The 72089-nt window shown below is 38.3% G+C and overlaps 1 non-coding gene across 1 annotated transcript; it reads right to left on the minus strand.

The window, feature by feature from the left end:
* Positions 1–29078: 29078 nt before the first annotated feature.
* On the minus strand, positions 29079–29160 carry TRNAS-AGA (transfer RNA serine (anticodon AGA)). Its single transcript has one exon. It is a non-coding gene; the product is annotated as a tRNA-Ser (tRNA).
* Positions 29161–72089: the final 42929 nt, after the last annotated feature.

Here is a 72089-nt window from a genome sequence, read left to right on the forward strand (position 1 = left end):
GCTGGTCTTCTTCAACCGGAACCTCACCTGGGACGTCCTCCAAAGAAAGGGTTGGTCTGGACCGAGCAGATGCGTTATGTGTGGGCATGCATCTGAATCAAATACCCACATTTTTTTCCAGTGCCCTGTATCTGCTCTCATCTGGCACGATCTATCTACAGCTCACGGGTTTCCTCCACAGGTTTTCCTTTCTGTTCAAGAGGCTTTTCGGTGGTGGGGTGCTCAGCGTCCTCTTTGGCGATCTTTATTTATTTCCACATGTTGGTGCCTCTGGAAATGGCGAAACGCCTGTATTTTTCAGGACTCCAAGGTCCCTATAAGCTCCACTATGATGCATATCTCTGCTATGCTCGAATCTGCCTGTCAATGATGGCTCTTATCCCTCTTTTTGCTTCTTTGACAGATGAAAAAATCTCCATTTTTCAACCCTGCTTTCCATATCAGCTCTTTTTAATTAAAGTCTGACCGTGCTGGGGAGATGGCCGCTCTGATCGGCGTAGCTAGGATGATATGCATCCGACAGGTTTGTGAAAATGACTCGTGGAGAATGGGCGATGCCGGCGAGGATATTTTGGTTGGTCGAATCAACTTGAAAGGAGGAATCGATCAGCGTTTTGGAACTGCTGTTTGTATATTTCTCCAATCACAGTACTACCCTGTTTCTGGTATGCTTTTATTAGTTCTTCACATCTTATCTTGGAACGCTTAGCCTCCTCACAACAGAGAACAATTTTTCTTGGAAGCATAGCCTCCTCATATCAGAGATGTCTTTTGCTCTTTTGACGACATGCTGAAGGTTTTTTTAGGTCTTTGATTCGATCTTTGGTCGGTTTTTTCCTGTATAAAGCTTGGATAGGCACTGCTTATTGTTTCTGGCAGCTGCTATACATTTGGTCCTTTTGTAATGCCTATTATATCTGCTCAATATAATACCATGCTGATTTTTTCGTCTGAAAAAAATATATATAGAAAGAGAGGAATAATTTATCCTACGCGATAATTTATAGTGGTGGAATTTAAATCCAACTTCTAAGCGGGGGTCAAAAAGATATAAAGGCCAGCTGAGGGCCCACCAGCACGTACAGTAAGCCAAATGTTTACCTGGCCAACTTCACGATTCCCATGAAAAGTGAGGGAGCGGGGGTCAAAAGGCTATAAAGGCCAGCTGAGGGCCCGCCAGCACGTAAAGTAAGCCGGATGTTTACCTGGCCAAATCAACCATCCATGCCATTGTCTAAATGTTGTATTGTTGAGTTGTTCGTCTACGTGGACTCGCGCAATCTCCAACATCGATTTATAAATACCAGAACCTCGCACATTGACAAACAGGACAATGACAGTTCCCGCTGTCCAAAGGCCAAGCAACATCTTCAAAACCACCATTTCTTCAGTGCATTTCACAAAACGTACGGAAAACCGCTGCTGTTTTGGAATCGAATTCTCCGTGCTTGAGGCTGAGGGAGGACGGTTTATACGTCCAATCAGTAACTGTATCTCGCTTTAACAGATTTAATTGTGGCCGAGCTGCAAAGAACATAATAGTGCAAAGTAATTGCGAAGATTCTTGACAGTCAGGGCCATCATATCAGATTTTATGTGAGAAAATCGCATTGGAGATCTCTGCAAAACGCGCTGGAGTCGATTGAAAGAAGGAAAGGCAATAGAGCTGCATATTCAGATAGCTAAGACGGTCCAGAGTATTGGATCACGACATAATCCTCGGCGCAAATAGTTTGGATTCACTAAATGCTTCATCCCACTCAGCGTGATATGCTCCGTATTGGAATCGACGTCAACGACGGAGACAGGTGACGGCGCCAAGTTCTTTTAAAATGACGCTTGGCACATGCGATACGTTGTAGATAAACAAAACGTGACACATACATATAAGCGAATATGCTACTCTCCCCTTAAAGGCAGCGTAACTGTACATTTTGCTACTCTCCCCTTAAAGGCAGCGTAACTGTACATTTTGCCTTTTTCCGGACATCTTTGCTCGTCAATTTTGTGGGAAATTGGTTGAAAATTTCCTGGAATCCTGAATGATTAAGTTTCAGCAATGTGATTCACATGGATTGAATGTTTCAATGTAATCCACAGTAATTGAATGTCGTAGGTTTTTAACCAAAAATTTATTTTAAACCATTAAATTGTACAATTTAACGAAAAATTGTATCAGCCATAATCACAAAAACTTTTAATCCATTAAATTTTACAATTTAACCAAAAATTGTATCAGCTATAATGACAAAAACTTTTAATGGTTAGATTATTGACGTGTTCAGCCTAATTAAAAGGAAAATATTATTATAAAAATCAAAGATGTAGACTAGAAAATATTATTATAAAAATCTAAGATATAGACTAGATAATGAAAAGGTGCACTGTTGAAATACTCCAGTAAGAGTTGAAGATTCAAAACCAATCTAACTATATTAAAGATTGACATTGCTCAAATCAAATGCAATTTCCAAGTAATTTTAACAACTCAAAAACTCTGAATCACCCCTTCTTAATCACACGACAAATCCACACATCATGGGTCACAGGACAAATCCACACATCATGGACATAGTCCAGAAAAACAAAACATAAAGGGTAAATATTTGATAATTCAAATTAACATAACTGTCACAAATGTGACAATGCCATAATAAACATACATCTATGTTACCCCGAGAGAACTGTAGTGTTGTTCTTGTAAACTTAATCTGAATAGATTGTAACCTTGGTTTCCTGGATAATAATAATACCAATCTCTTGCCCATGGATTTGTAAACTTGGGTTTTTTTGGACAATAATAATACCACTATCTTGAGTTTTACCGCTCCGTTGTTATCTTTTTCATTATTTTAATTTGGGCTAAGCATCCGAGCGCAGATGAAGGAAGACGTCAGAGGCTGTAAGCCAATCAAAGGTCGAGCCAGCAGTCACGGAACTGTCCTTGAAGATCCCAGAAGGATTCCAAGCCGCCTTTCTTTCTCCGTAGCAATGGGTTTGTCTGTTTTTGTGAAGGCCTCGGGCAACGTAGCACTGTTCGCATGGTTTGCCCTATCGGCGCGTAGATGGAGGACTACGCCCATTTTTAATGGAGCCTGTGGCCAACGGAAGATTGCCCAATCTTGTGGTGGACGCGGAAGTTGTTCACACAAACCCTAGCCGTCGAGCAGAAGTCCGTGCCCAGAGCTAACCCTAGGCATCTTCTTCTTTGTTGGTGGGCTCGAAGCTTTCACAGGAAACTCTTTTCCTGAACTATAAGTCCACCACACTCTTACCTTCATCTAAGCGATTCAGGGTGAGAGTCTTAGCTAAAGGTTCTATGGATTTTCTTCCGTCCACTCTATCTGTCTTGGTTCAGAGCCAAGTGAGAGCGAGATGCCGATGTTCATTGGATAGGTAAGGTCAACCTTCTAATGAACACCTGTAACTAGGAAAGGATGGCACATTGTTTTTGCAGCGACTTTCGAATCTAAGAGAGGGATCAAATATTGGCAATTGCAGGCAGGAGGCAGGAAAAGCCCATCGCAGTGTTATGCTCACCTCCGGTGAAACACTGATATGCTGAGTTAGAGAAAACAATTCAAAGGCATCAGCCCCACTAGATGTATTTGTCTGACTTACACAACCAGACATGTAGATTGGTAAAAAGAGATAAATACTTCCATGAGTGCAAGAATATGAGAATTACCCTTCCAGTTAACTCTATCAGACAGCTTCTTAAAGGATGGCAACCCACATCTAGGCATTGTAGCTAATGTATTGCCCCTATACAACCTCACAGTTCAAGTGAATGGCAACTGAATACCCCTCCCACTGAAAAAGAACAAAGAACAGAAGAAACAATAAAGAAAAAAAAAAACAGAAAAGAAAAACCCACGCATGAAAATCTAAATATAAAAATAACCACAAACAAAATTTTTATCCAAAACTACTCTTCTTCAAAATATATCGCATATCCAAGCATTACATTGCTTTATTCCAACCCTACTAATTCTTAAATAGCTATGGTATATCTGGGCATTACATAGTTTTATTCCAAACCTATTCTTTAATAATAGAAAAACCTGTGCCATATGCTAGCTTGTGCAATGGAATTCCTACGCATCATCACTTAACTCAGATATTCGTGATTCTCTCGCCAATCAACCACGATGGACGCTGTCAACAATTCACCGACCAGTCTCGAACTCGGGGGTGTAGAATTTCAACACGTTCTCGACGACCTTATGCAAGAGTTCCCTGTATGTTCATATTCAGAGCGTAAGATAACTATTGAGAATCCTACACACTACAAGCTATAACGGATTCACACAGATTAGGATACTCACTCATTCGATGCCTCCCGCTCCAAGCCGCTTATAATTGCAACATGAGGCAGAGCGTCTCTCCAACTCTGAATTCTTTTCTTGTCGTATTTCAGTGTCTGTTCGTGTGCGCCAAGGGGCTTTATTGTATGCTCCACTTTTATCTTCGCCCGTGCACACGAGCTCAGGTTTTAAATCGTAAAATACAGGAATGATGATAGCCCCCGACTTTACCATAAGGACGAGTTCATCGAGACAAAAAGCCGATTCTGCATAATTTGGAGAGAGGAAGACTACCTGAACCGAGGCGACACCAATAGCGGCTTCTATTTGATCCCAAATGTTGCATCCAACCCGCATTTCACGCTGGTCAAGAAAGACTCGCAACCCCCGGGACTGAAGACTATGGTAGAGAGGGAGGGCCAAAGTGTGTTTAAGGTCTGGGACTCTGTAATTTATGAACACGTCATAATGGGGATAAGAAGTGGACGCAGAGCAGCCTGCCGAGGACGCAGAAGGACGACGGATAGTCGTATCCTTTGCCAGCAGAATCTTGATGAAGGGACGGATTTTAAGAAATGCTGTTAATAATAAGATGATGCAGATGCAGGAAGACATATCGATGTAAGAAAAAATATGATGAAGCGCGGTTGTGAATTGTAACATTGCGATCTCCATGAATGGATGCATCGACAGCAATAATAACAATATCAAAATGATGAGCAGGCGGGCAAACAGATCCATGGAAGGTCCTTTGAAGCCCTGCGTAAACTGTAAGCAAGCGAGCGTGTGCCTTCAAATAAAAATGCTATTGTTTTGATGTCCAGCCCTCACACTCAACCGAGGCAACTCCTATTTCTTATCAACCGTTGCTGACGACCGCCTGTCGGTCGGTACAAGTCACTTTGAAGAAGTCATGGCCCTATGTTCTATCATATGTTATTCAGGTCTAAAATTTAGATTGCACTGCCAAAAGTCACTTTCAAGGAGTCCTGGTTGTATCTTCTGTCTCCAGTTAAAAACTTTAGACTGATGGTAACAAGTGGCAAAGTATGTGATGGTTGTGCATTCAGTTGTGTTGTTATATAGAAATTTAGATATTCGTGTCTACTAAAATTCAGACTGTATGGCAAAAGTCACTTTCAATAAGTCATGGTTGCATCGTTCTGTCTTCTGTTATTCAGGTCTATGATATCTAGACCGATGGTAACATGCCGCACAGTGCGTGATGGTTGTGTATTCTATTGTTCAGGTCCACAAAAATTTAGATTGATAGCGTGTGGCCAGTCACTTTCATGAATAATCAGCATTCAAGACAGGGAATTTAAGTTAGTAAGATGTCACTTTTAAAAAGGGTATATTGTAATTGATTGTATGTCTGATTGGTTGGACTTTCAGTAGTTAATTATAACATGCGGCAAAGTCACTTTTAAAGAATAATACACTAGGTAAATAGACTAGTTAATGCCATACCATCTCTTAATACAAGGACCATCTCTTCGTAGACTAGTTAATGCCATGCCATATTTCGGTCTTCCAGGATGATGCTTAATTTAGATCTTAGATCATAGTGGCCTACTGTGGAGATGTTTACTCAAACGATGACAATTCTCCCCCTTATTGATGGTTCCACAATGCAGAAAATGGATTGAATAAGAGTCAATTTTCCACTTCTAGTCCACTCCACAACACCAACCTTTATCCCTTCAGGGAAACTGCATGTAATGCCTTTTAAATAAGGAAAATGTGGTCCATAACGCACCTGACTGTATGGATCAAGTCTGTAGACTAAACAAGTCTGTAGGGTAAACAATGAATCAACGTGCAAATCACTAACATTGAATATATGGATCAAGTCTGTAGACTAAATAAGTCTGTAGGGTAAACAATGAATCAACGTGCAAATCACTAACATTGAATATGAAAGAAAAATAGTCCATTTATAGTAGGTTCTCACCAAACCACTTAGACCTATTGTTCCTCAAGATGGCCTGTTGGAATTTGGTCTATAACTCTGTTATAAATGGTGGCTCACTAGGAATATCTGAATACTGCATTATCCTCTCCACTGATATATTGCATGCCATGGAAACACTTCAGCACTTGGTCAAATTACATCTTCTGGCAAGCGAACGATGCATCAAAGAGATTTCAAACACAAGATTTGATTGAAAATCCAGCCAAATGCCAAGCCAGTGATTGGCCCCAACATTGTTGAAGACTAAGTCTAGTGTGTGTGTATACCAGTCAACTCAAGATTTCTCTCCAAAATCGAGACTCCCGGTCAAAACTTCTAATGGTGGCTGTTCCAGAGATCAAGTCCACAAAATGTTGTACAATTGGAGCCTTACAAACTCCAGCCAAACGAGACAGTTCCCTAGCTGTCACTATATAATATTGCTGCATTAATGAAAGGCCATACGAGTTACAGGAATTATATTATTCATAACCGTTAAATCCTGAGACCAAGCCAAAAGATCTATGCCAAAAAAAAAAGCAGCCATGATAGAATCCCCATGCAACTCTGACTATCCATTTTACAACATCCCCTTCATACAGATTATGGTCTCTGTGTGCACTAAAACTTGAGATAGAGGTTAAATTCTCGTCTCCTCTTTATGTTCCTCTTGAGAAAATTAAAATTTGAAATATTTGTAATCATAATTATTGAGATACAGACCCCAGAAGAATACCTGATACCATAAACACAATGAAAATTTGCCAAACAACTTGAGACATGACAACAATGATCCAAAGTGTTGTATAAATGCAAAATCCAAAGCTCATAGTTGCGAAGAAATCGATGTCCCCTGCACTCTGATCGGTTGATGGCAATGCCTGCCAAGCAACAGAGGGTGTATTATGGGCTTGCCAGAATCAGATGATTTCCATCAATCTCTCTTAAAAGGAAAAGGTTTTGGTCTGTTAGAACAATAAGCATCAACTGACCTGATACAACATATGCCCAGTTCGAGTTGCATCAAAGGACACTGGTGTAGCAAATATATACCTGTGCAAATTGCTGAAAAACTGATTGGCAGTTTAAATCCTGCCAGTGAAAGAAGCATAGATCTCAGATGAAGGCATAGTGAGCTGCTTAATGTCAAAGTGACATGAACCAAAATGATAAAGAGTGTTTCTAACAGGTGACCTTTTTCTTTTGCAGTTGTCCATGCCATCCAGTAATTACCACCCATTTGAAGTAGCTAAAGTACTATTAAGGTTGCTGTTATCGTAGGTAGAGTGCCATTGTATGCAGCAGTGATTTAAGACTAGTATACCGACATGCTTACCCTGCATCTCTCTTTCTTCTTGTACAAGCTGTGAATTCTGATTCTCCTTATCCAGTCCTGCTTTGTGTATTTCTGGTTCGAGCTCTTCCCATACCTCTATTGAGTTTTGAACATCACATTGCTTCTGTATCTTTTTGGACTAAACAATCTTTCACTCTAGCTGTATTTCCATGACATGAGCTTTCAACAGATACCTCTGATGAATACATATCATATTTCTTCTCCATATCAGCAATTGCTTTCACATCTTTTTGATGTGCACCAACCAATTCCAAGTGATCTTTTCTGATTTCAAGATTTCATTGTATTTTCCAACCTAGTTAATCTCACTTTCGGGTGAGTGCATGGCGCTGGGTTACACTTTTTGGCAAGAGAGAGTGTGTTTTGGGAGAAAACAACTCAATAAAGCCATTTGAAGCACTCGATCGAGCAATAGACTCAATCGTGTTGAATTTCCACGATCTTGAGTCAAGGATAGAATCTTAGAATCTCTGATGCTACCAAACCAAGAATCTCAACAAAGTTACTTTGCACAGTGGAACAATATTAAGCAGTAAATCACACATGCACAAGTATAGACAACTTTTTACAAATTTCAACCCAACTTTGTTATTTTAATCAACATATAACACAACTGTCTAGGACTACCATACAAGGGATAATGGCCCTCAATTATCCACAAGCACAAGAATACAAGATACACTGACAATAACATTGCAGTCTTTATGTCATATCTCGTCCTGTCGGTCATTTGCTCTGGTTTTGCTCTCTAGTGCCCCTTAATCCATCAAGAGATAACACATAGTGTCTCCAGGATGGCTACAACTTATCACTACTACAAGTTGCTTCTGCTTCAATGGACACAGGTTGATCCAATCTACTCTTCTAGGCTAGTCGACACCCGAACTCCAATATGCCAATCCAGCAATTCACTAGTCCATCAATGTACTGCACATTAGGCTCATGAACTTCACCCAACCTTCAGTTATCACACCTCCTTTAGGACAGCTTGTCAAGGGCTACTTTGGGTCGTCAACACGATGCCCTCCACCAATCCAATGGCACCCAATCCTTCCACTGTAAGATCTGCTCTTAGTTGAGGTTTCCAACCACCCAAGTCAACCTCAACACATGGCTCCCACAAGCTCATAAAACTTATCCAAACTGGTCAATTCTTGACCCAACACAACGCTGAAACATAACTCTGGTCTGGTGCTATATTGTTGTCATCTCTGTGATCTTGTTAGGGTTTTCTATAACTCCACATCTACACCTCTCGTCCACCTCACAATGCCTTTTCTAATTGCGGTCTTCCCTTGGAAGGATCCTCTACTCCTTTGTTGTTGTTCTGGCCACAAACTAGCCTCCAAATAGCCTTGCGTACACCTGTCCTAAGATGATAAGGCCTGCGACCTCCCAACAACAGACTTCTAAGGGCTACGATGCCTCTCCCAAGGTCTATCCACCCACAAACACACTCAAAACAGACCCAAAACTCGATTCCTCTTCCTCGGCCCTCTTGCACAACAAATTTTGTCACCAACGGTCTTGAAAGATGCCCTAACAGGCCCACTTCTCCTTCGCTGATCTCCCTTCTTTGCTTGCGGCCAAACATAGTTATTCTTCTTTTCAACAAGTTTTGTTAATGCTTTGTGTTGCACCTTGGATGTGTAAAATAAATCACATTCACCTTCTATTTATACACCTTACAAGGGCTCAATGAATTCATGAAGAGACATGACTTTTAGCTAATTTCACTTCAAGCCTACATGACTTGAACACCCAAAACTTCATAACTCATCTTCTACAACTCGGATTTTGACAGGTCTTGTTGCGTTGGATTCTCCTCGCCATCCTCCATCATCTCCATCAATCACATGTAGAAAATGCTCCATGGTTTTGGCCCAAACATCGATGGGTGCAGAACCCCAACCTTGGGTTCCAAGCCCACAAATGACTTTTGTGGCGCTTCACCCTCCAAACCCCAAACCCTAGGGCTTGGAGTTCCTCCCAAGCTACTAAAAAATCAACACACCCTCTTAGCAAGGGAGGTACTTCCAAGACTAGGAAGTAACTCATCATCATCACTACTCACAACACTCGCCCAACTCCTGGTGCTCACCACTGCAACAATTCTTGTGGTATGAACTACACCTCTCTCGGAAGTGTCGTTGTCACTGGAAGCATCTTGCTTCTTCTTCTCTTGGAATGTCTTCCACTCTCTCCATGATTCCTTCTTGGCAGTTGTAGGAGCACCCTTGCTCCCCCACTGACCACACGCTCTTCTTGGGCTACAAAATATCCCTTTGAATTTGCAAGCCCCTGCTAGAACTCGACTCCCTCTTAGCCTCTGGAATCTAGACCTTCTTCTCTGGAACCTGCACTTGGTCCTCCTGCTTCTTCTTCCCATGATCCATAGGCTTGCCTCCCAGCCTGTATAAACCATGCTCTCTAACTCCAAGTACAATACCTGCGAAGCTAGAACCTCTGGGCTTGAGTCTTGCCTTCCCATACTGGAACAAGACTTCAAACCCCTTCTTCTCGATCATCAAGATAGATATCACGCTATATCTGAGTCTTGGTACAAACAATACATCCAAGGCCCACATCACCTATTCTGTCTCCATCCTCAATGGCATAACTCCCAATCCTCAGATCTCCTTCTAACTCTTGTTGCCCAATACCATGTGAAAATTCAAGTCCCATTCAGCTAGAGTCTCAAAAACCTCTTATGACCCTGTCATATGTTTCAATGCACCACTGTCCACGTACCATCCATCCTCATCGATAGTACCCTGCGAGAAATGAGAGATCATGTCAAAGTCCTCCTTCAATCTTTTGATGAGAGCATCTATCTCAACAGAAGTGGCAACACCGACAACCTGCTTCCCTTTCTTCTTCTCGTCATCTCCCTTCTTCTTCATCGGACATCTCGACGAAAAATGACCCATCTCGCCATAGTTGAAACACTTGAATTTACTCAAGTCCTTCTTCTGCTTACCCTTCATTCATGCTACAAGTACCACATCATCATTGAAAGTCTTCTTCTTTGGATGAAGATCCTCGTCTTGCAATTCTTCCTGAATGAAGTTGTCCCACAACCTATTGTAGTCTGGCAACGATCCCCTTAATGAAGGGCTTCCATTCCTCAATGAACCCTTTCAAAGTAATCTTTACCATATCAGAATCTGAAATAGTCACACTGACGGCAACAAGCTCATACTTGACCTGAGACAATCCCATCAGATACAAATTCACTCCTTCACCCTATATCATCTTGGTGGACTTCAACTTATCCTCCAATACCAGTACCCAGTTCTCATTCTTATTCTAGAACAAATTCTGAAGAGCCATCCACATCTCATGGGCAGTGTTCTTCCCAAACAAATGAGGTATTAGAGGATCCTTCACACCATCAAGGATGACCAATCTCGCCCTCGTATCCAAATCCTCATACACTTCCAACTCCTTTGGGTCAATGAGCGTCTTGATGGCTTTATCGGTGAACTCCCGGATCCTGTTGACCTGCAAGACCATCTTGAATCTTTCCTTCCATAAACTATATTTAGACAAGCCCTCCAACCTGTCCTCATACTGAAGACCAGCCCACAACTTTGACATTGTAGTGAGCCCTTCACCTACAATGTGACCAAATCCCTCTTAAGTTGTACTTCGTTATGCACACTCTGATTCACTATCTTCCAAGTAGCTCAAACACGCTCTGATACCATGTTGAATTTCCATGATCTTGGGTCTAGGATAGAATCTTAGAATCTCTGATGCTACCAAACCAATAATCTCAACAAAGCTACTTTGCAAAGCAGAACAATATAAAGTAGTAAATCACACATGCACAAGTATAGACAACTTTTTACAAATTTCAACCCAACTTTGTTATATTAATCAACATATAATACAATTGTCTAGGGCTACCATACAAGGGATAATGGCCCTCAATTATCCACAAGCACAAGAATACAAGATATAGTGACAATATCGCTGCAGTCTCTATGTCGTATCTTGTCTTGTCAGTCCTTCGCTTCCATTTTTCTCTCTAGTGCCCCTTAGTCCATCAAGAGACAACACATAATGTCTCCAGGAGGGCTACAACTTATCATTGCTGCAAGTCGCTTCTACTTCAATGAACACAGGATGATCCAATCTACTCTTCTAGGTTGGCCAACACCTGAGCTCCAATCTGCCAATCTAGCAATCCACCACTCCATCAAAGTACTACACATTAGGCTCATCAACTTCACCCAGCCTTCAGCGATCACACCTCCTTTAGGACATCTTGTCAAGGGCTACATTGGGTCGCCAACACATTGCCCTCCACCAGTCCAATGGCACCCAATCCTTCCACTGTAAGATATGTTCCTAGTTGAGGTTTCTAACCACCCAAGTCAACCTCAACACTTGGCTCCCACAAGCTGCTCATAAAACTTATCCAAACTGGTCAATTCTTGACCCAACACAAGGCTAAAACATACCTCTGGTCTGGTGCTATACTGTTGTCATCTTTGTGATCTGGTTAGGGCTGGTTGTAGATCCACATTAGCCCCTCTCTTCCACCTCACAGTGCCTTTTCCAGCTGTTGTCTTCCCATGGAAGGCTCCTCTACTCCTTTGTTATTGTTTTGGGCACAAACTAGCCTCCAAACAGCCTTGTGTATCCTTGTCCTAGGATGATAAGGCCTGCGACCTCCCCACAACAGACTTCTAAGGGCTACGGTTGCCTCTCCCAAGGTCTGTCCACCCATAAACACCCTCAAAATAGACCCAGAACTCAACTCCTCTTCCTCGGCCCTCTTGCACAACAAATTCAGTCACCAACAGTCTTGAAAGATGCCCTAACAGGCCCTCTTCTCCTTCATTGATCTCCCTTCTTTGCCTGCGGCCAAACAAAGTTATTCTTCTCTTCAATGAGTTCCTTTAATGCTTTGTGTTGCACCTTGGATGTGTAAAATGAATCACATTCACCTTCTATTTATACACCTTAGAAGGGCTCAACGAATTCATGAAGAGACATGACTTTTGGCTAATTTCACTTCAAGCCTACATGACTTGAACACCCAAAAATTCATTGTCAACTTCAAAAATTCATAACTAATCTTCTACAACTTGGATTTCAACGATTCTTGTTGCGTTGGATTCTCCTCGCCATCCTCCATCATCTCCATCCATCACATGTAGAAAATGCTCCATGGTTTTAGCCCAAACATCGATGGGGGCAAAACCCCAACCTTGGGTTCCAAGCCCACAAATGACTTTTGTGGTGCTTCACCTTCCAAACCCCTAACCCTAGGGCTTGGAGTACCTCCCAAGCTATTCAAAAATCAACAGATCGAGCCATGTTTTTGAAATTTCCCACCAAAACAACCTAGGTATGGAATTAATAAAAGTGGCTCGATCGAGCCTTAAAGCTAGATTGAACCTTAAAGCTAAGATCAAGTTATAAGCTAGATCGAGCTTTAAAGCTAGACCGAGCCTTTATTTAACCACGTTAAGGGCTTGATCGAGGGTTTATGAAACTCTCGATCGAGCTATTTGAATTTGAAATTTAAACACTCTATCGAGTGCTTTAAGCGCTTGATCGAGCATCTGAAGTCCTAAAATCCATAATTTCAGCACCCTTTCTGCAACACCATTTTGTACCCTAGCAGACTTAGGGAAAAATTTGTCCTTAGGTGGTTGAGTTGATCATGTTGGATTCATGAAGGAATCCTCTATCCAATGGCATATGAGTTTGACATTTTCGAATTCATATGATATTTTTCATCTAATTTCTTTTAGACATAATGCTTGAAATTACAGTTTTAAAGAGGTTGAATAAAAAAATCAATATCATAAAATATACACAACGAAAAAATTTCAAAAAATACCATTATCTTCATTTACGAGTCCTCTTCAAAAGGTTACTCTTGGTTTTTCAATTTATTTAAATAGTTGAAAAAAACCTTACGTGAACACATCTCTGCAAAATGAAATTGAATTTATATATATATATATATATATATATATATATATATATATATATATATATATATATATTATGGTTATTTTTATTAATTAACTAATTTATTTTATTATTTTATTTATTTATTTTAGTACCTTTTATAACCAGCTTCTTTAATTTACATACATTAATATTTATTTATTTATGTATTTTTATTTTTATTACCTCGTTCCAATTATTTTTATTTTTTAAGTTACCTCATTCCTATATTTTTATTAATTCTAACTAACTTTTATTAACAACCTATTATTATAATCTTTATAATTATTATTTATTAAATTAATTAATTAATTAATTTTTTAACTAACCATTAACACCAATTAGATTTATTTTATTTATTAAAAATGAATAATAATAATAATAATCATAAATAATAATAATAATAATAATAATATTAATAATTTGACCCTGGTCCCAAAGTCAAAACTAGCCGTTGGTCGAATTAGCTGTTGGAGACTCTGCTCAGACTATTTAACATGCTAAGCTGGATCTATTTCTTCAACTTGTCCTGACGATGAACCACGCTTGTTGGTTCGAAACACATCGACAAATGATATTCTATGTGATTTACGCTGAAGAATCTCTCATAAATTGATATGGATCACAAAAGCCTCAATTCAACAGATGAAGGTTCGTTTTATTATGCAGCAAATATGGAGAAATACAACTGCTGGCCTTTTTGGCTGAGCTCCAACAATTTTCTCAACTGGAAAATACTAGGAGAATCCTTCTCCCTCTCAGCAAATCAATCTGTCCTCTCCTTGGCCACTCACACTCTCCTTGGCACTCACACCATTGGGCAGAATTGCGCACTGTAGCCTCTAGGACTTTCACATTGCGCGAAAAACTTCTCCTGCCAAGTCGTCCTGTCTATCTCTACTTTCAGAAACAATTCCTAGGCCTCCCGGGACTTGATCTGGGCACTAGCTACATAATTGATCCCTCTCTCGGCAACGCGCAGTAGCAAAATGGGAAACTCGCACTCTAGAATTCGACCTCCCTGCTAGATAATTCGGCCTTCCTTCCCTGACGTTGGAAACTAGAAAACCACTTGAGAATTTCTCTAGAAATTCTCCTTGCTGCAACCCCCACTACTCACCTTGCTTGGCTCGAATTCTCCCCTCGCTGAATACTGTGCACTAGGTAATTCACATTGTCTTGCTCCCTTTCTCTCACAACTGTGTCTATCTCCATCCCATAAACTTCCTCTTGTAATCTCTCCTTGGAGCATCACTGGCAAAGATCTAATCATAATTGATGGCTCAGATCATCTTAGATTTCATCAAGTCACTTTCCAGAAGTATATAGAGAAAAAATCAATTTCCTCAATTAATACCCATTAATTAAGCAATTTTCCTAAGTTAAACTTGGCAACTTTTTAATTATTGATCAATTAATTTAATTGATAGGTTTCCAGGGGTTTTCTCTTGAAACTTTTTATGGGTTTTGGAGATCTCGTGTTCCTTAGCCTCTCTAACACCTTAGAGACTAGAACACCAGTCCGATGCTATCATAAATCTATAAACTAATGTGGACTGCATTCCTCCTACAGGGAAAGGTCAAGTTTAGTTTATGGCTGGGCTTTCACATATACTCTCTGCTAGAATGCATGACTTAAAACCACACATAGTACATAATGAATGTTTCATATGTTCTATACATATACAATACTATATGTATATTGCATAACATAAACCACATACATGATATTATGAACCTATACACCATGCTATACAAACATCATATTGCAATAACCATGCTTTCTAGGCACCAAACTGGAGTTTATTCTTCTAATTGTTAGTAGTTTATTTGTTTATGGAAAATAATGAATAAACCACTGATGCATTCTTCACAAATAAAATACATTGCGGAAGTAAAATAAGGAACTGAGAAATAGATGCACACACATAAAAATTTGACATTGGTATTTTGGAATAAAAGTCTCCAGAAAAACTGCGAAGGGAAAACCAGTGCAGCAGATGAAGGTTTGTTTTATTATGTAGCAAATATGGAGAATTACAACTACTAGCCTTTCTGGCTCAGCTCCAACAATTTTCTCAACTAGCAAATACTAGGAGAATCCTTCTCCCTCTCAGCAAATCAATCTGGCCTCTCCTTGGCCACTCACACTCTCCTTGGCACTTGCACCACTGGGCAGAATTGCGCACTGTAGCCTCTAGGACTTTCGCACTACACGAAAAATTTCTCCTGCCAAGTCGTCCTGCCTATCTCGACCTTCAGAAACAGTTCCTAGGCCTCTCAGGACTTGATCTGGGCACTAGCTACTGAAATGATCCCTCTCCCGGCAACTCGCAGTAGCAAAATGGGAAACTCGTGTTGTAGCATTCGACCTCCCTACTAGATAATTCGGCCTTCCTTCCTTGACGTTGGAAACTAGAAAACCACTTGAGAATTTCTCTAGAAATTCTCCCTGCTACTCACCTTGTTTGGCTCGAATGCTTCCCTCGCTGAATACTGTGCAATGGGTAATTCACATTGCCTTGCTCACTTGCTCTCACAACTGTGTCTATCTCCATCCCATCAACTTGCTCTTGTAATCTCTCCTTGGAGCATCACCGGCCAACATCTAATCATAATTGATGGCTCAGTTCACCTTAGACTTCATCAAGTCATTTTCCAGAAGTATATAGAGCAAAAATCAATTTCTTCAATTAATACCCATTAATTAATCAATTTTCGTAAGTTAGACTTAGCAACTTTTTAATTATTGATCAATGAATTTAATTGATAGGTTTCCAAGTGTTTTCTCTTGAAACTTTTTTTGGGTTTTGGAGATCTTGTGTTCGTTAGCCTCTCTAACAGCTTAGAGACTAGAACACCAGTCCGATGCTACCATAAATCCATAAAATAATGTGGATTGCATTCCTCCTACAGGGAAAGGTCAAGTTTAGTTTGTGGTTGGGCTTTCACATATACTTTATGCTAGAATGCATGACTTAAAACCACACATAGTACATAATGAATGTTTCATATGTTCTATACATATACAATACTATATGTATATTGCATAACATAAACCACATACAATATATTATGAACCTATACACCATGCTATACAAACATCATATTATAATAACCATGCTTTGTAGGCACCAAACTGGAGTTTATTCTTCTAATTGCTAGTAGTTTATTTTTTATGGCAAATAATGAATAAATCACTGATGCATTCTTCACAAATGAAATACACTACGGAAGTAAAATAAGGAATTGAGCAATAGATGCACACACTTAAAAATTTGGCACTGATATTTTGGAATAAAAGTCCCCAGAAAAACTGCGAAGGGAAAACCGGTGCAGCATATGAAAGTTTGTTTTATTATGCAACAAATATGGAGAATTACAACTGCTGGCCTTTCTGGCTCAGCTCCATCAATTTTCTCAACTGGAAAATACTAGGAGAATCCTTCTCCCTCTCAACAAATCAATTTGGCCTCTCCTTGGCCACTCACACTCTCCTTGGCACTCGCACCACTGGGCAGAATTGGGCACTGTAGCCTCTAGGACTTTCACACTGCGCGAAAAACTTCTCCTGCCAAGTCGTCCTACCTATCTATACCTTTAGAAACAATTCCTAGGTCTCCCGGGACTTGATCTGGGCACTAGCTACAGAATTGATCCCTCTCCCGGCAACTCGCAGTAGCAAAATGGGAAACTCGCACTCTAGAATTCGACCTCCCTGCTAGATAATTTGGCCTTCCTTCCCTGACGTTGGAAACTAGAAAATCACTTGAGAATTTGTCTACAAATTCTCCCTGCTGCAACCCCGCTACTCACTTTGCTTGGCTCTAATTCTCCCCTCGCTGAATACTGCACACTAGGTAATTCACATTGCCTTGCTCCCTTTCTCTCACAACTGTGTCTATCTCCATCCCATCAACTTGCTCTTGTAATCTCTCCTTGGAGCATCATTGGCAAAGATCTAATCATAATTGATGGCTCAGACCATCTTAGATTTCATCAAGTCACTTTCCAGAAGTATATAGAGAAAAAATCAATTTCCTCAATTAATACCCATTAATTAATCAATTTTCCTAAGTTAGTCTTAGCAACTTTTTAATTATTGATCAATTAATTTAATTGATAGGTTTCTAGATGTTTTCTCTTGAAACTTTTTCTGGGTTTTGGAGATCTCGTGTTCCTTAGCCTCTCTAACACCTTAGAGACTATAACATCAGTCCGATGCTACCATAAATCTATAAACTAATGTGGACTGCATTCCTCCTACAGGGAAAGGTCAAGTTTAGTTTATGGCTGGGCTTTCACATATACTCTATGCTAGAATGCATGACTTAAAACCACACATAGTACATAATGAATGTTTCATATGTACTATACATATACAATACTATATGTATATTGCATAACATAAACCACATACAGGATATTATGAACCTATACACCATGCTATACAAACATCATATTACAATAACCATGCTTTGTAGGCACCAAACTGGGGTTTATTCTTCTAATTGTTAGTAGCTTATTTGTTTATGGCAAATAATGAATAAACCACTGATGCATTCTTCACAAATAAAATACATTACAAAAGTAAAATAAGGAGCTGAGAAATAGATGCACACACATAAAAGTTTGACACTGGTATTTTGGAATAAAAGTCCCCAGAAAAACTGTGAAGGGAAAACTGGTGCAACAGATGAAGGTTTGTTTTATTATGCAGCAAATATGGAGAATTACAACTGCTAGCCTTTCTGGCTCAGCTCCAACAATTTTCTCATCTGGAAAATACTAGGAGAATCCTTCTCCCTCTCAGCAAATCAATCTAGCCTCTCCTTGGCCACTCACACTCTCCTTGGCACTTGCACCACTGGGCAGAATTGGGCACTGTAGCCTCTAAGACTTTCACACTGCATGAAAAACTTCTCCTGCCAAGTCGTCCTGCCTATCTCTACCTTCAAAAAAAGTTCCTAGGCCTCTCGGGACTTGATCTGGGCTCTAGCTACTGAAATGATACCTCTCCCGGCAACTTGCAGTAGAAAAATGGGAAACTCGTGTTGTAGCATTCGACTTCCCTGCTAGATAATTCAGCCTTCCTTCCCTGATGTTGGAAACTAGAAAACCGCTTGAGAATTTCTCTAGAAATTCTCCCTGCTACAACCCCTTGCTCCCTTGCTCTCACAACTGTGTCTATCTCCATCCCATCAACGTGCTCTTGTAATCTCTCCTTGGAGCATCATCGGCCAACATCTAATCATAATTGATGGCTCAGATCATCTTAGACTTCATCAAGTCACTTTCCAGAAGTATATAGAGCAAAAATCAATTTCCTCAATTAATACCCATTAATTAATAAATTTTCCTAAGTTAGACTTAGTGACTTTTTAATTATTGATCAATTAATTTAATTGATAGGCTTCCAAGTGTTTTCTCTTGAAACTTTTTTTGGGTTTTGGAGATCTCATGCTCGTTAGCCTCTTTAACAGCTTAGAGACTAGAACACCAGTCCGATGCTACCATAAATCCATAAACTAATGTGGATTGCATTCCTCCTACAGGGAAAGGTCAAGTTTAGTTTGTGGTTGGGCTTTCACATATACTCTATGCTAGAATGGAGGACTTAAAACCACACATAGTACATAATGAATGTTTCATATGTTCTATACATATACAATACTATATGTATATTGCATAACATAAACCACATACAAGATATTATGAACCTATACACCATGCTATACAAACATCATATTATAATAACCATGCTTTGTAGGCACCAAACTGGAGTTTATTCTTCTAATTGTTAGTAGTTTATTTTTTATGGCAAATAATAAATAAATCACTGATGCATTCTTCACAAATGAAATACACTGCGGAAGTAAAATAAGAAATTGAGAAATAGATGCACACACATAAAAATTTGACACTGATATTTTAGAATAAAAGTCCCCAGAAAAACTGCGAAGGGAAAACCGGTGCAACAGATGAAAGTTTGTTTTATTATGTGGCAAATATGGAGAATTACAATTGCTGGCCTTTCTGGCTCAGCTCCAACAATTTTCTCAACTGGAAAATACTAGGAGAATCCTTCTCCCTCTCAACAAATCAATCTGGCCTCTCCTTGGCCACTCACACTCTCCTTGGCACTCGCACCACTGAGCAGAATTGCGCACTGTAGCCTCTAGGAATTTCACATTGCACAAAAAACTTCTCCTGCCAAGTCGTCGTACCTATCCCTACCTTCAAAAACAATTCCTAGGCCTCCTGGGACTTGATCTAGGCACTAGCTACCGAATTGATCCCTCTCCCGACAACTCGCAGTAGAAAAATGGGAAACTCGCACTGTAGAATTCGACCTCCCTGCTAGATAATTTGACCTTCCTTCCCTGATGTTGGAAACTAGAAAACCACTTGAGAATTTCTCTAGAAATTCTCCCTGTTGCAACCCCCGTTACTCAACTTGCTTGGCTCGAATTCTTCCCTCGCTGAATACTGCGCACTGGGTAATTCACATTTCCTTGCTCCCTTTCTCTCACAATTGTGTCTATCTCCATCCCATCAACTTGCTCTTGTAATCTCTCCTCGGAGCATCACCGGACAAGATCTAATCATAATTGATGGCTTAGATCATCTTTGACTTCATCAAGTCACTTTCTGGAAGTATATAGAGCAAAAATCAATTTCCTCAATTAATACCCATTAATTAATCAATTTTCCTAAGTTAGACTTAGGAACTTTTTAATTATTGATCAATTAATTTAATTGATAGGTTTCCAAGTGTTTTCTCTTGAAACTTTTCCTGGGTTTTGGAGATCTCGTGTTCCTTAGCCTCTCTAACACCTTAGAGACTAGAACACTAGTCCGATGCTACCATAAATCCATAAACTAATGTGCACTACATTTCTCCTATAGGGAAAGGTCAAGTTTAGTTTATGGCTGGGATTTCACATATACTCTATTCTAGAATGCATGACTTAAAACCACACATAGTACATAAGGAATGTTTCATATGTTCTATACATATACAATATTATATGTATATTGCATAACATAAACCACATATAGGATATTATGAACCTATACACCATGCTATACAAACATCATATTATAATAACCATGCTTTGTAGCCATGCATAACCGGGCATAATACCTCATATGCACATAAAATTTCAGCATCCCCAATTTATTTATGCATGGTCATTCATGACATACAAAACATGAGAAACTCATTACCCATATTGATTCAGTATGATTAGATTTAGCAAGGACTTACTTTACACATGATTTTCTTTCTTTAAATGCACTTGGGCGATTGAGCTTGGGACAAATATTCACCTCCCAACTGTAGACTTGCTACAACCTAGCTTCTCGTGCAGCTGTCACCCCTGAGCTTGATTCCAAGGCTCGAGAAGATTGTTCAAGAACCAAGTTTCCAGATATACCAAGGATTCTAGAGGTGTAACCTACCTCCACCCTTCAAGAAGAGAATACTTGAACACAGGCTAGTCCAGGGCTCCAGGGATATGCAACCCCCACCCACCAGCCACTAAGGGAATCCAAAGATATAAAAACCACCCTTAATCAACACTAGGGACTGGAAAGGTGTTTCCTCCACCCTGAAGTTGTTGCCATAGTAGCTCCACCGAGTGAAGGAATTCTAGAGTCTACTGCAAATTTGATATACTAGCAAAAAAGGCTATTCTAGGGCTCTAGAAGTATGCAACCTCCACCCACCAGCCTATTGAGGACTCCAAAAGTAAGAACTTCCACCCTCAATTAAGGCTAGTCCATGGATCTAGAGATATTCAACCTGCACCCACCAGCCTATGGTGGACTCTAGAAGTAAGAACTTCTACCCTCAATTAAGGCTAGTCTAGGGCTCTAAAGATATGTAATTTCCACCCACCAACCTATGGGGGACTCTAGAAGTAAGAACTTCCACCCTCAATTAATACCAAGGGCTCCATAGGTTTAACCTCCACCCCAATTTGTTGTCACAGTGGCCCTACTTAAAAGAAAGGTCTAGAGCCTACTGCAAAATTGTATAGACCAGCAATGGAAGCTAGTACAATTTCTCTTATACTAGAACTAAACAACTTACCAAAAAAGAGAAATGGTTGACCTTGATGACCTTATATCTCCAGTTAAACCTTTACCAGCAATCACGAAACTAAATACTAATATCCTGAACCAACGATTGATTTTCCACCAACCTGACAAGTGTCCTTGAGGAAAACATTCACCTCTGCATTGGTATTCAATTTCTTGAATTAGTATGTACTCTAGGGAGTTTCCTATAGTTGTATAATTTTGTGTTTCCCTTCAGTCTTGCACGATTTCCTCTACAACAATCTTCCTTGGAAGCTATGTATGTGTGCCCCGCCTCCTCAAATGTGCAGGGTATGTAGTCAAGTTCAAAGGTACTTTCCCACATACTCCACCTCCCACAAATTTTGCATCTCTATCTCCCCGTCTATAACACACTTTTCCTCCTACACTTTAAACACCTTCCACACTTCCCTGTTTAATCCACACTCCCTCTACTTTGTTCCTTCTCTTTGTCTGTATATCCTTTCTAGCTCGATTTTCCCCTCATTTCTCTTGTTTGAAACCTGCTTGCGGGTAGTTAGTGCCCAGTCTGGCCCAGACCCTCTGAACCAATCTAAAGTGTTGATTTGGGGTAGCATCGGATGTTCTCTAAGACTCAAATTTTGCAGGGAAGCTTGGGCACACATATTCCAAAGAACCCAGAAAGAGTTTTGGGAAATTCCACCCAGAAGTGATTTTATTAAAATAATTAATATTTTTAATGGGGTTCCTAAGTCTAAACTTACAAAAATTAAATATTAATGGGTATTAATCTAATCAAGGGTGAAACTTCTAGAAAAAGACACGGATCGAGCCAAAACAATCTAAGCCTTTGATTATGATTTAATCTAGGCCGTTGGTTTTCCAACAGGAAGATATAAGAAGGGGTTTGAGGGTCATTTGGAAGACATGTGAGAGATCATGGAAATCAATTTTTCTGAAGTGAGAAGTTCTCAAGAAGAAAATTGATTGAGGATATTTCTTGCAGCAGAGGGGCAGTGAGAATCTGGAAGAAGGAATTTCCAGAGAGTACGAGGCAGAGGGACAACAGAAAGATGTCCAGAGGAAGGCTGATGCTGGCCCACACAGTGTTGACGCAAAGGCAGCACAGTCCTTGAGGGGAAGTCAAGTTTCCTGTTAAGGGAAGTCGAGTTTCAGTTGTCGGGAGCCAGGGTGTGAGTTTGGAAGGCAGAAGTTCGATTTTCTTAGCCAGCAGAGGATCCATAAGAGGGGCATCGTAATACCCAGGAGGGGTGATGTAGAAACCGTCAGGAGTAACACTGTTTTGTGCAGGGGCCATGCAGAGGGTGACACAGAGCCTTCAATTCAGCCGGATCAATCACTGATTCTCCAGTGACAGGGTGAGATCATTTCACCAGTCTTTTGTTCAGTATTCTCTCTGTATTAGATTGCTATTTGAGCATCCTAGAATTGTACTTAGATTTTCTCTTGCATAATTATAAAACCCTCAGAGCTACTGCACCGGTTTTCCCGCATTGGGTTTTTGCGGGAACATTTGTCCAAAAATAACGGTGTCCTATGTGTTTGTATTTCCTTGCTCAGTGTCTATGTTTCAGAATCATATTTAATTTGGTGTAAGCTGCTTCAATAATTTACTTCAATGTTTCAAGAAGAAATCTAAAATAAGCGTGTAATGTAATTTACAATATAGGAGAAGTAGATTCAACTCGTTGCAGTAGGATTCGATAGATTGTTAGATCTAGGAATTTTCACATGGTATCAGAGTTGTTTATGTGAAACAAGGAAGAGAAGATCTAGCACTGAAGAAAGGGCCAACTTGTTGTAGCAAGTAGCAGTTCGAATCCCCTGAGGGATTGCGCAGTTCTAGCCAAGAGGGTTGTATTTTTGGGTATCTATATCTGAGTGAGCCGATAGAGAGGTAAGACTATCAGATCGAGAATTTTCCGAGGCAGAGGGAGCTACGCAGAGCCACGCATAGTTAGAGGGACACACTTTTCTGCAAGCTTACTGCTGGGCAGAAAAGCTGTCGGGAGAAGGAAGCAAATCACATGTTGAGGGAATACTTCCTCAGTGATTTCTTGTCGAGAAAATCAATTTTTTCTCATTTGTTGAGCAGTAGAGGAGCAACAGCTTACCAGCTCCGTCAGGGAGTGCATAAGCCAGCCTAGGAGCTATGCAGTAGGGAGAAAGAGGGAGTTGTTTGACATTTTTTGGAGGATATGGCAACTAGTGGCTTGCGGGATTAGTACAGGTTGGATGGGGCTTCCAACTACGTCATCTGGAAGGCTAGAATGTCTTTCCTTCTAGATGAGCATGCCCTCAAGATATATGTTGATAGTGTGGTAAAAAAGTACAGAGCTGAGATGGCGAAGGCGAAGAGGATGATCCTCGATGGAGTCAAGGATCACGTGATGTGCTACGTTGCTAGCAAAGGGACTGCTAAGGAGATGTGGGATGCCTTGGCCACATTGTATTAGGGATCTTTCGAGCAGTGGAAGATGCACTTAGAAGAGAAGTTGAGGTTTGTGCAGATGCAGAAGGGAGAACGTGTGGATCCATTCCTCACGAAATTGAAGGAGACCCGTGATGAGTTGTCGGTTGTGGGGTACACACCTCAGGATTCAGAGTTAGTGAGACTAGCTCTAAATTCCATCTTGGATGAATGGCAAGTCTTTGTCTAGAGTATCCTGGGAAGAGCAACATTGCCAAATTGGGACGAGATGTGGGCAACTCTAAAACAAGAAGAGTTGAGGAGAGACCTGCTCAAGGTCAAACTTGACGGAATGAGTAGCAGGAGTGGGTCAAAGCTCAAAGTAGAAGAGGAGGATAACGCAGCCATTGGATCGAAGGGACAACAGGGGCAACAAAGACGAAATAAGGACGTCTCCAAGGTGAAATGTTTCAGATGTGGCGAGATGGGCCACTATGCATCCCATTGTCCTTTGAAGAAAAAGGACAAGGATGAGAAGCACGATCCTAAGGTTGCATCCGCAAAGATTGAATAGGAGGAGGAGTTCGCCATGACAACCAAGATACCTCCAAGAGGGAGGTGGGCTGATATAGAATTGTAGTTCGATAGAGCTACAGATGGGAAGGATCCTTGAGGAGCCCACCTCTTGGATCATCGCCTTGCTATGGGAGCCCATGATTAGTAGTAGCGGGACGGAGGAGTTTTCAGTTGGTGCCACAGAGTGTTGATTCGACAGATGCAGTAGTTAGTAGCGCCAGAACGTAAGCAACGCAAAGTAGAGAGGTATAAGTGCGTGGAGGCACAGTGTAGAGCTTCAAGAGCGCAGTGGATTCAAAGGACAACATAAGACTAGCAACAGTTAGCATTTCAGCACCAAGGTGTATCCACTAGATACGTGTCTAGTTTTGGGTGTTTTTTAGTTGCTTCTCTCAGCAACTGAGTTGCAGTACGGATGCAGTGTTAGCAGTGGCAGTGCTAGCAGCATAGCAGATGCAACATTTGAGAGTGAGTTGTAGTACAAATGTAGCATTGGCAGTGGTAGTGTCAAAGGTATCAGTGCAGTAGTTGTGGACAACATGTCAGACATCGACAACGCAAAGGACGATGCTTCAAAGTCAGAGTAGTATGCAATAGCTGTGTATTGCTAGAGCACATTCCTCACTAAGAGGGAGTGTTGATTTGGGGCAGCATCGAATGTGCTCTAAGCCTCAAATTTTGTAGGGAGGCTTGGGCACATGCATTCCAAAGAACTCAGAAAGAGTTTTGGGAAATTCCACCCAGAAGTGATTTTATTAAAATAATTAATATTTTTAATGGGGTTTCTAAATCTAAACTTTGAAAAATTAAAATATTAATGGGTATTAATCTAATCATGGGTGAAACTTCTAGAAAAAGACGCGGATCAAGCCAAAATGATTTGAGCCTCTGATTATGATTTAATCTAGGTTGTTGGTTGTCCAACAAGAAGATATAAGAAGGGGCTTGAGAGTCATTTGGAAGACACACAGAGAGATCAAGGAAATCGATTTTTTTGAAGTGAGAAGTTCTCAGGAATAAAATCGATTAAGGAGATTTCTTGCAGTAGAGGGGTAGTGAGAATCCAGAAAAAGGAAATTTTAGAGAGTACGAGGTAGAGGGAGAAAAGAAAGACATCCAGAGGAAGGCTAATGCTGGCCCACGCAGTGCTGACGCAGAGGTAGTGCAGTCCTTGAGGGGAAGTCGAGTTTCAGTTGTCGAGAGCCGCGAGGTGTGAGTCCGAAAGGCAGAAGTTCGATTTTCTTAGCCAGTAGAGGATCCAAAAGAGAGGCAGCGTAATACCCAAGAGGGGTGACGAAGAAACTGTCGGGAGTGACACAGTTCTGCGCAAAGGCCACACAAAGGGTGACACAGAGCCTCCATTTCAGTCGGATCAGTCACTAATTCTCCAGTGATAGGGCGAGATCATTTCACCAGTCTTTTGTTCAATATTCTCTTTGTATCGGATTGCTAGTTGAGCATCCTAGAATTGTACTCAGATTTTCTCTCGCATAATAATAAAACCCTCAGCGCTGTTGCACCAGTTTTCTAGCATTGGGTTTTTCCAGGGACATTGGTCCAAAAATAACATGGACCTATGTGTTTGTATTTCCTTGCTCAGTTTCTATGTTTCAGAATCATATTTAATTTGGTGTAGGCTGCCTCAATAATTTACTTCAATGTTTCAAGAAGAAATCTGAAATAAGCTTGTAATGTAATTTACAATCTAGGAGAAGTAGATTCAGCTGGTTACAATAGGATTCCAGAGATTGTTAGATCTAGGAAATTTCACAAAGTGTCGCACTTGTCCTCTGTTTCCATATTTTTTGTGGTGATTGACCTTGTCATCACTAATTGGTTTTTATGTCTGCTAGCCCAATCTTGCAGGTCAATCAACCTCATGCCATTTGGCCTTTTTCCCTTTCCTACCATCTGTCAGCGTCCAAGGCTTCTAAAACTGACTATACAGAAAAATATTCTTAGCCCTAGAATCAATTGTCCCTTTGCCCTACCCATGTGCATATTTTCATATAGATATATATATATATATATATATATTTTACAACATTTACACCAGGTCTACCACACTGTGCATATATAATTACATAGTTGCAACATGACCAAGAAAGTATATCTATTACTTTCAACTTGTTTATGATATTTACAAAATTGCAAAAGAACCAGGAAAAGTATTTGCAGTACTCATACAAATGCAAAATGACTCAAGTCATATTTACAACATTTACACCAGCACAAAATGACTAGAATAATATTTACAATAACTACACAAGAGCAAAATGACTAGGGTCATCACATAAGAACACTCATTTATGATGCTTTTGAACTTGATAAGGCTTTTTAAGTTGGGACTCATTTCAAAGGATCGATTTCTTTGCCTAAGAAATTTGAAATTTGTTAATTGGATTTCTACATGAATCTTTCAAACATTGACAATTTGGGGTTACCTAGCCATCGTTAGATTTTTGACCATATTTATTCTTTGGATCTTTCAGCCTCTACATGCCTCATTGTGAGGCCTCATTGCTCATTCAATGGTTGATGATGGTTGCTTATATTGAGAACCCTTGTTCTAGTTCATCACTAACACCTATTTTTCTAAAGAATTTATGTGGTGGTTTTCATGTTTAACATTTTCATGCCTCTGCAACTGAACCTCCTTGGCTTCACAATTCAACCAGGTTCATTGAGTTTACTCAGTTCTCCTCTTCAAAGTTTTGCTCGTACTTCCTTAATGGAGGTTTCAACGTCCATAGGTATCTTGCTCTTTCCATTCAAAACATCCTTTTGAGACTTCAATTTTAGCTCCAATGTCTTTTTCAACACTAGCTTTTTTCTCTCTTTTGCAAAAGGGTTTTATCTACGAGTTTGTATCCTTTTCTTCACTTATGAGAGTTTGTACATAGATACCTTAATAGACCTAGTTGCCAAGACCCATTTTTCACAGTTTAGCTTAAGGTGGAATGTTAGTGTTTGGTTATTGTCCCATTTTCCAATACAATCAATTATTGTTAATTGTAAATTTATATTGGTATCTCTAACTACACAAATAATTATCTTTTGCTACCACCGGGCATCTTCCATTACTATATATATTGGGAATCCTCTTGAACATAATATAATAGATGTAGAATTCTTTTTTTTTCTATTTTTGTTTTGGTCTACTGAGCTTAGGCTTGTTTACAATCTAGGTGGTTAGACCTAGATTTCTAAAACTACTCCAAGTTAGTATAGATCCATCTTAACCATCATCTATCAAGTGTGAAGAGGGACTAGATCTCTTGTGGTGTAAACAATTTTTCAAGTTTCGCACTCTAAAAGAAGTATGCACCTCAGATATTTTGATTCCTCTAGACACTTGCCAGGTTCGTGATTAAGATAGATTTATGCTAGTAAATAATGAGAAAAAAAATCAAGATTTTTAAAATAATAGCAAATTTTCATAACTACATAGTTAAACATAGTCATTGAACAATTCCTAAAATGTTATGGACTAGAAAAATCTATGATCTTTGTAACCCGAGGAAAAATTAAAATGCGAAAACCCCTCCTAACCTTTTAATTAATCAAAATACATATTAAGTAATTCCTTTATTTATTTAAGTAATTTCTCAGCAAGTTTGGAAATCCAATAACAGAGAAAATAGGCACGTCAGTGCCAGGATTCGAACCTGCAAGAGAACATACTCTCTGCATCTCTCAGTGGAAATTAATCAAAAAGTATATTAATTCAATTCCTATATTTAGGAATGAATAAAAATTAGTAAAGTAATTTCTTCAGCAAGTTTAAAAATCCAATAACAGAGAAAATACGCACGTCAGTGGCAGGATTCGAACCTGCAAGAGAACATACTCTCTGCATGTCTCAGCGGAAATTAATCAAAAAACATAGTAAGTAATTCCATTATTTAGAAATTAATCAAAAATTATATTGAGTGATTCCTTTATTTATTTTAGTAAATTCTACAGCGAGTTTAAAATCCAACAACAGAGAAAATACTCGCCTGTCAGGGGCAGGATTCGAACCTGCAAGAGAACATACTCTCTGCATCTCTCGGTGGAAATTGATAACAAAACATATTAAGTAATTCCATTATTTAGAAATTAATCAAAAAGTATATTAAGTGATTCCTTTATTTATTTTAGTAAATTCTACAGCGAGTTTAAAATCCAACACCAGAGAAAATACTCGCATGTCAGTGGCAGGAAATCGAACCTGCAAGGGAAATTCTACAGCAAGTTTAAATACTTTAAAATCCAACACCATAATCGCATGTCAGTGGCTGGAATTCGAACCTGCAAGGGAACTTCTACAGCAAGTTTAAAATTCAACGCCAGAGAAAATACTTGCATGTCAGTGGCAGGATTCGAACCTGCAAAGACAAATACTCTCTGCATGTCTCAAAGAGAAACTAACGTGGACGGCAGGATTCGAACCTGCGCGGGCAGAGCCCACATGATTTCTAGTCATGCCCGATAACCACTCCGGCACGTCCACTTCGATGTCACATTCATTTAATTTTTATTAGGAGACACAAAACTAGGCGTCTCCGTATCAACATTTACAAATTATTAGAATGGCCTGTAGCTCAGTGAATAAAGCGTCTGTTTCTCAACCACGAAGTCGGTAGGTTCGACCCCTAGCAGGCGGGTAACTCTGGAGGATTTTGTTGTTTCCCGGTATGAACGAAAATTCGCTGCTTATTGATACCAAATGTATGAAGAATATTATTTTTGGCTTACAATTCGCTCCTTATTTATTCCCAAAAGTATGATGCTTTGCAGCCATTTGCAGTAGAATATTGTATACGCTCTCCCGTTTTTGCTTTTAACTCATTGCTGTTACTTGCAAACACTTTGAAAAGTATGAACATAAGCTGATTGCTCAATTATTCAGGTTAACAACGTAATTAAGCGGAAGGTGGTTGTTTTCCATTTTTCTGTTGAGATAAATTCTCTCTTTTTTTATGTTCAAAATGTATAAAGTTATGAACTGATCATGGATGTCGCTTATTTCTCCAATTTGGAAGATGTGCTTTCACTTTCATAATTATATTAAATGGTTAAAGAAATCTTTAAGGATATATTTTGCATTTTAAATATATGTTACTGAATTGAATACATTTAAAATTTGGAAGAAGAATTTCATAAGGTTAAGTTAGTGTTGTTACGGTCAAGAAACTCTTTATGTTAAAATTTTCATACTTATATGGAAAGTTGAAAAGTTAATAGAGATCAGGGATCTTCGACAGGTAAGATGTTTCAAAGAGAGCTTCATAATCTCAAAGAGAGCTTCATAATCTAGTGTAGCAAAAATGAGACTTTCAAAATAATATTAAAGTATTACTTTTCTATTTAGTATTGGGAGCAGGATTACCTGAATCTGAAGTTCTTGAATAGAAATAAACATTCTTCCTCAAATTAACTTAATAGAGATCTGTGATCTCTGAAAGGTAAAAGATGTATCAAAGAAATTTTCAGTAAAAAGAGACTTTCCAGATAAAGCTTAAAGCACTGCTTTTTTCCTAGTTAGTATTGGGAGTAGGGCTTACTTGAATCTAAAGTTCCTGAATAGAAAGAGACATTCATCCTCAAATCCATTGTTAAGGTTGAAAATATTTTAAATATGTATCCATATATGTAGGTAAAAACTATTTTTCTTAGAAAATGTGAAGTGACAATAGGAATATTTTATGGGCGTTTTTTTAATAGTGTTTCAGGTGGTTGTCTTTAAATTTAAAAGGCATAATATAAGTATTTTAACATCAAAATATTTATTTTAACAATAAGACTTTTACAAAATGAAGTCTTTAATTTACTTACAACTTTTTTATATACAATTATTTTTCATATTTATAGGGATATATACACATAGTTTAACATTAAGACTTTTGTATGATGAAGTCTTTAGTCTACTTACAACATTCTTATATACAACTCTTTTTCATATTTATATGGATAAGAACAACCCGCTGGTGGTCCGTAAGGAGGCATGCTTGCGTGCTTTCACTCCTGCCTAATGTCTATTTCACTACTAATATTTTTTAAATGTCAAATATCGATCTCATGCCTAATGTCTCTTTCACTACTAATATTTTTTAAATGTCAAATATCGATCTCATATTAATAATCAAATAAATTACTCATCTTCTATTAGAAAGTAATTCAATGTCTTAGTTTCAATTACTATTTGAGCATTGAAATATTTTATTATTTTATTATGATTAACATTAAAAAAAAATGACTTTCTTCTTTATATTTATACATAAATATGATATTGAAATTGAAATATATTACTGAACCTAGATTCATATTTTATTTAATTTCTTTATTGAACTATTTTAAAAAGTATAAGAAGTATACATTTTCTTACAATTAAAAGTAAATATATAAGAAATTATTTACTTTTAGTTATTTTAGTTGATATAAAATTATATTGAAAGTGAGAGTGAAACATTTTTACCATATCTCCTTCAGAGTGGGTTGCTATGTCGCAACCTAATGGAGCTAGCCCACAAAGAGTGAAATTATTGATGTTTTATAATTCCTTTAATTAAAACTAACCACATATGTATATTCATTTTTATTTTTTATTAAAGTTGATATTGTTTTTGATTTAGAGAATATTTCCTTTTGATTTTAAAAAGGTTACATGTCAATTATAGATTGAGCATGGAAGGGATTACACATCTCCTTCACACTAGGCTATATAATGTATCTCTAGGCACAATAACAATCACAAATAGTTTTGCAAAATTGAGAAATAAATAAATAATCAAAACAAAAATGCTTTGATGCCTGTACAACCAACTTTAAAATAAAATCCATTTGGCACCTCTCTCTCCAAGCAGATTCCCCTGAGTTATTTCAATATAAAGAACATGATAAACACTAAATTTGAATCAAAGAAATGAAGTGAAATTGACAAGAACATTGTCCTCGGAAAAATGCAAATGACTCTAAAGCTAAAAAAATCAACTTGAGTACACACATCTTTAGAGTCTTGAAACTCGAATGTCAAATTGAATGAAAAAATAAATGAGAATAATCACTAATCACATATTGTGTAAAAATGACACCTAATACCATCAGAAAAATTATAATCATAATTAATCTCACTTATTTCATTCGCTTAGGAGTAGCAAAGTTGTAACACTCTCTCCCACCCCCTTGGACATTCCAAGCTATGAGAGGTGTTACTTTCAATTAGCTTGACCTCCATGGTCTCATTATGAAGATGGGGTTACAAAAATCCTCCTTTTCCAAAGATTGTGAAGTTAACTTTGGACAACACCATCACATTTCGCTTGTTGATAGCTTTCCAATGATATAAATTTTATCTTGATCTGATCCTGGATTGAAATTTATGCCCTTTTAAAGTTTATCCAATTAACTCTTGCCACATCAATAAGACACTGCCACATGGCACCCACATATGCCCACTTGGCTCTACCACATCACTCGTAAGGGTTATGTGGTGTCCACACGGCTACAACCATGCACTCATGGCGCTTGCACCTTATCTTAGTTAGGGGTCCCATAAGATTCGACTCTTTTGTGCCATGCAACGATTTCCTTTGTATTTGGTTTAAGGGGATATCCAGGTGTGCATGGAATTGCGCTTTGGAAAATATCCTAGACCCATGAACCTCTAGATTGCCACATCTCCAAAGGATGTCCGGTCCTCACATGATTAATCCAACACACCAGACCCACCTCAGACATATTATACATTCTATGAAATCCGACTTCATGCCAATTTCGGCCCATGCAAACATTCCACCAAGTCAGGCCCCACCTCAGATTCCTCCACCAAGATGTAAATATGGATTGAAACATATCCGTCCCCACATGCTTTTTCATTATGCAGAAGCTCTCGAATCACCCAAATCCTGAATTCACTTACCAAATTATATAACATCCAATTTCACTTAAGCAGGGCCCTCACTAGATATTACCTCTTACTTACTCTGCAATATATCCATATTATTTCTAATCTAGTGCATTCTTAAAAATGCATGTGTGAACTAACCAGATGGCCATATTCCCAGACACATTTGCTAGGCCTAAAGTGCATCTATATCAAATATAAAATCTTGTCATTACCTTATCCAACCCCAGATATAAGTTTGATCTTTGCCACACTCAGACTGAGGAATTCTAATAACTTCAAGGGATTCAACCAAAGCTTTCCTTGAAGCCTGGTGTTGCTCAAAACACCAACTTCCACAGGGTTGGAACCCTATTCAAACATTAACATTCCAAATATTATAGATTTCTATAATACAATCAACGAACCCATCAACATGCCTACTATCATGCACTAAAACTAGCTAAGCCATAACTGAAACTACTCTATAAATTCACATATAAAAACCTCATATTAAACCACAACATGGATCCCAAAAAACATTATCAGATCCACTTATATAACATATATTTCATTATTCTTAGTCCATTACTAGGAAAGGCAATCATGATCCTTAAACAGTCACAAGTCCTTGATTTCCATAACATACCAACTAATGGAATTCACACACTAGAATAGTGTAGCTGAGTACATCAAGCATTCATACATGACCATGTAAATAACTTTGCAACTTAGGAAAGTATCAACAACCACAGGGATGTACCAATTCTTCATAAGAATGAGAACATTCACAAAAGCACCTAATTGTAGAAAAACAAGAATAACACATTCATCCATTAACAATGGTGATACATACTTTGTCATAAAATAGAACAATGCCATTCATCATTCATGACACAACATATTTACAAGTAAATACACTTATCTAATTAACTCAAATGACTAGAAATTGAGGGAGAGACTTCAACTCTCCACCAACCATAGGCCAAATACACTGCAATCTTTCTTACAACTGACCACCCTCAAGCTGGATTCAAAGTATGAGGAGTTAAGTGATCAAGGGAATTCACACCAATACTAGTCGACTAATCACATAGGAATCCCAAGCACCCAGTGTCTCCATCTACTAAACACTATAGGAGTCCATAGTACACAATGTCTCCACCTACTAGATACTACAAGGAACTAGAGCACGTACTGTTCCACCTACTAAACCCTACATGAATCCATAACACATAGTGTCTCCACCTACTAAACATGATAGGAATCCAAGTCACATAGTGTTTCCACCTATTAAACCTTGCAGGAATCCAAAATACATAATGTCTTCACCTACTCTCCTCTTGCCTTCCCTTCATGCCACACACCTTTGCATGCCCCCTAAATTCTTGCACCTTGCGTTCTCTTCTACAATATCTATCGTGTTTCTAGTATGATTATCCAAGCATACTTGGCATACCATCTTGTGTATCTCTCTTCTCCTTCCCATTGACCTCTTTTGATGCTGACCCAATTGCTTGCCTCTTGCGTGTTGATCACACCAGTATGCCCTAGGAGGAAAGAGGTCTAATGGGGTTCGTCCTTCCCTTAGGGAATCCATACTCAACCTCCTACTTGCTATGTAGACAATTAAACTTGTAGAATTGGTAGCAGAATAAATGAAGGAGCATGGGTTTAATCACTTCCCAAACAACTACTCCTCCTAAGACCTCTGAATTTGTGTCCACTCCTCCAACCCAATGATTATTTACATTTTCACATTATTTATATGAATTACAATTCATAGTGACATTTACAAAAGGGGTAGAAAAAAGGGTTGTTACAAAAGCCAAAAAAAATGTTTCATCCTAGTAACTCGTTGTCAATGTCACTTGCAAGTTACAATGAATTTTAGTGCATGAAAAACGATATGCAAAAAAAAATAAACAAGAGAAGACTTTACACAGTAAAAAACCCTGTATTTGAAGAGTGCTTGCATGGTCGCTAGAGTCCAAATCTTGGTAGAGATGCACCAATTTAGATGCAACATTTGCAGACATATCACCATAATTCAATTTTGCAAATAGAGATCCCTTTTTTTAATATAGAAATTATCAACTATTTCATGTCGTTTGGCTAGATTTGCATGAACCCCTCTAAGAGCTTCAAATTATTCAGTGTAAAGTATTATTAATGTCCCAATTACAACTTTGATTTCAATTGATAACCATGGAGTCCAAGAGGATGGGAATCAAAGGCATAAACCCATAGTCAATTATAGACCAACTAAACTTTATCAATATGGCTATTACTAGTTAGGGAATATAGAAAACAAATAAACCTTACTAGCCACATTGGATGTATCAACATTTTGTATTGTTGGTGGTGCTATGCTTAGAGCTATAACAAAGTGCACCTGATTTGTTAAATCACTTTAGGGTAGAGCTAGAGGTTTCACACAGCCTAGCTGGCATTGAGTTGAGTTTGTAATTGGCATGAATCCTCAAGGAACAACCACATGTATAGAAATTGGTCTCAAGACATGAAATTGGGGACTACAAATGGCTATGTTTAGGATTTTCCAACTGAGATAGATGCAGGTGCCCCTATTTGGTAGGAATGTATTTCAACTAGAATAGGAGAAACTCTTTCAAACCAAATCATAAAAAAATTAGTAAATTACGGTGAAAAAAATGCAAACATGATCTCATAAATGAGCATAACTAGGTTTCTAACTTGGGAAGGAGCATCAATAGAAAGACTATAAACCCGATATATTTGAGGGTTCAAAGAAGGAAGTTGACATTGATCTATATTTCTCAAGAGTGGTGGTGTAGATGGAATAAATGTTTTCAACAATGGTTGATTCATTGGTGAAGAAAAAATATATTCTGCAAAATGTAAGCAAACTTTGTCACATATTAGGATCTATGGAGAGAAATAAAAAGAAATAAATTTATTAAAATTAATAGTTAACGAACTCATTCACAACATGCTTATATAGGACTGCATATCATAATTTTTCATACTACCTATGGAGCTTGAGAAACTGGTATGGATAGAAAACATGTGGAGATGGTTCTAGCTGGTAAGGTGCATGAGTAAAACAATTTTGGATGGAAGGTTGTTCTTGTGGTGCCTACTGTGGTCTAGGTATTTATTTATAGACACCGGATGCCAGTGGCTTCTCCACACAAATTTCCTAGTTTCCTCCTCTGCTTCACTCCCTTTATCCAATTCCTAGGAAAAAGAATAACCAGAATAGTGGGTAGAGCTATAGTTGTAGAAACCACATGTAAATCCTGCCTTTACAACGCTAGAAAAATCATATGACAATCACCATTTTTTTTTAAATCCAATACCACGAAAAATAACATAAAATTTTTAGTCATATAAGGTTTATATCATATTTATAAGATAAACATTTCTTTTAATATAATTAAAAGTAATTATTTTCCAAATTCTATAGTTAAACTTTAGACACAAGTTCATAATTTTGATCACTATTTCAAAATCAAATAAAATAGATTGTAAATCCATTTTGGAGGTAGGGATAAAAAACATATGCAAATGGTTTCATATAATCCAAATAATTACCTACGAACACACACTTTGTAAATGGAAATGACTTAAATATGTGGTCACAAGTTTCATCTTGTTTATGTTATGCTTCTTGTAATTCTCCCTCCCACCCCTTGGACCTTCTCGGGTTGCGGGAGGTGTTACTTTTAACTAACCCAACTTTCATGGTCTCACCATCAAGATGGGGTTACAAAAATCCTCCGTCAAAATTTGCAAAATTAATTTCTGATATCATGGTCACGTCCAACTTGTCAAGAGATTTATGGTGATATAAACTTTTCCTCAATCTGGCTCTTGGATTGAGAGTTATGCCCAATTAAAGTTCGACCAATCACATGGTGCCACATCAACAATACACTTCCATGTGGAGGCCACATAGAATAAGGGCCATAGGTCCCACCAAACCCAATTGTGTAGATTTTTTGCATAGCTATATGTTATATCCAATCTCAAAAAAAAAAATAGTGTGCACACTATTTCTCATTGAGCATTATTTCTCGACCCCTAGATTCCCTGGACTCCAGGTCTCCTCCTTTGCGAGGCCTACCATGGGGTTCACAAGCATCCATGTTGCCTTTCTAGCTAGCATGGAACTTCCCACTTCAACTCCCATCGTGGGTCCCTTAGTGCCCATGACTTTGTGCTTTAACTCTTTTCCATGTCATATCTGAACCATAGGAGATATCTAGTGTGTATGCAAATGTGCACCCTTAGTACACACATGGATCTCTGAATCTCAGATAACTTATCTTCCCACTTCGACATTTTCCCTTGCAAACATTTGCGACATGTGTCAAGTCCCGGGGTCTCCAAATTCTCTCTCTAGCGACTTAATTCTTGAATCTACCTAGGTAGGGCCCTACACAGACATTGCCACTCACATTTCTCCATGAAACATTCAAATTTTTTCAGATTTGGTGCATTCCCAAAAATACATGAGGTGTGACGAGCTAGACTTCTAGACTCTCAGATTCATCTGCCAAACCTAAAGTGCATCCACCCACTTCGCATATATAGATGCCTTGGACGGTAAGACCTAAAAGGGCACCTAGTTTGGATACATGGCCCTATCAATAATCCGTCTAAATCCACATACAAATCTGATTTCCTCAATACTTAGAAATTCTAAGAAATTCAAGGGATTCAACTAGAGGTTCCATTGAAGTAGGGAATTACTTAGAATGCCCATTTTACAGAGATAAAGCCATTATCCAAACTCAAAACATTCTACTCATTGTAATTAGCCATCATACATTCCATGGATCCCAAACAAAGACTATTAAATCTACTAACATATCATACATTGCATCATTCTTAGTCGTTTACCAAGAAAGACAATCGTAGCCTTAAACAAACATAGTGATCCAGATTTATGAAAGAACGAAATGAAATAGAGATTTAGATCAAAACATAGAGGTATAATGAAATTGAACTTCAATTAATAAATAAAAAATGTTGAAAATAGTTTACATGGATAATGAAATCAAAATAGCTCCAGTGGTGGTAGCTTATCTCTAAGAAGAGATGTGATGGCTACATGCCTTCTAAATTGTGCTACAATGAGGCTATGAGGCCTTTTTATCATGAAGAAAAAATGATAAACCCTATATATCCAAAAATCTAACCCTCGGAGGTGAAGAGCTAAAAGATTATGGGCCCTGATGGGGTTAGTTGGAACATCAACTTCTCAGGGCCATAACTTTGGAATACGATCTCAATTTGGTATGCATGATAGCTCATTAGAAAGGTCAATCCAAGGATAACAACTTTTGATTGGAAACCTAGTCTTTGAGTTACATTTGCCCATTTCCCCAAAAACGTTGTTTATGGCCTCAAAACAACTTCGGAAGTTCAGGAGTTGAAAATTATTGAAATAGGAATTTGTGCTAAAAAACGGGAAACTGATAGGAAATGGTGTTGTGGGTTAAACTCGAATAGGCGAGAGGCCACCAATATCCACCTGGATCATAAAAATACATTATATTCATTATATTCCAATGAAAGTCCCCCATTGTAACAATTTAACAAAGTGTATTAAGCAAGTATACACAATCATGCAAATAACTTTACTCTTTATAAACTTGTCAACAAACATATATGCCTTGAATCCCCTCATAACCTTGAGACCGTTCACATAAGAATCTCATCATAGATATACAAGAATAACACATTCATCCATAAACAATGGTGATACATACATTTTCATAACACACCATAACATCATTCATCATTCACAGTGCTATATATATATAGACACATACACACACACGCACACTTATCTAATTAACTTGAATGACTTCTAGCTGAGGGAGACACTTCAACTCTCCACCCAACCGTAAGCAAACTACATTGCAACCTTTCTTGTAGCTGACCACCCTTGAGCTATATTTAGAGTCTGAGGAATTAAATGCTCAAGAGAATTGACACCAATACTAGTCAACCAGATGAGAGAGAGTACACTATCTAGGTGGTTCACAACTGCCTCCAATAGTAAGCACAATGGTCACTTTACTACCTCTCAAAATATATTATAGGGATTCACCCTAGGCATAGTGAAGGTCTACTCAGTTCTAAGAGTATCATCTCATTCTAAGGTGGTTCACAGCTAGATTTACAAGGCAAGCACTACAGGAATCCAAAGCATGCCTCCACCTGCTAAGAACTACAAGAATCAAGAGCACATCTCCACCTACTAAGCACTATAGGAATCGAGACCATGTCTCCACTTGCAAAGCATTACAAGAATATAGAGCATGTATGCACTTGCTAAGTGGTTAACAACCTTCCAACAAGCACCCAATGGTTTAATTGCCCTTTAGCCAACTCTAAGTGATTCAGCCCCAAGGAAAGCACTTAGAGGGTCCCAATCGAGAAAACTAGCAGTAATGAGTCGAATTCTCCATTGAGACTTCACTAACCCATTACAAAACCGATACACATCACTGGTCATACACCGAGGATCACAAGGATCATTGTCCTATCTACCTTTCTCTTGTCTTCACTTCATGCCATGCTCCTTTGCGTGCTCCTACATTCACTATGCCCTCCATTCTCTTCTGCGAGCTCTCTCATGTTTTCTGTCTACATATCTCCATCTCCTTGCATTCTCTTTGCCCTCCCCATCTTTTCTTCACATCCCTTCTCTTATCCCTCTCTTGTGTGTTAACTTCCTCAACATGTCCCAAAAGAATAGGGACAATATGTGCTCGTCCTTCACTCAAGTGACCCATACACAACTTCAATCCTCGCACCAGCAAGGCCATAAATTCATCAGGGAAATAGGTGGTAAAATAAATGAAGTCTCTTGGGTTTACACTCAACACAAACAAATCCTCCTCCTTAGACCTATGAATCTATGTTCACTCCTATAGACCAACGATTATTTATATTTCAACATTATATACATGAATTACAATTCATAATGACATTTACAAGAGTGGTAGCAAAAAGGGTTTTCACACCTACACTAACCCAAGATCACAACTCTATCTTCACACACTTGTCACATACCTTCTAAAAATGGATGATTCCCTAATGATTAGCTAAAATGGTTTTACCTTTTACACTTAAATTGCTTGATATTGGGCTCATATGCCTCAAATATCTTAGAATTTATACCACTCATATCTTTCCTCTACCTTTGTATCCATGCATTTTAGTGTGATTCAAATGCTACTCACAACCTCTATTTTTACTCACAATTTTGTTAATTCATCTCACAATCCTTCATCAACCATCAAATTCTCATAATCAACATAAACATGAACTTCACCCAATTGATGTTTTTGATGCCCTCAGTGAAACTTGAATCTACTAATTCCTTATTTCTTGTTATTAACTCTGAAAGCATGAAATTGTAGTTGTAACCATTCATTTTCTTGATTTTTATTATTGTATGCCTGCATTCTATAGAGAAAATAACCAACTAGTAATTCCAATTGAAAAGAAAAGAAAAGCATAATTAAGATTCATACAAAATTGTCAAATAAATGGTCCTACAATATCCCATGTAACTAAAAGCATTGTTAATCGAAGAGTTAGTAAACAAAGATCTTGTGTTCATTATTTTGGGAATCCTAAAATCATAAATGTGGGGTTCCATATTCAAATCCAATAGTATGTTCTTGGGTTTAATATCTAAATGTATGATGGTATGCTGGCAGTCACCATGAAGATATGAGATCGCATGAGCCATTCCAATGGCTATTTTATAACAAGCATCCCATCCCAACTCTAGAGAAGGGTTTTATCTCATGCAAGGCACCATCTAGGCTATCGTTAGGCGTATATTCATACAAAGTGAAATCACATTCTTTCTGCACCTATAATTCCAATAGCTCAACCATTTTTTTATGACAATTTTTTCCTACTATTTGGATTTCCCTTATCATTCTCATTTCCTCTCCATCTTCATCGCTAAATACAATCCTCTTCAAGGCATACACTGTACCTGTTGAATTTCCACGATCTTGGGTCTAGGTTAGAATCTTAGAATCTCTGACGCTACCAAACCAAGAATCTCAACAAGAACCAATTTTCACAACAGAAAATATAAAGCAGTAAATCACATATGCACAAGTATACACATTTTTAATAAAATATTGTACAATAATGTACAACCCAATCTTTGTTATATTAAACCAATTTGAATAATACAACAGTCTATGGTATACAAGATAAATTGACAATCTTTGCAACAACTTCTATGTTGTATCTTGTCATACTAGTCCTTTGCTTATGTACTTCTCTCTAGCTGCCCTCAGTCCTTCAAAGGACAACACATAGAGACTCGAGGAGGGTTGCCACCTATCACTATTTGAATTCACTTCAGTTACAATGAACACAGGTTCATCAATCTACTCTCTAGGCTAGCCAATACTTGAGCTCCAATTTTCCAAAATAGCAGTCACTTTGGTCGATCAAAGTGTTTCACATTAGGCACCAAACTTCACCCAACCTTCAACTCTCTTTGTCACTTCAAGATTACTTGTCTAGGGCTACTTTGGGTGGCCAACACATTGCCCTCCACTAGACCAATGGAACCCAATCCACTCATTGCAAGATCTTCTCCTATGAAGGCTTCCAATCACCAAATAAAGCCTTCAAATTGGCTCCCATAGGTTGCTCCAATTATGTCCACACTTGGACACGATCCAACATCAATTCAACAAAAATACTTCATCAATACATACCTTGTGGTAGGTCTGTTCACTGCTGTTTAATTCTTCTCTTGGTTAGGGCAATTGTCACTAGGCAACAACCCTTCCAACCTTTACAAAACAATATTTTATTAAGTGCAGCCTCCCTTCCTCACTTTGTCGTCAATTTTCTCTGGGATAGGGCTCAAACCAACCCTTCAACAAGCCTAAAATTGATCCTTGTTCCTCTTGCAGTTGGTTGTAATCACTACAACAACTTTGGCCCTCATGAAGGGAGGTTCAGGGTTGCAGCCTACCCATACTTTGATAGCTATAGCTATGGTCTAGCAAGAGGAGAAATCTCTCCCCAAACCGCACCTAAAAATAATCCTCGACGTCACTCTGAAATGCGGCCTCCAACAACTAATTCAGACCTACAATGAAGAAGAAACCTAGCCCAAAACAACCCTTAATTCTCCACCCTTTTTCCTCCTTGAGCTTGACCTAATTTCATAGATGTATGATGCTCTTTAATGTCCTTGGATACTCTAAATGAGCATCACATTCCTTCTATTTATACACATAATAAGGGTTAACAAATTTGTTGAAGAGACGTGACTTTTGGACCAAGCCTAGATGACTTGGTTGTCCATAAATCAATTGTCAACTAAATTCATATCTCACTAAGGAAAAGTCAAAATTCGACAATTCTCGAAGCGTTGGATTATCCTTTCCGTCCTCTATCATCTCATCTGATCACATGTCCAAAGTGCTCCAAGACCACAAGTGACTCTTGTGGCGCTTTGCTGAACCCCAAACCCAAGCTACTCAAAAATCAACACTCCCTCTTAGCGAGGGAGGTACTTCCAAGACTAGGAAGTAACTCATCATCATCATCACTAATCTCAACACTTTCCCAATTCTTAGCGCTCACCACTGCAACAATCCCTGTAGCATGAACTATGCCTCTCTTGGAAGTGTCATTGTGACTGGAAGCATCCTGCTTCTTCTTCTTCTCCTGTATCAATTTCCAATCCCTCCATGATTCCTTCTTGCCATATGTGGAAGCACCCTTGCTTCTCACTGACCACACACTCTTCTTGGGCTGCAAAGTCTCCTTCTGAACCTGGAAGATCCCACTAGAACTCGACTCCCTCCGAGTCTCTGGAACTTGGACCTTCTTCTCAGGAACCTGTACCTATACCTCTGAAGACCGCACCTGCAACTGCTTCTCTAGAAGCTGCACCTGCTTCTTCCCATGATCCATAAGATTTCCCATCAGCCTGTATAGACCATGCACTCTAACTCCAAGCAAAATCCCATCAGAGCTAGAGCCTCTAGGTTTGAGTCTTGCCTTCCCATCCTGGAACAAGACCTCAAACCCCTTCTTCTCGATCATTGAGACAAAAATCACGCTATATCTGAGTCTTGGTACAAACAATACATCCTGGACCCGCATCACTCATCTTGTCTCCATCCTGAATGGCACAACTCCCGATCCTCGGATCTCCTTCTGACTCTTGTCGCCCAACACCATGTGCAACTTCGAGTCCCATTCAGCTAGAGTCTCAAAAACCTCCTATGACCCTATCATATGTTTTGACGCACCACTATCCACGTACCATCCATCCTCATCGATAGTACTCTATGAGAATTGAGAGATATTAGCAAAGTCCTCCTCCTCCAACCTCCTAGTGAGAGCATCTATCTCAGCAGAAGTGGCAACACTGGCAACCTACTTCCCTTTCTTTTTCTCATCATCTCCCTTCTTATTCATTGGACATCTCGACAAAAAATGACCCATCTCGCCACAATTGAAACTTTTGACTTTACTCAAGTCCTTCTTCTGCTTACCCTTCATTCGTGCTCCAAGTGTAATGTCATCCTTTGAAGCCCTCTTCTTGGATGAATATCCCCATCTCACAACTCTTCTTGAATGAAGTCGTCCCACAGCCCATTCTAATCTGGAAACTTCTCTCTGGCAATAATCCGTTTTATAAAGGGTTTCCATTCCTCGGTGAACCCTTTCAAAGCAATCCTCACCATATCAGAATCTGAAACAGTCACACCGACGACAGCAAGCTTATCTTTGACCTGAGACAATATCGTAAGATGCGAAATCACTCCTTCACCCTATATCATTTTTGTGGACTTCAACTTATCCTCCAATACTAGCACCTGATTCTCGTTCTTATTCTAGAACAAATTCTAAAGATCCATCCACATTTCATGTGCAATATTCTCCCCAGACAAATGAGGTATTAAGGAGTCCTTCACACCATCAAGGATGATCATTCTCACCCTCGTATCCAAATCCTCGTACACTTGTAGCTCCTTAGGGTCAGTGGGCTTCTTGATGGCTTTCTCGGCAAACTCTCAGATCTTGTTGACCTGCAAGACCAACTTGATCCTTTCCTTCCATGGACTATAGTTTGACAACCCCTCCAACTTGTCGTCATACAGGATACTAGCCTGTAAATTCAACATAGTCACCTACAATGTGACCAAATCCCTCTTAAGATGTACTTCACTGTACACAAATTTGATTCACTAACTTCCAAAGTAGCTTAGACTAGCTCCTATACCGTGTTAAATTTCCATGATGTTGGATCTAGGTTAGAATATTAGAATCTCTGACGCTACCAAACCAAGAATCTCAACAAGGACTACTTTGCACAACAGAAAATATAAAGCAGTAAATCACATATGCACAAGTATACACAATTTTTAACAAAATATTGTACAATAATGTACAACCCATTCTTCGTTATATTAAACCAATCTGAATAATACGATAGTCTATGGTATACAAGATACAATGGCAATCTTCACTGCAACTTCTATGTCGTATCTTGTCCTGTCGGCCCTTTGTTTTCACATTGCTCTTTAGTTGCCCCTTAGTCCTTCAAAGGACAACACATAGAGACCCCAGGAAGGCTACCACCTGTCACTGTTGCAAGTCACTTTAGCTACAATGAACACAGGCTCATCAATCTGCTCTCTAGGCTGGCCAATATCTAAGCTCCAATCTGCCAATCTAGCAATCACTTTTTTCCATCAGAGTGTTGCACATTAGGCAATAAAATTCACCCAACCGTCAACTCTCTTTGTCACTTCAAGATTTATTGTCAGGGATACTTTGGGTGGCCAACACGCTTCCCTCCACTAGACCAATGGCACCCAATCCACTCACTGCAAGATCTGCTCCTATGAAGGCTTCTGATCACCAAATCAAGCCTTCAAATTGGCTCCCACAGACTGCTCCAATTCTTTCCACACTTGCACATGATCCAACATCAAATCAACACAAATTATTTATCAACACATACCTTGTGGTAGGTTTGTTCACAATTGTTTAATTCTTCTCGTGGTTAGGGAAATTGTCACTAGGTAACAACCCTTCCAATCTTGACAAAATAGTCTTCTATTAAATGTGGCCACCCTTCCTCACTTTGTTGTTTAATTTGTTGTGGGATAGGGATCAAACCATCCCTTCAACAATCCCAGAATTGATCCTTGTTCCTTCTATGGTTGGCTGTGATCACTACAAAAACTTCGACCCTCATGAACTGGGAGGTTGAGTCTTGTGGCCTACCCATACTTTGAAAACTAGTGTTGTGGCCTAGCAAGGGGAGACAAATCTCCTCAAACCACACCTAAAAATAGTCCTTCACGTCACTTTGAAATGCAACCTCCTCCAACAACTAATTCGGACTTGCAATGAAGAAGAAACCTAGCCCAAAAAAACCCTTAATTCTCCACGCTTTTTCATCCTTGAGCTCGACCTAATTTCATAGATGTATCATGTTATTTGATGTCCTTGGATACCCTACATGAGCCTCAAATGCCTTATATTTATACACATAATAAGGGTCAATGATTTTGTTGAAGACACATGACTTTAGGACCAAGCCTACATGACTTGATTGTCCATAAATTAATCGTCAACTTCAAAAATTCATATCTTACCAAGGACAACTCGGAATTCGACGATTCTCAAAACATTGGATTCTCCTTTCCACCCTCTATCATCTCATCCCATCACATGTCCAAAGTAATCCATGGTTTTGGCCCAAATCATGATGGGTGGAAAACCCCAAACTTGGGTTCCAAGCCCACAAGTGACTCTTATGGCACTTTTCCCTCCAAACCATAGGGTTTGAAGTACCTCCTAAGCTACTCAAAAATCAAAACTCCCTCTTAGCGAGGGAGGTACTTCCAAGACTAGGAAGTAACTCATCATCATCATCACTACTCGCAACACTCATCTAACCCTTGGCGCTCACCACTGTAGCAATCCCTCTAGCATGAACTATGCCTCTCTCGAAAGTTCCACTGTCACTGGAAGCATCATGCTTCTCCTTCTTCTCCTGTATCACTTTCCAATCCCTCCATGATTCCTTCTTTCCAGATGTGGAAGCACCCTTGCTTCCCACTAACCACATACTCTTCTTGGGTTGCAAAGTATCCCTCTGAACCTACAAGCTCCCACTAGAAATCAAATCCCTCTAAGTCTTTGGAACCTAGACCTTCTTCATGGGAACATGTACCTGTACCTTTGAAGCCTACACTTGCAACTACTTCTCTGGAACCTGCACTTGCTCCACCTGCTTCTTCCCATGATCCATAGGCTTTCCCGTTAGCCTGTATAGACCATGCACTCTAACTCCAAGCACAATCCCATTGGAGCTAGAGCCTCTAGGTTTGAGTCTTTCCTTCCCATCCTGGAACAAGACCTCAAACCCCTTCTTCTTGATCATCGAGACATAAATCATGCTATATCTAAGTCTTGGTACAAACAATACATCTTGGACTAGCATCACTCGTCTTATCTCCATCCTAAATGGCACAACACCCTATCCTCGGATCTCCTTTTGACTCTTGTTGCCCAACACCATGTGCAACTTCGAGTCCCATTCAGCTAGAGTCTCAAAAACCTCTTATGACCCTGTCATATGTTTTGACGCACCATTGTCCACATACCATCCATCCTCATCAATGGTACCCTGTGAGAAATGAGAGACCATAGAAAATTCCTCCCCCTCCAACCTCTTGGTGAGAGCATCTATCTCAGCAGAAATGGAAGCACTGACAACCTGCTTCCCTTTCTTCTTCTCGTCAACTCCCTTCTATTTCATCAGACATCTCGACGAAAAATGACCCATCTTACCATAGTTGAAAAACTTGACTTTACTCAAGTCCTTCTTCTGCTTACCCTTCATTTGTGCTACAAGTGCCATGTCATCCTTTCAATCCCTCTTCTTTGGATGAATATCCTCATCTCGCAACTCTTCCATAATGAAGTCGTCCCACAACCTATTCCATTTTGGAAACAATCCCTTTGATGAAGGGCTTCCATTCCTCAGTGAACCCATTCGAAGAAATCCTCACAATATTGGAATCTGGAATAGTCACATCGATTCCAACAAGCTGATCTTTGACCTGAGACAATATAGTCAGATACGAAGTCACCCCTTCACCCAATATCATCTTGGTGGACTTCAACTTATCCTCCAATACCAACACCTGGTTCTTTTTCTTATTCTATAACAAATTTTGAAGAGCCATCAACATCTCATGTGCAATGTTCTTCCCAGACCAATGAGGTATTAGGAAATCCTTCACACCATCAAGGATGATCAATCTCGCCCTCGTATTCAAATTCTCATCCACTTCCAGCTCCTTTGGGTCAGTTGGCTTCTTGATGACTTTCTTGGCAAACTCCTAGATCTTGTTTACCTGCAAGACCCACTTGATCATTTCCTTCCTTGGACTATAGTGGACAACCTCTCCAACATGTCCTCTTTCCGAATACCAGCCTGCAACTTCGACATTTTCGCCTACAATGTGACCAACTCCCTCTTAAGTTGTACATGGTTGTGCACAAATCTGATTCACTAACTTCCAAAGTAGCTCAAACATGCTTTGATACCATGTTGAATTTCCATGATCTTGGGTCTAGGTTAGAATCTTAGAATCCCTGATGCTACCAAACCAAGAATCTCAACAAGAATTACTTTTCACAGCGGAAAATATAAAGCAGTAAATCCCATATGCATAAGTATACACAATTTTTAACAAAATATTGTACAATAATGTACAACTCAGTCTTCGTTATATTAAACCAATATGAATAATACAACAGCGTATTTTATACAAGATACAATGAAAATCTTCGCTGCTGCTTCTATGTCGTATCTTGTCCTGTGGGTCATTTACTTTCGTACTACTCTCTAGCTATCCCTTAGTCCTTCAAAGGACAACACATAGAGACTCCAGGAGAGCTGCTACCTATCATTGTTTCAAGTCACTTCAGCTACAATGAATACAGGCTCATCAATATGCTCTCTAGGTTGGCAATACGTGAGCTCCAATCTGCCAATATAGCAATCACTTTTGTACATCAAAGTGCTTCACATTTGGCACCAAACTTCACCCAACCTTCAGCTCTCTTTGTTACTTCAAGTTTGCTCGTCTAGGGCTACTTTGGGTAGCCAACAAATTGCCCTCCACCAGACCAATGGCACCCAATCCACTCACTGCAAGATCTGCTCCTATGAAGGCTTCTGATAATCAAATCAAGCCTTCAAATTGGCTCCCACAGGCTGCTCCAATTTTTTCCACACTTGGACACAATCCAACGTCAAATCAACACAAATTCTTCATCAATACATACATTATGGTAGGTATGTTCTGTGTTGTTTAATTCTTCTCCTAGTTAGGGAACTTGTCTCTAGGTAACAACCCTTCCAGCCTTGACAAAACAGTCTTATATTAAGTACGGCCTCCATTCCTCACTTTGCTGTTCAATTTTCTCTGGGATAGGCTCAAAACAACCCTTCAACAAGCCCATAATTGATCCATGTTCCCCCTGTGCTTGGTTGTGATCACTACATCAATTTCAGCCTACCCATACTTTCATAGCTAGTGTTGTGGCCTAGCAAGGGGAGAAAGCTCTCCTCAAACCGCACCTAAAAAAAGCCCTCCGCGTCACTCTAAAATGCGTCCTCCTCCAACAACTAATTCAGACCTGAAATGAAGAAGAAACTTAGCCCAAAACAACCCTTAATTCTCCATGCTTTGTCATCCTTGAGCTTAGACTAATTTCAGAGATGTATGATGCTATTTGATATCCTTGGATACTCTAAATGAGCCTCACATGCCTTCTAATTATACACATAATAATGTTCAATGATTTTTTTGAAGAGACATGACTTTTGGACCAAGCCTAAATGATTTGATTGTCCATAAATTAATTGTCATCTTCAAAAATTCATATCTCACTAAGGGAAAATCAGAACTTGACGATTCTCAAAGCATTGGATTCTCCTTTCCGCCCTCTATCATATCATCGTGTCACATGTCCAAAGTGATACATGGTTTTGGCCCAAATCAATATGGGTGAAAAACCCAAAGCTTGGGTTCCAAGCCCCCAAGTGACTCTTGTGGCACTCTACCCTCCAAACCCCAAACTCTAGGGCTTGAAGTACCTCCCAAGCTACTCAAAATCAACAGTCCCTAATGGTAACTATATTCTATAGTCACTCTCCTTCAAAACTTTTCCTCTTGCATATATTTCTCTCTCAAATGGATCTCTTGCGGAATTCGATTCATTTGGATAATATTTCCAGGGCATTTTCCTTGTCTTTAGAGGTTGACTTCGATTCAAGATTTTTTTTTTTCCATAATATGAAAATGTTAAAATTGGCAACTAGGGCCAAACTCCATGTGGGTCATCTTATTTATGGCAGCTGATATTTTTCCTGGATTCCTCTCGTCAAGAGGTGTAGGATTGATCTAAATATATTCGATTCTGATATGTATTCATGGAGATATGAATTTATTGGTGTTATGTGACAATTCATCAAGGTCAGCCAATAACCAAATTACCCCCATCTATCCTCAATGTTTCACTATTAATAGAGGTGGCTTGCAAGTCATTTTAGACACACCTCTTTTGATTTCTTCCTCTCCACTTGTCTTTGTTTTTTGGTGGGAGGAGAGACCTAAAGAGGATAAGTTGCCCTAGAGGATGCCCTAGAGCTTAACACTATCATGGAGGAGTCTTGTCACAACAAGATCCTACACTGTCCTAAAAGAGGTTTCTCTAATGCAGCAAGAAGACCACAAGTTGTTGTCCTAAGAACCCTAAACGAAGGTCTAGAGGAGACCCTATGATGCTGATCTATGAGGCCCTAAATCCATTTTCATCATGTGCCATAGCCACAGGCTTATGAGGAGATCTACATGCAGAAAAGAGGAGACCTATATGCATCTTAAAGAAGCACCTATTCACTGTCCAAAGAGGGAGCTCTATCCGCAGTTAAGGGTGGCCCTAATTCACTGTTAAGGAGGCCCTCATATGCTAGCCTAGGGTGCCCTAATCTGCAGTCTGTTGAGCCCTTATTCACAACTAAACAATGATCCTATTCTGCATCAACTGGGCCTTAATACATAACTATGAGGAGGGTCTATACACAGCTAATATAGGCCCTAATCCACAGCTACAGAAGGCCTAAATCTGTAGTCTTATCCACCTAACCATAGTCCTCCAAGGTGATATAATCCACAGTCAACGAGTGTTCTATGCAGCAAGAGGAGGATTCCATATGCTAGAAAGAGGAGCCCTTAACTAGCCCTAGACACACTCAAAATGAAGTCTATTCAAGCATGCCCTAGCTGTAGTCATACCACAACTATATGATGCCTAATCTGACCTCTGTTTTGGACAAGGACAATGTCAAGCTTCGGGCAAACAAAGAAGGTCTGAAAGTGGCTTGTATGACGTGGAGAAGAGTGTTGAAAGGTATGTGTTAAAGTCTGTCCAGCAAGGCGTTCTTGGACAACATATGTTAGGGCTGTGTTGACATAAATGCAAGGGCATAAGTGTTATATGTTGCAAACCTTGATTCAGAGTACAGTCACTTGGATGGAGCAAGGGGTGAAAGCTATGAACAGTGAATGTAATCACTGTGTTGAAGACCTTGGTTGGAAACCTTTGTGAGCAGCAGAGGAAAACTATGTGTTAGGCCGCAGGCCATAACACCACAGTGAATATTTCGTATGGGTATTTGAGGGTCCATATCATTAGCATAATACATGGAGTTGTCATATTGCTGAAGCCATTAGAGGGATGAATGATGTTGCTGCAATATGAGATGGAATTGCTATTGTCATGGGTTGGTATTATTGCATTGAGGATTAGACTGCTAGCTAGGTGTAGCATGGTGATGGAATCACCTTGGAGAATCAATTGAAGAATGTTTGCCTTCACCCGAGTTCAAGACTGTAGTCCTTGTCATCTTCATGGTGAATATATCTGATGTTTGATCTTGAAAAATCAAAGTGTTGACTTCTCATGTATATGTACTATCTCTCTCTCTACTGAACTATTGAAGAATATAAGAAGAATTGATCAAGTGTTTCCCCACATTGGGGTTTGTCCCTGGCAGTGCCACATCTTGTGTCCTCTTGTCTTGGCTTGTTTTCTGATGTTTATGTTTATGTTCTATCTGCACTTGACTATCATGATGATGTGATTTCTAATCTGGAATTGACATTGAGCTAAAATGGAAAAATTGAAGTAAATTTCTCTAAGCATAGAACATACCTAAAATTAACAGAAAACCACTATGCAAGAAACAAAAAAAATTAACAATATAGGGATGGTCCCCAAAACTTTATCACTTCTCTTATTGTGCTCATCAATACAAGCAATTGAATCTCTCTTGCATGTACAAGTATATTGGCCTTCCCTTGGTGAACACATCCCAGGGTTTCCAATAAATGAGTCTGAGAAAAGGTTTAATGACTAAGTAAAGAAAGAAAGGAACCAAAAACCCTAGGTTTTTTGAACCAACAACTTTTTTTCCCATGGAACAAAGGAAGAATGAGGGACAAGCACTACAACAAAACCAGCGATTAGCGTCCCTTTTTACTTCTTTTTTTGCATCTAGAGCCCATTTTTGGTGCTATTTGCATCCATTTATCAAATATGGTGCAAAACTTGACACAAAATTTGCATCAAGTTTTGCACCAAATCTTACACCAAGTTTAGCACCAGGTATTGCGATAGGTTTTGCACCACGTTTTGCACCAAATTTTATGCCAAGTTTTGTGTCATCCTTTGCACCAGGTTTTGTTCCAGGTTTTGCATCAATTTTGGCATCTATTTTTGTTTGACATACTTTCGCATCCTCATTTGCATCCACTTTTTGCACCTACACTTGCATCAACTTTTGCATCGACTTTTGCATCCTTTTTTAAATCATTTTTTGCATCCATTTGTGCATCACTTTTGCGCCAAGTTTTACATCGAGTTTTGTGTCTAGTTTTGCATATAATTTTGCATCTACTTTTATTGCATCCACTTTTCCATCTTGTTTGGCATCCATATTTACATCCTCTTTTGCATCTATTATTGTACCCACTATTGCATCTAATATTTTTGTGCCACAATTGGCACCTAGTTTGGCACCTCCTTTTGCACCCACTTTTGATTATAATTTTGCATCCACGTTTGCATCCTCATTTGCATCTAGGTTTTCATCAACTACTGCATCTATTTTTGCATCCCTTTTTGTATCCAATTTTGGACCAGGATTTGCATCGGGTTTTGTGTCTCGTTTTGCATCTACTTTTGCATCGACTTCTATTGCGTCCACTTTTGCATACAATTTTGCATCCACTGTTGCACCCATTTTAAATTTCACTTTTTGCATCCCTTTTTACATCTTCATTTGCATCATACTTTGATTCTTTTTTTTCATCTATCATTACATCCACTTTTGTTATGCCATAATTTGCACCATGTTTTGCACTCACTATTGTATCCAGGTTTGGTTCCAATTTTGCATCCATGTTCATATCCTCTTTTGCATCAAATATTGCATCTATTTTTGCATCCACTCTTATGTCAGGTTTATGCATTGGGTTTTTCATCTCGTTTTGTATCTACTTTTGCATCTACTTCTATTGTATCCGTTTTTTTCATCCAATTTTGTTTTGCCCATTGCATCAATGTTTGCTTCCACTTTTACATCCATTTTTGCATCTTATTTTGCATATTTTTTGTCTATTGTTACATCCACTTTTGTTGCACCATTTCTTGCACCTACCATTGCAACCACATTTGCTTCCACGTTTGCATCCACATTTGCATCCTCTTTTGTGTTCAAGTTTGCATCAGATATTGTGTATGCTTTTTCATCCCCTATTGTATCCACTTTTGTTTCATCCATTTTTGCATCTACTTTTGTGTGCGTTGTTGCATCCACATTTGTTTCACCACAGTTTGTGCCAAGTTTTACACCTACCATTGGACCCATGTTTGCTTCCACTTTTTCCTTCATGTTTGCATCCAAGTTATCATTGACAACTGCATCTACTTTTGCATCCACTTTTGTGTTAGGTTTTTCATGTTGTTGTGCATCTACTTATGTTGTATCCACTTTTCATCCAATTTTACTTCTATTGTTGCCCCCATTTCTATGTTCGCTTTTGCATCCCTTTTCCAACACTCATCATATTTTCTGCATTGATGATATTCCTTATGGCATTGACAATTATGAACAATTGATGACAATGTCAATAATATTGACAATGATGAAAATGAAGATGATGGCGATGACATGAATTGTGATTATGATGATAAAGACGATAGTGGTTACAATGACATTAATGATGATGATGGCAATGATTATGATGATGACGATGCTAATGACCTTGGCGAATCTTCCCAATTTTAGATTTTGTCATTGTCATAATCATAAGCATTATCTTTGGTGTCATCATCGTCATTTTCATCTAGGTCATCATCAAAAACAATAATGGCATGAATGATGATGATGATTACAACAATGTTGATAGAAATTACATTAATGATGATGATGGGGATGATAAAAATGAAAATGACGATGATAATGGTGGTGATGATGATGATCATCGATCATCTCTCAAAAATAGAGTTGTTATTTATCTTACGTATATCAATGTGCCTAAACAACCCTTTTCTAGCACTGATCACATTTTTTGGGTTGATGATATTTCTTACAACGTCTATAATTATAAACAATTGCAAACAATGTCCATAATGATGATGATGATGGAGCTGATGATGATGGCATGAATGGTGATTATGATGATAATGTAATGATGGCAATAACTATGACAAGGATGATGGTGATGATGATGACAATGATTATGATAATGAGAATGAACAATTACTAGTTTCACTACCATCTTCTGGATACATATTACTATCATACTTTTTAAATTTTTTGTCTCTCTTGAGGTATCTTACTATAATGGTGTTGTCAACACTAGAAAGATATCTTGTTGTAATGGTGGTTCTAATGTTAGCACTAGCAAATTTTTTGTTAAATTTTGGTTAAAAAAAATCGATTTATGCAATTATTTTGACAATCTATGTAAAAAAGTAAATAACATCCAATTATTTTGACTGTAGTCCCATTGGTTATCATGAATTCACCAGTCTGAAGACCATCTTCTACATACATATTATTATTAAACTTTTTGCATTATATCCCTCTTATATCTTGTTGTAATGGCAGTATTAGCACTAAAAAAATATCTTGTTGTAATGGTGATGTTAGTATTAGCACTAAAAAAATCACTAAATTTTGGTAAAAAAAAGTTTATCATTTATTTATTTTTAATTTGGGAAATTTTTGTTTTTATTTTTTTTGCTTTTAATTCTATTTTTATGCAGTAATATTTTTTTTGGTTGAATTTTGGTAGTAACTACTTTTTGGTCGAATCATATGTATTAACCATGTTCTTTATGCTACAAGTCTAATTGTTGGGACAAAATTGCTCTTTCAAATAAGTTGCAAAAGTTATTTTACATCCATTGTTGCACCCATGTTTACACCCACTTTTACATCCCTTTTTGCATCCTATTTTTCATCTTCATTTGCTTCTTTTTTTGCATCTATCATTACATCTACTTTTGTTGTGACAAAATTTGTTCCATGTTTTGCACATACTGTTGTACCCATGTTTGCTTCCAATTTTGCATCCATCTTCACATCCTCTTTTGCATAAAATATTTCATGTATTTTTGCATCCACTTTTGTGTTGGGTTTTGCATCTCATTTTGTATCTTCTTTTACATGTACTTCCATTTCATCCATATTTTGCATCCAGTTTTGTTTCTCATGTTGCACCCGTGTTTGCATCCACTGTTACATCCCTTATAGCATCTTGTCTTGCATCTAAGTTTGCATATTTTTTTGTGTCTATTATTACATCCACCTTTTTTGTGCTATTATTTGTGCCATATCTTATGCCTATCATTGCAACCCACATTTTCTTCCACTATTGCGTCCATATTTGCATCCTCTTTTGTGTCCAAGTTTGCATCAAATATTGTTTATGTTTTTTGCATCCCATTTCGAATTTACTTTTACATCCACTTTTGATTTGTCTAGTTTTGCAACTAATTTTGTGTTCACTATTGCACCCATGTTTGGCCCATGTTTACATCCCTTTTTTCATCCAAGTTTTCCTCCTTTTTGCATTCAAGTTTGTGTCCCTTTTTTTTTACATTCATTGGAGTATCCACATTTGTTTCACCACAATTCATGCTAAGTTTTATGCCTACTATTGTGCCCATGTTTTATTCCACTTTTTCATCCATGTTTGAGTCCTATTTTGTGTTCAAGTTTGTATGAACTATTGCATCTACTTTTTCATCCACTTTTGTTCAATTTTTCTGTCTTGTTCTGCATCTACTTATGTTGTGTCCACTCTTCATCCAAATTTACGTCTATTTTTACCCCCATTTTTTTGTTTACTTTTGCATCCATTTTCCAACACACATCATATCTTTTGCATTGATTATATTTCTTATGGCATTGAAAATTATGAACAACTGATAACAATGTCAATAATTATAACGATGATGATAATGAAGATGATGACGATGACATGAATTGCGATTGTTATGATAATGACAATGATGATAAAGACGATGGGAGTTACAATGACAATGATGATGATGCTAATGACCTTGGCCATTCCTCCCAATTTTTAAATGTTATCATGGTAAAGATCATAATAATTATCTTTGGCGTCATCTTCCAAGTCATCATCATCTGATCATCATTATCATTATTTTCATCTTGGTCATAATCAAGAACAAAAATGGCATGAATGATGATTATGATGTTCATGATGAAGATGACAAAAATTATGATAAAACTTATATTAGTTATGATGATGGGGATGATGACAATTATAATGACGATGATAATGGTAGTGATGTTGATGATCATCAATCATTTCTAAAAAATAAAGTGGTTATTTTTCTTTCATATATCATGTGTCCTAAGGTTGGTGATATTTCTTATGATACCTATAATTATGAACAATTGACGACAATATACAAAATCATGATGATGATGATGATCATGAAGAAGACACGAATGGTGATTATGATGATAATGAAATGATGACAATAATGATCACATTGATGGTGGTGATGATGGCAATAATGAAGATGATGACCCTCCCTCTAAACTAGCGAGGTACTCATAATGAGACAAAAAAGTACTCTCAAGTTGAAATATTCATATAAGAAGGGATCTAGATTGATAAGAATCAATGATGATTTACATCATCATAGCCAAAATTTTCAAAATATTAAGGTCTTGACTAACAAGTTTATCTCTCCATTAGATCAGAGCACAATGTTGGGAGGCATAAATTTGGACACCACTCCCTTTCAAGGCACTTACCCCACAAAGATGTTTACCAAGTATGTCCTCACATGATCATTTCCTAATCCACTATCATAATATTTGACACCAGAAAATGTCAATCCTCATGACTATTCTTATCTTGGATTAATGTACTTGACTTATGGCGATTAGTCCTAGTCAATGTCCAAATTCTCAAAGAATATTGGTCCCAGAAGTTTATCCAATCCACCATTATCCCTACTAGTGCCTTTACTAGGCTTACGATTGTTAATCCTAGCCATAGTACATGACACATGGATAACATGGTGTCTACCCTCACTCCCTCTCAACCAGGGAGGAAACATCCACAAGCATAAGATTTTCTCAAGAATACCCATCATTTTCGTAGAGAATAACATCATTAATTTGTTTTCATCACATGACAACTTTATGATTAAGCATTCATAGATTTGTGGCAAAATATTTCCCCTTTTGTATTTGTGATGGAATACAATAAAAAAGTGAAAGCCAAAATCATTAAACATACACTATATTGATTTATCTAAGTCTAAACGCTAAGGTTGAAGTGAAAATTCATGTAAATCTTATATCTATGAGTTGTGCCAAACTTATGAAAACCTTATTCCCTAAGTCCTATATATAAGAAAATGAAAAAGAAAGAAAAATAAGGGCCAATAAATGGTAACTCATGTATTCACTCCCTCTTTGGAAAATATATGAATATATACACTCCTAGTCACACTTGATCACATGTATGTGATGGTTAAATCATGAATTCTTCTTTTCTCCTTGCATTTTCACTTCATCATTTAAGTACCTAATTGAGGATCTAAGGAATTTTTGTTTCCTAAGGTTTTCATGTCTACTCTTGGTTTACTTATGTCACACTACTGTCAATTTATGTGACAGAGTGAAATACATAAGTTTGTGGAGTTATTATAGAGGTGTATTGAGTTCGTAACCACACACACATGTATTACATCTCATTGATCCACATGTGTGGGTTGGAGACTCATTTCTTGACAACTTTAATGGAGACTACTTTGTGGCTTTAATGGTATAGCTTACAAAATATCTTGTTAAACATTTCGATTCATTCTTTCTTTTCCTCGAGACACTTATAATATTGAAGGCACTACCAACAATCCATGGAGATGGGGAGTATAAATTACTTGTGCTAGAAATAGAATTGAGAAATAGAGGTTTTCCATTTGCGATATTGGGGTCATAAACATTGGATACATGGTAGTAGTCCTCAATGTCAATTAACTAAAGTTGTATTATCATAATGCAAAAAGAGGTAAACATATTGGTAACCTTGATGTCTTAATCATTTCAAATAATAACCATTCCACCCAAGTATCTCTAAGCATCAATCACTACTACTTGGAAATTCCTCCCCCATTTTCTAATTATATGAGGTTGAACCTCACTTAATATTTTTGCTTCTTATATCAACATTATTTATGGGTGCTTTGCATACCATTTTTCTTTTAGGAGTTTGTTTTCGCTTACTATTGATGCCCCTCATGTTCCAAGACTATTTTCATCAAAAATTTACATAGAAAGAAAGTATAAAGTGACTAAAAAGAAACATGTCTCAAGATTTAAGTGCTTAGACAATTCCACTTCATGACTCCTATATTTCCTTAACCTGGGACCAAATGGTGAACTTGATGGCCTTAAGGGAAATTGATCAATGAAAATCTAAAAAAGAGGTGATTTTTGACTTTGTCACATACAATTTAATATACTAAAAAAAATATCCATAACAATTTCATCAATCAATGAATCATTAAAAAAAATATCCAAAACAATTTCATCAAGCAAAGAATAATTGCATTATAAAATACAATCTATAAACATTTTGGGAAAGTTTTGCTAAAACATGCTTAAAAATCAGCATATTTAATATTAATATTTAACAATAATATGGACAATAACACATTTTGATAAATTAAATAACATATTATCAAGCCTAAAAAATGTCACTAACTGAAAACTACAAAGCATGCAACTAATGGAAGTGACCACTCAAGGCCACCACAAGACAATTAATCTATTAAGACCAAGATTAATGGGGACAAAGATCTATAAAGGACAAAGGAAAACCTATTTTAACTTTATTGTTTTATTAGCCTGGTTCAAGATGAACATTTCAAGATATCATGAAGAACATAATTAGTTTTATTGCATTAAGAAAACCCAAGCACATTCTATAACTTAGCAAGAAAAAGATGTATAACACCCATCTCAGCAACACGACACATGACATTAAGTTACTTTACTATATATAATTTAAACTCCTATCATAAAATCACAAATTTAGCATGAATGGAATGTTTAAAATCCATTTTTATAAAAACAAAATATAATTTTTCTTATAGAAAAATATACCAAAAACTAAATATATTTTTCTAGAAAAAAAAAATACTAAAACTAAATATATATTTTAAAAAAAAACTAAAACATAAGCAAACTAGAATTTGAATTTGACATTCTTGGTCACCTTCAGAAACATATGGTGGAATGTAATCTCTTTATCCTCATCTTTAGCTTTTTCCTAAAAAATAAAAGCATACAAAAGTGGGAAAGAGCCATAAAGCATGGAGAAGCTTTTTCCTAAGCACAAAAGCATCTAAAAAGTGGAAAATTCCATTTTTATATGAGGAAACATTATTCACCCAAAAGATTTTTCCCAAATTGAACTAATGAGGAATTTTGGAAATCTTCATAGCCTCCACTTTCCTATATATTAGAGGCTTCACCATTGAAAAAATGATGGGAATTTTGTATTGTCACGCTCTTGAGATCTGTCTTGAGAGGGAGAGTTTTGGAGCTATGAGTTGGGGGAGGTGATGTTGCAACTATATCTGATTGTTGTAACTTTCCTCCAACTCCTTTATTCATATAGATCAGTTGTTCTTCCTTCCATATGTTTCTATTCATTCTTTACTTCTTCTATTTAACTAATGTATGCATGGGTTTTTGGTTTATATTTATTTATTCAATAATATTTATATGTTTTTTATAGTTTTGATTATTAAGATATTATGTTGTGAAGGTTGCTTTATTCTCTCTCTTATGTGTAGGACCAAGCTTTGGAGCTAGCTAGGAGCGCTTCTTGGCTATACGAAAAACTCCAAGAAGACCTGCATGCGAGGACTCACAAGAATTCATTCTCTTTTTCTTAATCTATACTCTACATCTTGATCTACTAAGAATCCTAAGCCTTAGAACAACCTTTCTCTTAATTGGTTTGTCCTAGGTTTCTGAGATAAACTGAGAGGGTTTTGTTTTCATCTAACCATGCATTAAATCCTACAGCAAAATGATATTTAGAAAATTTAATATATTTCACTATGTAAATGAACTTAGTAAAATGAACCCATAGAGGTGGTCATAAATGGAAATAAAAGTAAAACTCTAAACAAGAAGCCAAAAGTGGATTTAACCATGGATGAAAAATTGGGAGTAGAATTGGATGTTAAACTAGCCATCAAAACAATATGCAAACAATGACACAAAAAGGTTTTTAAAGTAAAATTAAAAAAGGGTGCAACACTAGACACAAAGAAGGGAACAAAATAGGGCATATGAAAGGATACCGAATTGGGTGCAAACAAGGATGCAAAAATGGACACCAAAATGAGGATGCAAAGAATGGTGTAAAATTAGGATGCAAAAAGGATGTAAGAAAAGACACAAAGCAAGATGTAAAATGGGACTAAAAAATGGTGAAACCAAGGATGTCAAAGATGATGCATAACTAGATGAAAATTCCAACTAAAATCTAGGTGCAAAATGAGATGCAAATGTGGACACAAAATGTGGCAGAAAAAAGGATGCAAATTTGGAAGCCAAAAGGGATGAAAAACTAGATACCAAAAAGGATGCAAATTTGGACATAAAAAATGGTGCAAAATTGGACACAAAAGAAGAAAAAATGGTGCAAAAATGGGCATAAAAATGGCTCAATTTTGGATGCAAATTGAGATGCAACATTGGATGTAAAATGATGCAACAAATCATTCAAAACTTGGTGCAAAAACAAATGCAAAAGTAGACGAAAAAATGGCTCAAAAGTGAACGTAACAATAGACACAAAATGGGATGCAATATATGGTTCAACATAGGATGCAAATTTAGATGCTCAAAAAGATGAAAAAATGGATGCAAGAAATGGTGTTAAAAATTATGCTAAATTGGATGCAACAAATGATGCAAAATTAAATGCAAAATATGGTGCAAAATAGGATGCAAAAAAGGGAGATAAATAAAATGCAAAAGTGGATGCAAAAAAGGGAGATAAATAAAATGCAAAAGTGGATGCAAAAAATGGTGCAAAAATGCATGCGAAATTTGGCACTAAATCAGATTCAACATATGGTGCAAAATTGGATGGAAAAGATGGTGTAAAAAAAGGCAGAAAAATTGGCACAAAAATAGATGTAAAAATAAGTACAAAATTAGAAGCAAAATATGGCATAAGACCAGATGCAAAAATTGGCACAAATTGGATGTAAAAAAAGGCGCTAAATAAGATGTCAAAGATGGTGTAAAAATCGATGCAAATTATGACACAAAAATAGAAGCAAAGAGTTCCACAAAAGAGGAAGCAAAAAATGATGCAAAAATAGATGCAAAAAGGCACAAAACTAGAAGCAAAGCCTGTTGTAAAACCAAATGAAAATCTTGGTGCAAAATATGATGTAGAAAATGATGGAAAATTTGGCGTAAAAAAGATGCAAAATTTGGTGCAAAAAATGACGCTTTAAAAATTGTACAATAGAGCCAGATTTAGCACCAGGTTGCTCATCCCAATTGAGAAAAAAATGCACTAGAATCTGGTGCTAAATCTGGCGCAAATTGCCTGTTTTGTTGTAGTGATGGGGAATGGAACAACAAACTTGATCACTAGTCAAAGTAATCATGATGACAAATCCCAAGGACATCGGGGATATGGCATTGAAAGACTCTCTAATTGAACCACTGAGATTATTTCCTATCTATGGAAGCGACTGCTAAAGCCCATGACTCTCAATAAGAAATTCGAAAGGGATATGATGAGCAGGACAAAAATCTAACCTCCTTTTTACTTATAGACCTACTTAATATTATCACCGGTGCAAATGTTGAAATTGCAAAAGAATCCAAAATATCTAGTGGTGAAGTAGATAACAAATTTCATGCATCCATAGACCCGACTAGTGAACCCCCTTTAGAAACAGAGAGAAGAGATTAGTTAAAATACCCAAAAATAGAAACAAGAAAAAGGAAGACACAAATGGCGAGATTTGGTATCAAGAATCTAGGTGATATGCGACTAGAAGTGGAAAAGCAATTAGTGGAAGAAATAGTCATTAAATATTGGTAAAGTTAAAATCTTTCATTGGAAAGTTTAATAGAAAAGATTTATAAGAGAATACCATTAAGGTTGGATTTATCGAGGAAAAAATCCATTGATACTCCATTAAGTTTCACATGGGTTTGAGAGGCTTCATAATTTCCTTTTTTAAGGTAAATGAGGATAGGGATAAAATTATGGTACTATTCATTTAATTTGAATGGGTGACCACCCTCTACATTAAGGATTAGGTTTTAGGTTTCAACCTTATTAAGAGAGAAATTATGAAAGTAAACAGTATGGATAAAATTACCTTGCTTGTTATAAAATTCTAAAGCTAAGATATCCTAATTTGGATAGGCAATAGTTTGGGCGCTTTCCTCAAAGTGAAAAGAAAACAACAGTAATGTAATTTATTGCAGTAGCCAAAAAAATTATGTAGAGGTTGATTTCACAAAAGGACTTACCAAAAGAGATAACTCTCAAGGTTGAATCCCAACAACCACATTGGCAAAAAATTGACTATATGAAAATCCCCTTTAAGTGTTGTATCTACTACAAGCATGGCCACCTCTAATAGACATGCCTTCGATGACTAGTGCACGAGAAGATGGAAGAAGAGTATGTTGAAGAGGAATATGGAAAACCCTAGTAAAATGTATGTGCCCTTTCAAATCCCAAAATTTGCTTTGAAGTAAACTAGCTAAAGAGGACACATAACACAATAGCTACCCTCAATGGAAAAGGAGAATGAACCTCTTGTGACTTTTGATTCCATCTTGATCTCAAATGAATGGCTGGATCACCTTGAAAGTGACCCAATAAATAAGGAAATCTGACAAAAAATGTGGTCAGCTCACTTACACCTATAACATCAATGGAGGCCTTATCCAATGCCTCCATATGTAACTAGATCTAAAAAAATCACCTCTAGAAGTCCCAACAAAATCAAAGAGCAGATAGAGGAAGAGGCCCTAGAAGAAGGTTTTTAGAGGGAACAAAATTTTGTTGATTTGACTTTCCCTAGAAAAAAACCAAAGCCATCCTCTGAAAATATGCAATCCAACCACAAATGCCTCACTAGACTAAAGAGAAAAAGAGGAAGGAGAACCCTGTAGATCATTAAAGGAGGTCTAGGAGATGACCTAGACCTGGAAGAAAGAAAAAAAACTCTTGAAAGGATATCATTCACAATGTCGAAAATAACATAGGGGGAGAGGGAAGTTTAAGAAGGGTGATAGAAAACCATTGATGGGGTCCTTAGAGCAAAGTCAACCCCATCAATGCCACACTAATGGTACTACTCACCATTAATCATAGGGGCTTCAAATCCACCTTAAATATTTGTCCCCTTAGAAGGATAACCACTCATCATAAGACTTCAATTAATTTCATATAGGAAACAATGATTTTAGAGAAGGAATGCATATTTCATTGAGGAAGAAATTCCTAGATTGGCACCTTGAAGTCTTCAATGCTCAAGGACACTTGGGAAGTATAGTAACCCAACTAGAAGGAATATTTTGATAAGCTAAATGTACTAAAATATAAGGGTACAATGTTAGTTTTAGTTTTCTCTATAGAACTAAACAAGCACCTAAAGTTGTTAAATATATATGGTCCTTTATAGTAGAGGTAGTGCTTTTGGGAGGCTATGGGGGATAGGGGCCTGTTATCATCTGAAACATAAAAATTGATAACTTGTATACTTGAATGTAAAAATACACGAGGTGTTTAATAATAATAATTTATTAATATATATAAATGTATAAGTGATATGAATGTTACAATGAGGCCCTGCTTTTATACCTCAGCAAGTGACCTTTCATGATTAGGCATGTCTAAAAGACGTGCCTTTTCACTTAACTTAATGACTATTTAACATAATCAATATTTAATTATTTAATATTTACATTTATTTTATTTATTTACTTGTTATGAATTATATTCATAACATATCCCCTTCCTTCAGAAGCTTTGTCCTCAAAGCTTGTTGATGAAAGGATTTGTTCTCTTATCTGCTACAAATGCCTTCTCTTTACTTGTCTGCTACTACTTTCTTCATTTGAATGCGCCATTGGTAGTTCATCTTCTATGATTCACTGGTAACTCTATTTGAGTCCAAAGTTACTAATTTTTTTTTCTTGAACTCTAATTTATTTATTATTATTATTATTATTTTTAATTATAAATTATATATACTATATAAGTATAAATTATATAAAATATATATTTAATTTAAATGTTTAACGAACATCTCGGTATAGTTGACCTGAACGACGATTACCTCACGACGTATTGGATGTCGCGGTCACGTCTGTTGAATTGCGGCAACAAAAAAACCACTGATGGCTGGCGGTTTTGTCTGGATTGTGGTTGGTTTTCCGCTATCGAGGTGCAGTGTGGACGAAGACATGGTTGGGGAGACAGAGGTGTCCGACTAGTTGTTAGAAGGTCGTGTTCTATTTGTTTGGTAGCAGATGGCAGACAGACAATGGATGACAAGGATGAAGGTGTCGGATGGAGGTGAAAGAGCAGTGACGCGGGGAACAGTGATGGCGGATCGAGGTGTGGATTGACAATGGAATGCGGTTTAATTAATAATTCCAACCACATTCCAAGATCGTTCCGGCCGAGTGTGATGATCACTATGGAGTTTCTCATCGGCTGTCTGCTGTCAAAATAATTAATGTTGAGTCACCAAGTCTCATATTTCTTATCCATGAATACAATTGGGCTTCCACAACATGAGGAAGTTGGTTGGATGTGCCCTTTTTGGAACAACTCTTGGATTTGTTGCTTGATTTCTTCATTTTCTAAAAGGCAACATTGGTAAATTGGCTCATTGGGTATAGATGCATCAGATATTAGATCGATTGAATGCTTAACATGAAAGTGCAGAGGTACCCTAGTGGGTGAAGAGAAGATGTCTCTATATTCTTCTATGACCTTAGCCACTTTCCCCTGCTACGTGGATGATCCCTCTACAACGGCCTTGGATGTGGACACAATATTCTCCTTACTTTGAGAGTGAATTGACAAAAATACAAATTTCCTAGTCTAAGAGATAACCTTACTACATTGCTTAGCAAATATCAAAGAAATGGCAATAAGCGAGACTACCTTTTGTTGATTTTGGATAGCACAGGATGTGATCTAGCTCCGAAATTTTGCGGAGGGGCTAGAATACATGAGATCTCCAAAACCCAGAAATCGTTTGGAAAAATTCCACCTAATGGGTTCCTAAGTCTAAACTTAGGAAAATAAAAATATTAATGGGTATTAATAAGAATATGGGTGAGAAACTTTTAAGTGGTGAGGGTCAAGTCTGTTTTAATCTTAGTCATTGACTAGGGACTTAATCTTGGCCTTTGATTCATCAATAGGTAAAGTATAAGAGGAGGCTTGAGGGTCAGTTGGAGATACACTTGAGAGATCAGTGAGGTCGATTTTTCTGGGGTGAGGTTTGCTGAGAAAATCAAACTAGTGATCTGTTGCAGTGAGAGGGGTAGTAGCAGAGAGTTGGATCGGAAGGGAGTTCCGAGCCAACGAGTACCAAACAGAGAGGCAACAGTAGCATCAGAGAGGCAGTGTAGAGGCCTATGCAACCTAGGAAGGGGCTCACGCAGGCCAAGAGGGTCTCTTGCAATGGCAAAGCAGGACAGTCATCAGTAGTTCGAGATTTTGCTGGGAGTTTGATGTTCTGAGCTGGGAGATCTGAAGTCGAAGATCCTGAGAGAAAATCGATCCAACAGAGAAGTGACGCAGTCTACCAGAGGCAAGACGCTGGCCCACACATAGTAGATTGTGCTGGGATTTTCGTAGTGCTTGTCAGAGTCAGCCACTCAGTGGATCAGTTATGACTTGGAGAACGAGGTAAACCCTCATATGCGTTAGGGGAGTTTTAAGGTCTAAAATGGGCCTCCTAAGGAAATTATAAAATAATAGTGGAAATAGTCAAATAAGATTATATTACATCATTAAATTTTAGAGGGAAAAAAGAAAAAAACTATTTTTTTTCAACTCGTATTTTCAACTTATCTCCTTATGGGTTTACCCAAAGTTCTAGTGGCAACATTCGTTGGATGTAGAATTTGATTCCTCATCCAAGGAGTACTCATGTTGCATACTTTCGATGGACCCTGCTATGCGAAAAATGAGAAATACATGAAAAACGTGATTGCAATCACATTTTTCATGTATTTCTCATTTTCTTGTAACAAGGTCCATCGAAAGTATACAACATGGGTACTCCTTGGATGAGGAACTAAATTTTGCAGCCAACGAGTACTCCCGCTCGAAATTTGAGTAAAACCTTAGGGAGATGAGTTGAAAAAGTAGTTTTATTATTTTATTATTTTTTAATCTTTTTACTTTTTTACTCCAAAAATGGTGAATCATCTCCCATGGTTGACATCATCTTGAATCCTATTGGTTCTTCTAAAGTTTATTTTGGTTGTACATTTTTCTTAGGAGGCCCATTTGAGACCTAAAAATTCCCCTCATGTATTTCTTGCTGCCAAGATTTCTCTGAAAGGTCAGTCAGTGTGAGAGGCAACCTATTGTACTCAGATTATGCTTGCTTCATAATACAAACCCTCTATATGCTGCACCGGTTTTCCCGCATTGGATTTTTCCGAGGACGTTTGTCCAAAAATAATGGTGTCCCTTGTATATTTGTCTCATTCCATTTTCAGTTCATGATCTGTATGTATGTCTCTGCAATAGTTTTTTCATCGTTTTTTAAATAATTAAATAACTTGTTGAATGTAAAAACAAGTAGGAGATGATAAACCGGTGATTGCAATAGGATCTATGATGTGTAGATTCAGAAATTTTCACACCTTTGGTATCCTGTATAGTTGTTTTCCCAAAGTAATAATAACACTACAAGGTTAGAATCATATAAAACATGATGGTTCCACAAGTATGGTTGTTCTAACAAAACATCACAAACGGAGAAACATCACACAATATCTCATCCTTGAAAGGCTTGATGCTACAGGGCAGATGGAATTTTTTGTTGATATGAAGATCTTTCCCTTAGTGGAGCCACCGAATGTTGTAGGGATGTAGGTGTGGTGTTTTCAGTAGGCCCAACACTTAATGACCTTTGCGAAGATGAGGTTTTTTAACTCCCGCTATAAAAAATGAACCATAGTAGAGCACCCTTCACCCACATTTGTGAGTGAAAGAGGCATTCACTTTCTTCCAGATCTCCAGGCTCACTTTTTCAGACCTTGTTGGTGGCAACAGTGGCACTGGGTTCTGCGTCAATCATCTATTTCCCCTTCTCTAGGTCTAGTTCATAGTCAGAACCTATGTCTGGCTCTAAGGCTTTTAGGTCAACCACCAATGACTACCTTGTGCAACAATCATTAGTGTTATGAGAGGGCCTATTTTGAATTCACACCACTTTCCTATGTATTTCTTTGTCTTCCCATTACCATTATTTGTTTGCGGCTTAGATGGGTTGTCTTGGGATTGTGCACCCTAGCTTTGTCCTTTGTTTTACAATTTGGGGATGCCCTTGCCCTGCTTCTACTATGAAGGATTTGTAGATCCAAAGTCTCACTTCTTTTGCTTAAATTTTTGCTCAATTTTGACAGATATCAGTATGTTGCGCCAAGTGAGGAGATGTCCAAGAACTCCATTTATGTCCAAATGTATCTATGTAGACAACCACGATACTTGAGAACCAAATTTCACATAGAGTCTTTGATACCTAGCTTGATGTGCAAGGTATGAGAGATATTTGTGAACTTTGGCACTGCTTGATCCCTTCCTTGTCGTAATGTGGCCCATTTCATGTATTGGTCTTTGTAGTTTTCAACAGGGTAATATTATTCCTTAATAGCATCCCTAAAAGAGTCCCAAGTGGGTGTGACTGAAAATAATGCAGATTCCTCTATGGCCCTTTGCTCACAATAAGTTTCTTGCTAATCCTTGACATGGAGGAAGCCTTAAGGAGTACAAAGGTAATATTTTATCTTTCAAAAAAATTGTGAACATAAAAATACCCTTCTAATAAATTTAACCATTTTTCTAAAGCATCGACATCTATTTGGAATTCAAATATAGGAATATCAATATTAACTTCTACCTTAAAGGGGGAAATGCCTCCTGTTGGATACCTATACCAATAGGTTTCATATTTCATGATTGGCAATGGGAAGGCCCAAATATGCTCTGCTTTGAATTTACAAAGATCCCATATTTTTTATAAAGAACAAGGTGTGCAAGATGCCTCTCCTTGGTTCAAATTTGATTACCTTGTTTAAATTTTGATGGGTGGTCCAACAGTCTAATCTGGGCCATGCCATGTTTTCAATTTTCTGCTATAGACTAGAGAAAGAAGTCTGTCCAAACTGTTTAATCTTGGCAGACAACTAGTTCAGGTAGAGAAGAAAAGGCTCCCAACAGCTTAATCTGGGACCTTGGAAGAGATAAGGGTAGAGGTAGATAGAATGAGTAAAAGAAAAAGCCAAAGAAAAGAAAAGGCAAGTAAGGGTTTGCAAGTCCAAGTGCACCCTCCAAGAAGAAATAAAAATGCTAGGCAAGTAGCTGGGTAAGTAGTTGGGGTTGCAGAAAGGTTATCCCTACCATTGCAGAGATGGTAACTGTGGGTATCAAAGCAAAGTCAATTAATTGATTAAGGTGTTCTTCTTCATCAAATTGCAGCAGGAAGCATGACTAATTTCCCTCATTCCCCTCCAATTTCATTTCTAACATTCCCCATCAGCTAAGATTCATGGAAAAAGACTAAGCTTTCATGGTGGTTCATAATCTTCAAAAGCCACATTTCTTGTCTAAAAATCTTTTCATTTTGATCTACTCTCAAAACCAAGTTTGTTTCACATAAACTTAAATGGTTTCTCCTCCACTCATCCTCTATCCATATTAACTCTAATTCTACTATGTAAATCCCCTATATTACCTTTTCCCCTATTATTACTAACACCATGGTGTATAAACCCCAAGCATTATGTAAATACCCACCCCTTGGTATTTTAGCCAATAAGTCTTGAGTCAGGGATCGAATGACACCTGGTCATGTTGATGAACCTAGGCCAAGTACCTCTTCCCCTTCATGAGCTAATTCCTTCATTTTGACCCCTTTTGCACATAAAAACCCCTAAAAAGCCTAATTTCTACCCTCACCCGCCTCAAATGACCAAAAATCATAAAAAACCGACATATTATCTTTATGCTAAGTCTAAAGGGCGGCGCTATTCTCAAACGAAACGTAAAAACCCACTTTTGCATAGTCTCCGCCATCGCGCAAATTCCCAGAAAAAGCATTATTTAATCCTCCCTTTCCCCTTACTTGGTTGTCACCTTACTTGTCCCGACAACCGTCCGATCAAGTACCTCCCGTTCCAACGGCCCTGATCGCGTCGGACTCCTTCCGACGTCCGTAGATTAAGTACGCTATCTCCCTGTCACATCAGTATTTCGATCACCGTCCGATTTGGCTCCTCCAGATCTGAGGGCCACCATAGCATCGGAGCTCATCCGATGCCCGAAGGTTACCTCCCGACGGCCGTATAAAGGTTACGTCACGCCGTATCCACGCGTCGGCTCCACAACCCGTCGGAGGTACTACTGTTGCAAACCGCCATCGTACCGTAAGCGGTGCGATATCAAACCGCCGCGGTTTCTGGTTTTGTCGTTCCCGCCTATGTGACCTCAGCAACCCGTCATCGCTTCGTCACCCAGGTACGCCGTCTTGTCATCCTCTTGCCCAGCCATTGGTCCACCCGTCCTGCCATCTCACTGCCCCAGTGGACCAACCAGACCCCGCCACCTGGCCCGATGACGTCCTGCTGACGTCATCCGGCCCTGACCCCACTCATGACGTCATGATGACGTCAGCACGAATTCGCGCCAAAATCACCAAAAAGTCTATTTTGGCCGAAAATTCGTGTTTTTTGCCATTTTAAGCGCATTCATCGTCGTTTGTCCTGCATGCATAATTACGACCAAACCTGCACCAGCCGCGGAAAAGTGTTTCCTGACCACCAGAACGTCCATTTCTTCAGCGCCAGCAAGCTCTAACCGGTCCAAATCTACAGGTATTCCTCATTTGAGCTCTGAAACTCCATTTTCACTGCATTTTGCGTATCAATGAGTAACAGACCTTAAGACCCGAAATTCACCGTTAAATGCCACTGAATTGACAGTTAAACTGAACCAGAGCCATCACTACACTTCCGTCGAACCATTATAGGTAATTTAAAAAAAAACTGTTGCTGGTTCGCGCAATCGTGAAACCGTCACCTGCAGGAAATAAATCCACCACAAAAGAGCATACTCTGAACATTTCTGACACCCACCTAATCACTCAAAGGCAGTATTTCAACTGCTGCAGCCTTTACCTTCACCCTTCACTCACAAAACCATCATTGTCTGCAAAGAAACTTTGTCGGTGTTACTCTGCATAGTAACAGCAGTCTTCAAAGAGAACCACATCCCAAGAAGAGTCATGGACACCCCTGTAGCTCCTATAGCCCTCAATGTAGCTCCCCTGAATGCCCCTAATAGAACATTGGACACAAGAGCATTAGCAGACTTGGACTACAAGATATCAGAGGAAATGTTGAGCAAAAGCAGGTTCCATTTACAAATCCTAAATGAAATAAAAATCAAACATGGGAGGGGAGGTCAGCTCCTCCAGCCAGCAGAAAGAAGGACAAGTAAGCATCAAGCAGCAATTTATAGACATCAAGAGGAGGAGTGATCCTATCAAAGTACAACTGTACAATCACCTGCTAAACATGGCTCCTTCCAATCAGCAGAGACTTATGTCTGCTTTTGATGTAAGTGAAGGCAAATTGATAATGAGTCACTTTATGCCTACGGCACTCCAGCCACAATCCACTGCTGACTATCTTAGGACTAACCTAGAGGTCCTTGCCAAAGACATACACCCTATGGACAAAATTGAGCTGCATAAGCAAACTGGCGAAATGGTGTATGCTTCATTGGCCGACAAGACTTTGGAGAATTACAAATTAACAAGCAGTCTGAATGCCACAGCTTCCCAGCTAGAACTGGAGAGGGCCTCTTCTCAGGCCAAAGACAACAGGATAAGATCCCTGGAGGAAATCATTGTAGAAATTAGGCACAATCCCAATGACATCAAAGGGATACAAGAGATCCTGAAACTTAGAGATGCTGACATGGCTGCACTAAGAAAGAAGATCAAAATTCCAGCCACTATCCATCCACAAACTGATGAGGTAGCAAAGCAAAGGTATGAGCAGGATTCTACTGCCCTGCTAGTTTCCATTTACAAAGAGCTTGTGAAGGCACAAGAAAAATTGGGGCAATATGAAGCTATACAAGCACCTCTACAAGCATCATTAAAACAAGCACAAGAAGGGCAGACATCTCAGCCCTCTCCTCAAGTCATCAATCTTGAGGAAACTGTTCCTACTACTGTGCCTCCACCTCAGCAGGCTGAACAAACAGCCACATCTACTTCAGCAGCACCCATCAGCACAGATCAGAGCCTAGATATGCAGAAGCTAAAGAATGAAATACAAATTTTGGAAGCCCAGATGACAGAGCTGAATGAAACTAAGGAAAAGTTGGCCAAGGTAAATGAAAGGCATGATAAGACAAAAAGAGAAGTGGGAGAAAAGGCCAAGGAAATCAAGGCCCTTAAAGATAGGATCAAAGAACTTGAGAATGAGCTCAAGTTAGACAAAATCATATCTGGCATTAGAGCAATGCTATGGTCTAATATTGGCCAATCCATCACCAACCAATGGCCATATATTGAGACTATCCATGAGCAGCTAGAGCTCATCCCAAAGGCGCAGAAGGAAGTCCGAGCATCAAGAGCGTTATTGGGAAATATGCCTGAAATTGCTACAAGAATGATCAATGTGCTCAACCACAAAACAAGTTCTTAGTTGGCCACCATGGGAATTACAAATAGAACTGAGGCTATTCAAATGATCAAGAGGGTTCTTACTCTTAGAAATCTGGTGTAGACATTGGACAGAAGAACCCAGGATATGCAGGCAGAGGTAAACAGGTTCATGGAGAGATTCCAAGTATTGCAGAATAGAGGACTCCCTAGCTTGCTGAATAGCGGAGGGAAATTGTTCACCCATGAACAATATGCTAAAAGGGTAAATGTTTTTGCTTCAGCACAGATCAATGAGAAGGCCAGCACTTCAGAAGACACAGGTCCTATTACGGGGCAGATTTTCTATAGTAAGATAGAAAATCTATTTTATATAATGAATGAAATTAATCACTTATTCGATGTGGCCCCAAAGTTTTTCAAATATACTGAAGCAGAAGAGACAATGGAGGCCATCCTCAGGCATCAGCTCCCTACAAAGGAATGGTGGACAGATGCAATCCAGAGAATTTTGTAGACAGTAAGTCATTCACCAACTTCCGTTTTTTACAAATTATGATGAAAAGAACAGTCAACAAAGTCAGCAGGCATCATAGATCAGAGCTGAGCCAACTCAGCAGAAGTAGCGGCCAACAAAGCAGTGATAGAAGACCACAGTTGGCAAACCCGAGAAGGCATTGCGCAGACAAAAGTAAATGCATGTTTCCAGAATTAAAACAGAATGATGCAACCAACTCAATGATTCTCAAAAGTCAAAACAATCCTCTGACAGACATAAAGAGCATTTACGCTGCATTCAAAGTTGTAATAACTTCTTGCCTACTTTCTGAACATTACTGAAGATATTTTTTCTCTCTCAGATGACTCAATGCCTGAGATATTTTGTATACACCTTTCTATAAAATCCCCTT

Source organism: Pinus tabuliformis, chromosome 1_1 (genome assembly GCF_031772625.1).
Source record: "Pinus tabuliformis cultivar Carrire ecotype Pingquan chromosome 1_1, CPIR1, whole genome shotgun sequence".
Classification (NCBI taxonomy): Eukaryota; Viridiplantae; Streptophyta; class Pinopsida; order Pinales; family Pinaceae; genus Pinus; species Pinus tabuliformis.